Genomic DNA, 60,948 nt, shown 5'->3' with positions numbered 1-60,948 from the left:
CTCTCCCTCTCTCTCTATATATAATTTATATAAATTCAAATATGTAACTGTATAAACCTTAAAAGAAGTAAAATATTATAGTCTTGATTCTTGTAAAGTTTACTTTTAATAGAATCAATCACTTTAAAATAACCACAGATTTATTTATTAACCTATAAAATGCATAAAAAAACTACACTTTGTCACTTTAACTTAATAAATTATAAAAAGATAATTCATATAACATTTCCGTTCAAATTTAGGATTAACATATATTTTTGTCCATCATAAAAAAATTAATTGGTCGATTCAACTAAAATAGTTGAGTATCTTATTCATTAGAAGCAAGAGGACCTGAGCTTCTGTTTGTTTCTAAGAATTTTATGGTATAATGTTGTGTGTTTGCTTCTGCTGATTCCCGTAGATGTGTGAAGACAAATTTGAGGGAGTGTCTTACAAGTCCATTTTCGTTTAAACTTGAAGATTTTCAAAGATAGAGTGTAATATTATCGAAATGACCCTCTCTCTTTTTTTTTATTTTTTCCCCTACAATTTACATGCTTTTGTTCTTCTTGGACACTACATTTGGTTGTGGATATCAATATGATTCTCATCTTGATATTTTATAATTGATTCTCATATGTATGTTAATTTTTAGAACTGATTCTGGGAGTTTTAATATTTTCATAATCGATTTCCATAATTACTTTTGATATATTTAGAATTGATTCTCTCATGTTGTTTGTCAAAATAGATTCTTTAGTTTTAATTCTTATATCTTGATTGGTGTATTATTATAATAAAAAATAATAATAACAATTATAATAATATAATTAAATTTTATTTTATAAAAATTTTAACCATAAAGGTAAAATTCTTATACAATGATTTTATTTATTAAAACATTTTATGCAGGGATAAAAATAGTAATTATACTATATAAATGAAAGTCTTAATTTATTTTGTAACTAACATCAAATGGTAATTTGATGATTGAGACTAACATTTTGAATATATTCTATAAATTTGACGAGAATTTAGTTGTTGGATAAGTTAATCCGAAAGTCCCTGTCTAAGACTTTGAACTGTCTTGAAGTTGAAGATAAAGAAAGGTGATGTTTAATGATTATTTATTATCGTATGAAAAGATTCAAACAGTGAAGGACAACTAGAGAAACTTCAGCTCTATTTCTTGAATTCCAAGCTTTTACTGTAATATTCTTTTTTTCTCCTTTTCTTCTCTCCAATACAATATATCCAGTGCACATATGGGGAAGTAGCTCACTGATTTCTTTTAAATAAAAAAATACACACCAAAAGACTACATGATTACTTGTGATTTTTATGTTATTTCGAATCTTGATCATGTCATTTTTTTATTAAATTTAAAATATATTAATATAATAATAAATAAATAATGAATTAATACAAAAATACGTATTAAAATGTTTTAAAAGAATCTATATTAAAATATCTTGTGTTAAAAATACGCACCCATAACGAAAAAGGTGCCTTGGTGCATATCTTCCCATTTTGCCAGTTATTTCCCTAACACAGTAAACTCTTGTGACAGCATCCCTGATGAGAAAGGAAAAAAAAAGAAAAAGGTAAAGAATCCTTTATCGGGAATGACCTTTTTCGTGTTTTGTATACTTTTAGGCCAAGGGGTAATTCGAATATTTTTACTAGGTGTCTGTTACCAGGCTTTATTACATCAAAATAGAAAACATTTCGGTTATTAAAATAAATAATAAAGGTACATCTCCGTCACCATATATTTGTTATACAATTTCACATGTTGAATAATCTTAGGTTAAATTAATATAATTGTTTATTAACTTCATATGTGAATTAATATCATAATTGTAATACATATAAACATCATGCAAACTTTTTTAAAACTCTTATAATATGATCACTCAACCTTGTGGTAAGGTGAAAAATTAATTATCATTTTATTATGATAAAAGTATGACATCCTAAATCTTTTTTTTGAAGACCACTATTGGTTAGACCAATGCAATACTCTTATTAAGGTACTACAACTGTGAGTGAAATCTAAATAAATACCTTCAAGGTATATGTAATTTTATTAACACTAATTATTAGAAACACAAAAAATATCTAATTTGTATTCTTGTAAGTAATTGAAAGTATTTATCAGTATACTTATATAATACAGATTATGTAGTTTGATCAAACTATAACACAGAAATGTTGGAGTGATGGTACTAATAAAAGATATATAATATTGGAAATGACAAGTAAGAGAACTATCTACAAGAGTTAATGATTTATTGAGTTTATATACTGTACCGTATTATTTTAAAAACTTTGTATATATGTATGTTTATATATATATATATATATATATATATATTAGGTCACAGTTATTAATATGTTCATACTAAAATCAATATAAAGAATATAAGAAATCACGACTTCTAGTGTAAGATAGCTTACACAGTAATATTTTTTTTTTACTAGTTATAAGGATGAAATTTCTAGTCGTAAAAGTCACAGTTTAATATGAGAAAAACGTGTTCTTTAACATGAAGTATAGGATGGAATTTCTAGTAGTAAAATTTGTCTACTGATTGCATTTTACTGTTACTTAATCTTTTAATTTTACGGTATTTTAAGTTCATCCTTGAACAAAAATAAGATGAGTTTACATTTTGCATACTTTTTTAAAGATTTGTTTGAGAAACATGACAAAAGCTTTCAACTTTAACTAGAAAATCCATTAAAATTAAAAATATTATTATTATTGGATTGAGCCTAACTAATTTAATTGTTCTCACTTTTTAACACAGTTGTTTTATAGAAACAACCATGTATAAAAGATTTTTGTTCTCTTGATGGGCAGTGTGTATACAGCAGTAGCGGTTACCAATTTTGGGGGGTTGAATGGTGTTTCCCCTTTCACATTACTATGCCTGGTGCTTTTTATTTTCCTTCACAGTAAAAATTAAAATAGATTCCTTCTATTTCCATTCTTTCCTTTTTGCTGTATTGCTGTCTTCAACTTTTTAATTCTTCAACCTTGTTCAGACACTGTTCCCAACATTTAACTCCAATTTGTTTATCTTTTCAACATTTTCAAACTCCCAACTCTTCAGTTTTTATGAATTCTCACAACCAACCTTCAATGTTTCTACCATTGCAGCACTCCTTCTTTAATAACCTCAAATAAATTTTAAAAAGTCTGTTCATATGAAACAAAGGACCACTTCCACTTTAATTAAGGTTTTCTTTTTTCACCAAAACCAAAGAAACTTTTCATTTTTTAACTTTAATATGTAATTTTAAATGAGTTATTCACTGCATCTTGTAATTTTAAAATCACAGATAAAAAGTAATTTTATTAAAACAATGATAATTAAAAAGAATAAAGAAGTATATTTAAAATTTTAATAAAATCTTAATTAAAAGTTAATATAATTAGGTAATCATATAGTGTTTTCTTATTGGACAGGTGTGGAGTTGCAAACCTACTTACATAATCTCCTATAACACACTTAAATACACTTAATGATTAAAATTAATGAACAAGAGAGACAAAGATATAATAGAAAAATAGTGTATATTTTTATTACAATCAAATCAAATTTACTATACTTGTTCAGTATTGTTCACTAGAAAATTGTAACTAAACAAAGGATAGAGTGGACTGTGTATTTTCTTTTTTCAAATTTATCTTTGACCTTTTACGTAATAAATTTGTTCTTTTTATTTTTAGTTGTGATTTTAGTAATTCCTTGTACACTAAGTTTAATATTTAAATAAATAAATAATTCTCAAATGATTAAGACCATGACACGAGTCTTGTTTTTCTTATACTTGGCAGTCATATCATATGCCACTGTCGCAGCCTGACGACAACAGGGAAAAATATATACAGAACGAAAAACAAAAACATTGTCGGAAAGTAAAATTGGATGTATGTGAAAATCAGAGAAGAAAAAAAGACATACTAATACGATTGTAATACGATTGTGTGTAACTCGTGATCATCCAGTGTATACTGCTAGAGAGAGAAAGCATAGTATCTAAAAGTAAGTGAAGGAGGAGAGAGGGTGTTGAGTTCATTCTGTGCTGGCGTTTATTAGTTTCCCTTTCTCAGACTTTGGACTCTATTTCACTCAACACTCTAGACTGCCCTATAACACCACCACTGTCTGCGATTTCATTAATCTTCTCAAACCATTTTTTTAGTCTATTTAGTTTTTGGTTGGTGTGGGTCATCTGAGTTTTTTGACTTTAAAGTCCCCTTGTTTTGCACCCTCAAACACCGTCAAAAGGTGCTTTTATTTTTCTCTTCTTTTCTTGGACTGCACAATTATTGTTGTAACTATTGCTTACTCAAAGAGACTCTCTCCTACTCTAACTCTATTGTTTTCTGCTATTATTAGCCTCACTCCATTTTTTCCCTTTACCTTCACTGTTAGGTACCTCATATGACTGTTTTTTTAACTTTTTTTTTTCAGATTTGGTTTTGATTTGTTGATATTTGCAGTTTGTTGTAGAAAGTGTGTGAAAGAGAGTTATGGCAGGAGGTGGGGGAGCTCCGGCGCCTAAGATTGATGAGCCACAACCACATCCACCGAAGGATCAGCTTCCAAATGTTTCCTACTGCATTACCAGTCCTCCTCCATGGCGTGAGTTTTTCTTTTTGTTTTCCTGTAATAGTAGATTCGGTTTCTGTGTGCTCTTGCTTTGAACCTGATTCCTCTGTCATCTTTATCCAAATGGTATATATTTAAAAGCATGCTTTGTGATTCTGACATTACTTGTTTCGCATGCTGGCTTTTTATCTGTTTATTAAAGTGGCTTTCAATAAATTATTTCCTTTTAGGTGCTTTGATGAGAAGTGAAAAAATAAAACTTTTTCTTAAACTGATTGTAAGTTTATGTTTGATAAGGATTGTGAATGAAATTAAGGGGAGCAGGAAAAAAGAGTTGTTGGCGTTTAATTCACTGTTTTTGTTCAGGGACTTGGGTTCTGGTTTATGACAGTGCAGCCAAAGTTTTTTTTACCTCTGACTCACTTGATTGAAAAGAATTCAATGCCCTATTTGGGTGGTTCCAAACTTAGATTTGATTGAAATTCTTATACATTGAGCCTCTTGTTTTTGCCCATTTGAGACAGTATTCTTATTCTATATTCGTATTGAGACTATTCCCAGTTATTTCCAGATCCGAATTTGTTACTTTATATTTCAAAATCTAATTCTGGCTTCTGCTGTAATAATTTTAGAGTATTTTACTCATAAATAATGTTTTTTTTTACAAAATAATCTGTTATTAGTTTGTTGAATTTCAGAACGTTCATCACTCAACATTCAACAGTTTTATTAAACAATGTGGATTTTATGGACAAATAAATGATGTGTTCTGAAATGACACCCATTAGTTGATTTTTTTAAAATATATATGACTACTTCCTCGGCTTATGTTATTGAAAATATGCCTAAATGTTGGTGCCAATCTGATGCAGCTGAGGCCATACTTCTTGGGTTTCAACATTATATTGTGATGCTCGGTACAACTGTGCTAATTCCCACTGCTCTTGTTCCCCAGATGGGAGGTGGCAATGTAAGCTTTAGCAAATTAAATATACTTAAAATAAACAATTCTAAATGAAATAATTTAAAAGTTTCCTCCTAGCCAAAAATCATATGTATAAAAAAGTAGAAAATTGAAAGTCCATTTCTTGCAGGAGGAGAAGGCAAAAGTTATTCAAACTCTACTCTTTGTAGCTGGAATTAACACATTGCTGCAGACTCTGTTTGGAACTCGATTGCCTGCAGTAATTGGAGGGTCTTATGCTTATGTTGCAACAACCATCTCTATTATTCGTGATAGCCGTTACAGTGATGAGCCAGATCCCACAGAGGTCTTGTATTGGAATTTTTTTTTTATAAGTTGTGTGGTTGATATACTTTGCCAAACAAAGGCTTCCAAATGCTTTCTAATCTGTATAGTTTTTAGCAAATTTATTCCAATGAAGGGTGGGTTAATCAATGCATTAGAAACTGTGTAAAGAGTAAAGTTGGGTTCAATCCCTGGTGTGCTTGAAGAGTACCTTGAAATTATAAGGAAACTATTTACAGAAAAAAGAAAGTGTAATTCTAATTCACGGAGTTGCTTATTTGATGGAGTTGCTGGATCACTATTTTGTTTTCCGGGTGTACATGAGCAGTTTAATCACTTTCTTCCTCTGCCTTTTGGATTTATTTTCTCTTCTTTCAGCAATTCAAGAGGATAATGCGGGCAACCCAAGGTGCTCTTATTGTTGCATCAACTCTTCAAATAGTACTAGGTTTTAGTGGGCTTTGGCGTAATGTTGCAAGGTTGGTCTCAAGTCCTTAGTAAGTGTCTGTTATATTAGTCTTCTTATATGGTAAAAAGTGTCTAAACAGAAATGTAATATAGATTTATCATCTTTGCCATGAATGCTCATTTGAGAGTTGTTACTTTGAATTGAAATTTGGTTTGAAGTACAAATTATACTGACATGATTGACTTATTTGTGTGATGGAATTTGTATCAACAATGTAGTCCCATTGAACTAAAGAGATTGAAAGAACTGAATATTCCTGCAATTGAGTGTAATATTGCAACTGATATAAGTTTTCAATTTCTTTTTCAGGTTCTTGAGTCCACTTTCAGCAGTTCCTTTGGTATCTCTTGTTGGTTTTGGGCTTTACGAGCTCGGCTTTCCTGGGGTAAGTACACATTTTAGTTGCTTGGGTTCAAAGCTAAGATAAATGTTGATGTCTTGCTGGTGTGTAGGTTGCTAAATGTATAGAGATTGGACTGCCGCAGCTCATATTGCTAGTATTTGTTTCACAGGTACAGTTCTTTATAGTGTCAAAAACTCTTAGCGTCATGATCTCAGTTCATTTTGTTCTCTTGATCTTGGTTCTATGAATCTTTGTTAACAACACTTACTGCTTTTCATGCAGTTTGTACCACATGTTCTACATGCAGGAAAACATGTCTTCGAACGGTTCACTGTTTTATTTACAATTGCAATTGTGTGGCTATATGCCTATCTGCTCACTGTTGGAGGGGCTTACAATCATGCTGCCCCTAAAACACAAGGAACTTGCCGTACTGATCGTGCTGGTTTAATAGAATCTGCCCCATGGTTAGTAGTGAAGTTTCATTGGTTATTTCTCTAAATGGTATTTTTTTGGCTGGCAACTGGTTATTTAATTACCAAAATGTCCGTAAATTGGGGTTGTGGTTTTTCACTATAACATTTTATCTCTACGTGATTGCTTCCCAAAATTAAAAAATGTACCTTCTGCTGATGGGGTTTATTATGGGGATTTATTCTTGTGATTTCCATTTAAATATAGTATATTTTGAGTGGACCCTTTTGGACTTGTGGCTAACTGGGGACATTCCTCTTAGTTGCGTAATCTGTGAATTGTCACATCTGAGTTTCAAATAAGAACCTCAGGATGCTTTGGCTTTGATTTATTTCTTCTTAATTTGCTAAATTTGTATTGACTTTTCTTCCCAAACCCATCTGTTGATATCAATTCCAGGAGAAGCTACTTCTATGCTGAGCTGTTGAGTGTGTTGAGTTAGGAACTGTGAACTGATGTTTTTGAATAATTGTCACCTTTGTCCTTTTTGGGGAAGTATTCAACATTTTTTTTTTGGGTTTGCAGGATACATGTTCCATATCCATTTCAATGGGGAGCCCCTACATTTGATGCAGGTCAAGCATTTGCCATGATGATGGCATCCTTTGTTTCCCTCGTAGAGGTAATTTCATTTTGTAGATCAATCTTATCTATATTTAAGTTGGAATGAGAATACCTTTTATTTATTAACTGGTATCGTTCTTCTTGTGTAATAAAAACTTATCCTATTAGCTTATCTTTTATCAATAATCATTGAATGTATATAATGGCTTTATAAGAAAACCTTAGCAACCATATGAAAATTGCTATATAATAGGCTATATTGGGTTGGAGAGTGTGGTTGGTACGTTAATGAATGTCTGGAAGAATTATACAGGGTAATGGAAGTAAACGGAGGGAGATATCTAAATTCTTTTTTCTTAGTTTATCAGTTATGTTCGACCAGTGCAATAATTTTGACCTTTTTATGCAAATCACTTAGGGGAAATAGTAATGATATGCATAATTCACTAAAATTTGGCTCTGCACATGGCAGTGTTACTGCATGCATGATGACATACTGAACAAGAGTATCTGGCTTCTATTCTATATACCAATGCTCTAACTCTAAGTTAGTGTTATACAATTGCCAGTTTATATTGAATGGTACTGATTCGCTAGAATTAATTTATATATTCACAATTCATTTGCTGCAAGCAGTCCAGTGGTGCTTTTATTGCTGTCTATCGGTATGCAAGTGCAACACCTTTACCACCATCTATTCTTAGTCGCGGAATCGGTTGGCAGGTACAAAGATAATTAGTATGCCTGCATTTTAGTTTTTCTCATTTATAAAACAAAACTTAAATAAAGTTCCTCAGATCCTTGGGATATAATTTTCAAATCAAACAACACGTGGGTGTATTTTCAACATTGTTTAGCCTCTATTAAGAATATGTTTCTTAAGTAAAAAATTATCACCTCATCATTTGATTTAAGAATTTGATGACTAAGATAGGGATTTGATCTAATCCTTATAATCAATTGTAGTTTAAGGTGTTTTGATTAGGCTGATGATAATGCATCATATTTCTTATCTTCAGGGAGTTGCCATTTTGTTATCGGGATTGTTTGGAACGGGAAATGGATCCTCTGTATCAGTGTAAGACTAAAGTCATTCTGCTTGTATACGCTACTTCAATTTGGGTAAACAACTTTATTGTCGATGAGGTGTTTGTTTGATTTCCGTATAGAGAAAACGCTGGTCTTTTGGCTTTAACACGAGTAGGCAGCCGAAGGGTGGTGCAGATATCGGCTGGTTTTATGATTTTCTTTTCAATTCTTGGTGAGTTGAAGATGAAGCCCGTGCAGTGCTTGTAATTTGAATATGTAGTTTGCCTTAACAGACTAAATCTTGTGCCTTGATTCCCATCAACTGTAGCTAATTTTTCTTTACCGGGTAGGTAAATTTGGAGCTGTTTTTGCGTCCATTCCACCTTCTATTGTTGCTGCACTGTACTGCTTGTTCTTCGCTTATGTTGGTACGCCTCATTCAAGATGTTCTAATATGACATTCAAAAGCTTTGGTTTAGTTATACTTACATCAAACAGCACGTAATGTTCCACTTTCTTTCATTATTTGTAGGAGCGGGAGGTCTAAGTTTTCTTCAATTCTGCAACCTCAACAGTTTTAGAACAATTTTTATACTAGGCTTCTCCATCTTCATTGGTCTGTCTGTGTCACAGTACTTCAATGAATACACAGCAATTAATGGTTATGGTCCAGTTCACACCAAAGCAAGATGGGTACTGAACTGATCTATGAATGTGATATTTATTCTTAGCTTTTGCCATGATTTCACTAACTGACAATTTTGTGTACCTTGGCAGTTCAATGATATAATCAATGTCCCATTTCAATCAAAAGCATTTGTTGCGGGTTGCATGGCGTATTTCCTTGATAACACAATACATAAGAAGGAGGGTGCTATTCGGAAAGACAGAGGAAAACATTGGTGGGACAAGTACCGCTCCTTCAAGACTGACACAAGAAGTGAGGAGTTTTATTCACTGCCTTTCAACCTAAACAAATACTTCCCATCTGTGTAACTGTGTAGCTGAACCAGAGTCTCTGAAAGGTCGTAATTTAACTTGTTCTGATATGAGTTGGATCTTATTACAGTTTATAGTTATATGAAGTTCTCTTTTGCTATAGAATATTCTAAAACATTTCTTCTATTGCTTTTCATTCTGTAAATGCTGAATTGGCAAAGTGGATTCACTGTAGTAAAATGCACATCTAATTTATCTTTCATCATGTATCTTCACTTTTAATCTTTATTTTTTTGACAGAAACAGGCTTGTATCATTCTCCTACCAGTAGCAGAATCAATCAAAATTGGAACAGAATAACAATAATAATAATAATAATAATAATAATAATAGAGGTGGGGATTGACAGTGAGAGTGAGCAACCGTAATAAGCTTGATTCTAGAGTCTTAATCACGTTTAGATCCATTAGTGTTGCACTTAACTACGTGATAATTTGATTCTAAACTTGATAACTTGAATCATGCTATGAGTACTAGTATTTTTTAGATGGCGGTGAACCTTTAGATCTGTCTTTAAAGACAAAAACTTGAAGACTATTCATTATTATTCATGTGTTAATACAAATAGAGAATTTGGTGCGGAAAATAATAATGTGAAGGAATAAAAACAAAAACGAAAGTTTTCTTTATCTATTCATATCCAACCATAAATTATAATTTTTTTTAAATTGTTTTTTATACGTTTCCTTCTCTTTCATATAAAAAAACGTTTTTTTTAGAAATAAATAAACATACTTTATTTTGTGTTGGATTGATCTTCATATTTATCTGGATGAAGAAAAAAAATATTTAAGAAAATAAAACAAATACGCAGGATTTATATTTTTTTGTCCTGGTATGATTTGAAGGTGAGTCTTTTGTAAATTTTGCATTAACAGTTATTACAAGGCATCTTAAAAAACTTATGGAAAAAAGAAAACTAAAATATCTTATGAATTTGATGGTGACATGAGTTGATTCGAACCCAAACAAACAAAGATCAACTCAAGCATATGTCAACAACTTCCTCAAAACTGATTATAAGATATTTTCATAACTTTACTTAAACATTAAAATTTGTTTTGATAAATTTTCTTTTAACACCTAGAAAAGAAGAAAAACAATACAATTATTTTTATAAACTAAAACTATCTTGTACATAATAAGAATTTTACATTATATTCTAAATTTTGCATATTAAACTATTTTAACTATAGTGTATATTACTTTCAATGAAAAATAACACCAGAACCTCATGTTTTATATATTTAAATTTGTCTTAAAATATTTATTATTTTTTTAAAGCATGGAGTATTTTTATTATCATCTTCATTTGCTAATATTTCTTTTCAATATTTAAATAAATTTATAATTATATATAAAAAATAAACAACATAAATGTTATTAAGATCATTATAAATTTTATAAGTTAATTAATTTTCTTAAAAGAAAAAGAATGACAACTCCAAAACAAAAAGATGTGAAGTCTAAACTTAAAATACAATTATAAATATTCTGAAAAATCGACCCAATGGAAAAGTCCACGAGATCTTGATCGCACATTTATGATTATTTTTAATTAAAATGTTAATTTTCATACTAAATATATTACTCATAATAGTAATAATAATTTTATTAAAAGTAAAGTCTTAATCTTAAGGTGCTCGAAATAGACCAAAGTTTTGTGTGCATTCAATATTTTCTTCCTCCGTCGTACTGATTCTTCATAGACTAGTCAGAAAGACGTGAATAGTTGATTCGTTCCACATCATTCACTCTAACTAAATGAACTTTTAATGAGTGAATATTTTTAAGAAGAAAAAAAAACATCTTTGGAATGAAAAGTAAATAAAATGATAGGAGACTTTTTTAGTTAAAAATACCATTTTGTGGATAGTTGAAGATATGAGAAGAAAAGCAAAGCAGTTGAAGGGTTGTATCTCTTAGGGTTGTGTGGTCCATGGCATAAAAATAATGGAAGTTTGATCCTTGGGCTGAAAAGGAAACCCACTAGAATTGTTTATGAGTGTTGTAGTCTTTTTGAAATTAGTGTCCTTTTATCTACTTTAGTCTAGTGATTATGCACATTCTCATTCTGGTAGGATAGAGAAATAACATGCAGAATAGTCCCAAAACAACTGATTGAATTTGATGCATCTCAACACAACATTTCCCACTGTCTCTCTCACCCTTACCCTCTCTTTACTTATTCTCTCCTCTTTTCTTCCTTCACTCTTTCACCATTTTTCTCATTATCAACTTCCACACACAAATAACATTCCTTCTCATAAACAAAATACCATTCCCGTCTCACCTAGCTTCTAATCCCTTCCAATATACAAAATATTGTATTATTTATAAAATTCAATATACCATTTTTTTATACTTAGTAGATTACAACGGGTATAATATATTGTTATAAAAAGCTTTTTTTTTCAGTAATATTTGTTTGATGTGTGATTATTTAAAATATTTTCAATTAGATACTCTAATTCATATGTTCATCTACTGATTAAATTATGCAAGTTAACGATAAATTTTTCTTCAGTTCTTATGATAAAGCATAAATAAGTATATTTTGAATTAAGGGATCAAGTTTAATTAATGAGTAAAATATCATGTTTTAGTAAATCATGGTTTAGATTCATCATTTGAATTGTTTAGAAGTACATTGAGATGGTTTTGAAAATATATTTGAAAACTTGTTTGACTATGTTTTTGCAGCTTATTTCTCTAATATTTTTACTCAGAGTTGAAAATAATCTTTATTTTTTACTTATGTGAAAGAATTTTCACTTAAGCAAAAATAACATTACAACTTAATCGACTTTATATCCAATTTTTGCTCAAAATAAAAGAAAACTCTATTCTTATTTTCTTCTTATCTCTTCAACTAATTGAATATTATATTTTTATATATGCAAAAATGAATATTATTTTTTATGTTTAAGTCATTTGTGATTTTATTTGAAATAGTTATATTTGATTACAATGCTTATTAAAATTGATGGAATGAATTAAAAGTAATATATATGGGATGATGTCTGAACCATTATTTGAGTAGTCTCTAAGTACTGACACTTGTGTTGTAAAAGAGATATTTTAACTTCATTGATGATGTAAGTTACATAGACGTGATGAGAAATTGAGGGAGGAGTTCTTACACAACATGACATGTGTATATGTGTAGATCGGATTGTAATGAACTTATCCTAAATTCGTGATTTGTATAAATCCATGTTTTAGATTAAATAAGATATTAAAACATATTTAATAAGTCTTTTGAAAGACATAAATTGATATTCTACATGTTGAATATCTTGATGAATAAAATTCATATATGGTCTTTATATTTTTTACATATTGATGTTTTAATAAAATTTAATTGTTTTTTTGTCATATAGTGTCTTCTTTATACATGTTTTCATAAGGTAAAAATTATTTCAATGATATATCCTTACATTGTTTTAATTTTGTAAACTACCATAATTGTACTATACATATATATATATATATATATATATATATATATATATATATATATATATATATATATATATATATATATATATATATATATATATATATATATATATATATATATGTGTGTGTGTGTGTGTGTGTGACAAAAGTTTCTAAAAGCAAACAAAGATTATTTTGGTTTCATTTGTCTTTGTACACATATTTGTGTTTATATATAATTATGTTATGTTGTATTGATATAAGCTTGGTATAAGGCTTTGATAAATTTATAGTATAGTTGATAATTTAGTTTTGATAGTATTTCAAAATAAGTTGAAAGAGATTGAAAAAGAAATGTGTATATCCACAAATTATACGTTCTCCATTTGAATTTGCTAAATTATAATGATTAAATGTTTATCTGGTTTGATGACTTTCAAAATGCATGTTAAATGTATTGCATAATGTAAATGTTTAAGCCAACCGTATCTACACATGGTATATGCATAGCATTCAATGAATAAAATACATAAATTAAAAAGTCGTATTCAATGATGAAACTAAGAATATAGTTTATTTATATGATATAAATTAAAAATACATAAAATTGAAAAAAGGCAGCTGATAAAGAAGGTAATGTAGTTGATGTATAGTTATTGAGAAGTGAATGTGGCAGTGACAATAGAATAAAAGTTGGGTTGGAATTAGGCACCGAAACAACTAACGATCCGTGGCAACTTTCCATCCTCATTTATAAATACAACTCACCAATTTATATCAATATACATCTTTCTTATATATCACAAAGTGGGTCCGCAAAATTAGCTTACTTTACTAATCTTTCTAATTAATAACTATTATTTTTTTTTTGTTAGTTATTACTACCATTGTCAAATGACAATGTGTGGTGTTGGAAAGAATTAAAAGAATACACACAAAGAGGTTAAATAATAAATTCAAATTCACATACTAATCTCCTCTTTGCATCTACATGTTTATGTTTATTTACATTTACTTCATTATCTGAACCAATAAATTTCACTTAATAGTAATAAGCAAGTTCAAAAAAATATGTCTAATTTATTTATTTTCTTAAAAATAAAATATATAGCCATAACTGTGTTACTCATTATCTAAGTATAGATTTATTAGCATTTGTTGATGACGTAGATTTTTTAATACTCTTATTGAATAATAAATCATTTACTTTTGGAGTAAATTATTGGTTTTTGTTATAATTATTTTAAAACTTACATCTAAAGTTATTTTTAATTGATGAACTTTATTCAAATTTTGAGAGTAACATTATATCAACTTAAATTACATTTTTTTTAAATAGTACTCAGTATTTTCTTTTACTTGCCTTATATTTTATAAACTCATAAGCTATAATACCGCCTTTATTTGGTGAAAAAGATTAAAATCATTTATTAAAACTAATGTAAATTAGGGATGATAACGAGTTATTACGAGTTTGATTATTTCATTCTTACAATTCTCATAATAAAAATTTATTCTAATTATAAAATTCAATGATCGTAAAATTTGTGTTTCATCTCTATTCTTATTAGAGAATATAAGTGTGTTAATGTTAATGTCTATATTGTTCCAACTATTAATCAAATATCTTTTTTATAAAAAACATCACAATAAAAAAACATTACATTATCAAGTATTTAATATAAAAAATTTTCTTTTTTATAAAAAAATATCATAATAAAAAAACATTATATTATCAAGTATTTAATATAAAAAAATTACACATTCTTTATTTCAATGTCAAATATAAAGAAGAAATTATTATTTGGAAATCATGTAGAAAAATAATATTTTCAAGCAAAATCACATCCACAATTTTTTTTGACAAAAACTACTATACAATTTTTTTTAGTAAAAATTGTAAATCGTCTCACGCATATAATAAACCTTATCATGCAATTTTTCTAACAAAATAGCAAACCTTCTCAAAACAACTACTAAATTTTTTTTATACACTTAAGATTTATTGTGATTCTAAACCTAGTATTCTTTTGTTAGTTACTCCTTCATATTACTCATACAATTGGATAAGTATCAAATAATTATAGAAAAAAGTAAAATTGATTAAACGTAGATACAAAAATTAGGAAAATAAGAAGAAAAAAAATTAATATGTTTATTAAATTATCTAATAAATTAAACATGTTTTACTAATTCAAAGACTTAATTATTCGATTGGTTTTTGGTAAAAAAGTTTCAATTTGATTTTTGCTTTGTTTTTTTTGTGTCAATTGCTTCTCAAAATTTGTTAATTTGCTTCAATAAAGTCTTTTTAGATAATACCATTAAAATGATTAATGACTTTATGATTAAGTATGATTTAGTGATAAGTGATGCAAAAATGAAATTTTCTATCATGGAATTTTGCTTTAATCAATACCCTTTCTTCTTCCATCCACCGTCACAACACCTTCATTCTCACATTTTTCATCACCTTCAACCATCATCTTCTTTCCATCCTTCGTTCCAACCTAGGAAACTCCTTCCATGCATAAACAAAATTCCATCCTCCTTTCATTTTTGCCCTCACGTTGCTCACTCACCATACCTTCTAAGGTTTGCTTTCTCTTTGTCATTAGGACAATACAATAATCACAATTCTTACCCTCTCACACCATCATCTGAATCCTCTTTGATTTCCATACCCACTTAAAAAAGTACACATCTTTAATGTCAGCTCATATGCTCAATCCTTCAATCGTGTGTTACGATGACCCTGACACCACGGTGACAATGACTAGTTTGTTAGCAAAATGATAAAGATGAAGTTTTGATGATATCCAAATCAAGTCAAGAACAACCAAGACTCATGAAGAATGATCTTTTGAAGACTTGTAATCTTTTGTAATAATTGTATGAACATAAGAAAATTAGTAGTTTTATGTATACATTCAAAAGTGATGTAAAAATAAACCAAAAAGCCAAAACTGTGCAGTGCTAATCGATTAACAGAGGGTGTTAATCGATTGTTCCAGTGCGCCATGAAGAAGCCCAGCATTGCAGTGTTAATCGATTAACAGAGGGTGTTAATCGATTAACGTTAATCGATTAACAAGGGCTGTTAATCGATTAACACAGTGACCGTTTGAAAAACTAGCCGTTTTAAGAGCCGTTGGACTATCCGTTGAGGTGCTAATCGATTAACCACTGTAGCTAATCGATTAACACAGTGTGAAAGGCTGAAAACGAAAAATGGAAGAGCCTTTGGATGAGTCTATAAATAGACTCTCATTTCCTCTCAAAAATATCCAGAGACACAGAAACTCTTCCCTTGTGCTCAAAATACTCAGAAATTCTTGAGACTTGTGTGTTCTTGTTCGGCTTGTGAAACTCGTGTCTGTGGAGCTGGTGAAGTGCTGCTACAGTGACAGAGGAAATAGCCGGTTCATCCTTGGTGTGTCTAAGGAGGTGTTCGGAAGAGAATCATCCTTCGTGAAGTATTCGGAGGAGGTGTTCATCCTTCGTGAAGTATTCGGAGGAGGTGTTCATCCTTTGTGAAGACTCAAAGGAGGTGTAGTTTCATCTCTTGTGGTATCAAGAGAGGTGGTTTCTAAACTCTTACAAATTGTATCTTTGTGATTGTAGTTTGTAATTGTTTTGTGTTAGTGAAACTGTTTATCTTGTTTTGAGATAAGCGACTGGACGTAGGATTGGTAAGATCCGAACCAGGATAAAATCATCTGTGCAAATTTCTCTCAACCTTACTCTTGCTTTATTTGTCTTTATTAATTGCTAAGTAAGTTTATTTGAGTAGAAATTAAAAGACACAAGTTAGTATTAAAAACCCTCTTGGTTTGTTATTCCACGCTAACCATTCCGCTGCAGCCGCTCCTGACATAGTTGGTATATATGCGATCATAGGTCTTGACGGAAATTGAGAATGAAGAAGGGGTAGGTGAGAAGGAAGGACAAGTGATTTGGGGAAAAGAAGAAGAAGAAGGAAGATTAAAGGCTATAGGAGAATTTTTGGAGAGAGAAAACATGAGAGTAAGAAGTACTATCTACATGTGGGGAGGGGTTTAAACCAATTCCACCTAAAAAATAATAGTGTTAACAATTTTAACGATGTTAACAAAAAAAAACCTAATTAAATCATTTTTACAAATTTTGGGACAAAATTGAAACACAAAGCTAAGCAGGAACTAATTTGAACTTTTCAACCAAACTTTTGAGACCAAACAATTAAGCCTAATTCAAGATAAAAATAAGTATAAGGACGAGGACAAATATATTGGTGAATATGAACATACAAATAGAAAAAAAAATGACATATTCACCTTAATTTCATGACCAATTTTAAAAATTAAGTATTATCAATATTTAAATATGTACCCAATCAATACCAAAATTTCCATCGAAATCACATGTTAAGATAATATTTATGGTGACAAATTAATTTGTCATTTCTAATAAAAATATAAAGACAAATATCTTTATATTTAATTTTTATTATAATAAAGTACAATGAGTTCAATAAATTTTTATATAATTATTATAAACAAAAAATAATTACTAAAATGTAAAAAGTAAATAATATTATAACAATATCTTAACCACAACATCAACAATAATATACTTAAATCCGTATCCAATCAATATATGTACTTTCATAAAAATCAACATAAATTTATGAATATCCACATAATAGATTGTTTGTCATTCCTAACAAAAATATAAACACGAGTAAAATATAATGAGTTGGATTATATATTAAATTACTGAAAATTATTTATTAAACAGCTAAGTTATTGCTTATTATTTATTTTAATAAGTAAAAATAATGATCACAATTTTAAGGATAAAATAGCAGGAAAATGTGCTTATCAAAAGATAGTTAAAAAATTGATAATCTTTATCGATCATTGATATATTGTGATGAAAATGCATTAGGCTGTTTAGATTTTTAAAAGAAAGGCCCAGGTATTCAATGAGAAATTAATAGATTAAAAATGTGTACTTGTAGAGTTTAGAAAGGTGAAAAGGAAAAGAACATTAAAGAAAGAGAGAACAAAATACAAATATTACAAGTGACAAAATGTAAAGAAAAACCGTAGATGAATGTCATAATTTTATATACAAACTCTTTTGTTTTTGCACGCACCCTTGCTATTACTTTAATGACCACTGTTCTTCGTGTTTTGTTTTTTTTGAGTGTAATGGCTAATGTTCTTGCGTCAATGTCGGAGTCCTGAAGTCCAAAAGGTCAAATGAAAAAAAAAGGTTATAACCCTATAAACGAGGGTATAACCTATGGATAGAGGGTAGGGATGGATGTGTGAAGAGAGAGATATGATTTTACATTACCCTAAGAAGGTAGACCACGAGAATGTAACGTGATAGAGGAGCACATCACATCACCTAAGCTGCCAAGGTCCCCTTCTACTTTAGTCTCTTTCCTCATCCTTCTCTTCTATCTTTTTCTCAAAATCTATCTTTCTACTGCCGATTATCGTTATCATTGCTGTAAAACTTTCCAACTCTACAAGTTAAAAGGCCTTCCCATTCATTTACCAACCACTATTTATAGCCCTCCTTGTGTATCACTTTGTTTGCCCCTTTTCAAACTTGTGGCTGCTATAATTGTTGCAGTAAGCCACCTTCCATTCCTGTTATCCTCTTTGTTGTTGCGTTTTAGAGATGGGAAACTGTCAAGCCGTTGACACTGCAACTTTAGTCATACAACAACCCAATGGGAAAGTGGAAAGGTTGTATTGGCCTGTGAGTGCTAGTGAAGTCATGAAGACCAACCCTGATCACTATGTTGCTCTTCTTATCTCCACCACATTGTGCACATCCAAGGACAATCAAAATTGCCAAATTAAGATTGAAAACAACAACCCCAACACCACCAACCCTGTTCGTCTCACCCGCATCAAGCTTCTCAAGCCAACAGATACCCTTATGCTTGGCCAAGTTTATAGACTAATCTCAGCTCAAGGTTTGTTTCAACTTTCTGCTTTAGTTTTCAGTTTCACCCTTTCCTTTTTTTAACTCTTTTCTGTTGTTATTTCCCCTTAAATTGTTCCAATTTTGAATCTTTATGTGGCGTTTTTCTCAGAGGTTATGAAGGGTCTTTGGGCAAAGAAACAAGCAAAGCTGAAGAGAAACTTGCCAGAATCAGCACAAAAGCCAAATCTGACCAAGGAAAGGACAGACAAATCAGCAAGAAGGTCTGAGCCGGAGGACAACCTGGTAAATCTCAATCAAAGTTTGGATTTTACTGTTTTTACTTTCTTACTTGTTTATGATTGTCAAAATTAATCTTTAAAACAGGTTCCTGGTGTAGTATTTTTGCTTATAGACAACCAGTTTTTCGTTAAGCAACATTAAATAATGTGTTTGTAAGAAGGTCTGGCTATGCAAACTGATTCAGATGTATTTCTACTAAGGCTTTTCTAGTTCGTTTGGGAGCTTGATACTTCATGGTATCATTTTGCTTACCCGTTTATTCTCCAGTGACTTGTATAGAATTAAGAAAACTTACAATAAGAAAGGAAATATTAGATTTGTTAAATTGAATTGCAAGGAGTTATAATAGTGGATTTTATTGAAGAAAGGAAAGAGAAGAGAGAGAGAGAGAGATTTGTTTAAAGCTAATATGTAGTTGGTGGTTTGAGCTATGTGATTCTTAATTTTTAATTATGATTTTCAGGAAACGAAAGGTGAAAGACAGGGGTCAAGGACAGCATCAAGTAATAATGCTTCTGGTGCCACAGCTAAGTCAAGAACATGGCAACCCTCTTTACAAAGCATCTCAGAGGCAACCAGCTGATCTGTGTTTTCAATCTTTCCCACATGTGATGTGAGGGACAGAGGAGCATTGAGCGACACTCAAACCACCAAAAACAAATTAATCAATCCTTCTCCATCATTGCTTAGATCTGTGGAAATTAAATTAAATTAAATATAGTACATTCGGGGAACCCAGAGAAAACTCAGAGGTCATAAACTTCCCTTCGGTTCACCAACTGCCTTCATGCATAATAATTCTGTATAGTAAAGGTTGACATATTGAACATCAATTAATGTATTCAGATCTTACTTTCTGGTGAAAACACCCTTCAACATCATAACTTCACCGTTTTTCTTACGTATTTTTTTTTTCCATATATGGCTCATAATACATCAGCATCAGACAGATAATTACCGAAAAAAAAGTAATATGTTTGTGAGCACCGTCACACAAGGCTTAAAGCAAATCATGGTTGCAAAAGAAATACTTCAAGGCTTAAGGGTAACTGCGAGAACATGAACAGGTTCTGTGATCAGCTATTGGCCGATCTCTTATCTTATTTTCTTAATTTCAAGAAAAGAACAAGTTGGCCACCAGAATGTTACAAAATACTTAAGAGCAATGTTTAAAGTACTACATATCATTCACACACACAAAAAAGAACATTTTAAGAATTTTGATGTACGTTTACTGTTACTACTATGTGGAAGAAAGAAAAATAGAGGGTAGTTTTTATTAAATAAATAGATAAGATTTGAACAGTATTGATGTATGAAGGAATAATTATGAGATGGGGCAAGAGCATGGTTGTCTTGAAGCATCCAGTTGTGTAATTTAAAAATGAAGAAGAGGCCTCAATGAGTATGAAGAAAGTAGTAGTAGTAAGATAAAGAATGTGTGGAGTAGAAATGAAAAGTAAAAGGAGTGAGGAGAAGGAAGATGTGACACAACACAAGGTTTACTTTAAAACAGTTGCAATAGATGTGCCTGTGCAGTTCATGACTTTAGACATGCATGACATCCCAGGGATATTTTTTGTTGCATTAGAAGCAGAACATTTTATTTTTCTTGTGGCCCATTGCATTATTCGTCTCTATACTTTCTCTCTGTCTATTGCTGGTAAAGCAAAAGACCCTTTATTTTGCTTTGTCTTTTTTAATTGTTTGCTTTCCCTTACTTAAAGATTTTGCATCAACAAGGATTAAAAAACGAAGAAAGAAAAACTATAGAATAGGACAATTGCAACCAGCTCACCACTCGTGCACTTCCTACGCACGAAATTTAGTTGCACTGCACGAGGGGTCTAAAGATTCCATCATCGACTACATAGAATTCCTTCCACACGGCCCACCAATATTTGGCTTCTTTAACTTTTCTTCCCAAAGTGCTTTCCTTGTGTTTAAAAAATCCATAACATCAGCCACTGCATTCTTTCTTTCCTGCTTTTTCTTTGTCTGTTTTTTTTTTCCACTTTATTTACCTTCTGTATGATGAACAATCATGGAGGATACGCATTGATATTCGACCAAAACTTTCCTTTTCTCTTTCCGATTGCAGCTATGTATGTTTCGGTCATTAATTTGTATTATCTTTTTCACACCACAGTTTCACAACAATACTAGCTAGAGATGCATGTATGTGATATACATACCTGAAAAAGAGGAAGTGGATGTCTATTTTGTCTCTTTTTTTTTTATTGATTTTTAAATTATAGTTTCAAAGTGATTGGTTTTTTCATATAGAGAATCGATGGATATTAAATAGATCATTCTTTTTCGATTTGATACTATTTTTAATTCAAAATTTTAAAATAATAAATTTATGAATTTTTCATTTTATATAGTATTTAATTTTGTCTTTTTTTATCTATTTTAACTCACTCTTGAATTATTCTTACCAATTTTTTTAAAGTGAGTCCAATTTCATATAATTTATTTCTTCTTTAAGTGAACGTTACAACAATATAACTCAGTCATTTTAATTATCAATTCTAATATTATTGACGAGATTGATAGAAATTCTTATTAAGAAAATATTACATATATGACTTGAGTATTATATATGTATGATGAATAGGGATGACAAAAAAATTCACGCTCGCAGATATTTGCGGATAAAATCTATGAAGGATCATTGGTATTCACATATATTTAGTATCCGTGGTTGCATGTATTTTAATATCCGTTTATAAACGGATTAGGTGTGGATATTATACTATATGTATCCACGGATATCCATTATCAACAAAAAATAAAAATAAAAATTTAATTTATATTTATTAATTTAAATTTAATTAAAATTAATTAATATTTCACAAGGTTAAATTTAATTAAAATTAAATTTTAATTTATATTATATTTTATTATATATTTTTTGTAATTTTATTTAAATTTTAAAATATATGTGAGTATATGAGTAGCGAATCAATTTTTTTTTCAAGTCAAGTTGCAAATAGACACTATCGGTGTCCACACGACCCATTGTATCCCTAGTGAGTTTTAACAAATATTTTTTTTAAGTTAAAATCTTAAAATGATATATTTATAAGTATTTTATATTATAAAATATTTAACTTTGTCTTTTTCTAATGTAGGACTTTGAGTGGTATTTGAATTATTTGATCACATAGAGACGTTGATATTTAATGGAAGCAAAATCAACCATTCCTTAGACTGAAAGTGATTATATGTAGATAAAGTAACCAATTGTGGTTGAACTGAAGAAACAAACAGCTATTAAAACACAAGTTAAGAAACCGCCTTCAAAGTTTGACTGATAATGTGTTAAGTTAGCTTGCATGGCATTCATTGTCAAATCATTTTCCAGGCTGCACAGAAAGATTGAATAAATGAGAAAAGTGTTTATAATCTTTGTCTTGGAAACAAATCCCTCATACACAGGGCAACTAGAGTGGTTGCGGATTTCTCGGTCATAGACATGTTTACAGCTCGTGCACGCTCAACCTATACGTGAGTTGTACAAGTATTCAAACTCTTAAAAGCAAAACCTGGACATCTCAGAAGGACTAAATTTGACTGTAGAACACACACAAATATGTTTAAGACAAACAGATATGTTAATTTTGGACACCCTTTTCACAAAGGATTCAATGTTACTTTGTTATGCGTTGGTTTTCAATTATATGTCTAAAAATATAAATTATTCAAATTCATTTTGTCTTACTTAAATGGAGTGGAATCTTTTAAATTAGGAGAGAATTATTTATTTATTTTTATTTCATAAAAGAGAAAAAAATCGATATACACTAAATTGTCTAAGTAAAATTGTAATTTTTGCTTTGTTTACGTTAAATCGGACTGAAAATTCGAAAATAAATTTAAGGGATATGATTTTTCATGTTGATGGTTAGATAATCAATTAGACCTATGTGATTAGATAAATCAGTATCATATTATTACTCAATTTTAAGTTTCTTTTTTGTATTTGAAAATATCATTGTCTTAATATATTGACTAGTTGCGGGTTTTGATTTAATTCATTAGCTTGTATTAGTGAATTTTTAATTTTCTCATTAAATATTGATGTTCTTTTCTTATAATTATTGCTATTATTTTACATTGCTGATACTTCTTGCAGATTCTTACAACTTTCACAGATTTATTACCGTGACATATTTTGATATTTTATGTTGTGTTGTTATTTTTCATAAACTTTTTAAAAAAAGTTCTATATATGTTTAAAAAATAAAATAAAATAAACATTTTCAGAACTTAAAAAAATTAATTTGTGCATGAGTTAATACAAAAATATTTAGATTATTCTTAATTTACAAATTCTTTTCTAAAAATATTATGAATAAATTTATTGAAGTATATATTCACCTTATATGCACGAAACGGGCAACAATAGGAGGTTAATTGAAATGATTGAGCAAAGTATACATGAATTCCTTCTGAAGTGAAAATAACAAAAATAATCCAAAAGAAATTTAAAGTTGTGGTTACAAGCTTGGCACTCAAGTATTATAACATAAACAATGAAAGAAATAGAAGTTGGTGAAAGCTAAGAAGAGTCATGAGGTGAAGTTGCAGTGCCATTAGTTGGATGTTGTGTGGTGTTTTGAGTGGTGAGTTGAAGATTTTCATGCTTCACTAATTGACTGAAGTTACCCTTTTGCTTGAAGAGCTGAGTATGGTGATGTCTGCAATAGAGAAGATGTTCATGGGCAACATAATTTGAAGGGCTAATTACACAACCACCATGGGTGCATCTGAAACAAGACTTGTGGTAAGATTTCCCATCAACAGCCACCTGAAGAAACAACTCTGCTATCAGTAAAAAAAGGCATCATCTAATTTGGTTAAGGTAGTTAAGTTTTTCATTATGCTTTTATGGTCACTCTTTTTCTGGGGTATATCTTGGGATACCAAGTGCCCAGACCTATGAATGTGTGCATTTGACTTTCATCCAATTATAAACAAATATCTTCAATTTTTTTATTTTATCTTCTCTAGTATTATATCTTTTATTTGAATCTAGTGTCTCCTATTTTTTGTATTTCAATTGCAAAATATGCATTTTATTATTTAGATGTTTTAAAATTATAGCATTTATGTTTTTATATGATGATGATGGTTGATTATTTTTATATGCCAGAGTGTGAGATGCGTTATTCGCTGTTATTTCTGGCTCTTTCAATTCATTTCTTTTCCCCTTTTTAAACAAATACTGCTATGATATTAAATATTGGAAAATTAATTTATGTTTCTAGTGGTACTTCCACGTTTTATAAGATTAAGCTAACGATTTTTGCAAAGTGAATTTGGTTTTAAAATAAGCACTGAGAACGTATCTACTGCTAATTTAATTTAAAGCCTGTTATGATATTAATCTTATAAAATTTAAGTGCATAGATTCTTAACTGTTCATTTCTACTACATACAATTGTTTTAGAGAAATATTTATCAATGGGAAGATCTCAAGATCACTAACAACATTATATATACCTTTTCAATTGGGTACACTGTTTTCTTGCAAACAACACACTTTTCCTGAGTTCCAGAAAACAATCTTGAAACCTTGTTGTTTTGGACCTGTGGATTTCCCAGAGACAATACAGAGGGAATTAATTTTTTTTACTAGTAGCAATTGCATTTTTCTGTAATCCTAAAGATAGAAAGATTTTTTGTGTGTATTAAGAATGTGTAAAAACCTGATCAGCAGATCTTTCAACTCTGGCAATTCTTGGAATACCTTCAAGCATGAATTATAAAGTCAGATGAAAAGAGAACAGAATAACTTGAAAATAGTGTATATTGTTAGAACTAAAAGAAGTACTTGATTTGAAGAAATAATAACTGCATATATGACATTAATTCACCTTCAAAACTTTTGTCCAAGCTTCCAGTCATCTTAAACAGTTGATCAAAATGGGGCTTACAGTATAGGACACCCTCAAAGGAACAATAGTTACCCAGCTGCAGGGATGCACAATAAAAAGAAGATTTTATTTTATATTCTGTGGGTAAAAAGTATTTTATAGTTGTGAGCTAATTAATATTTGAGAGCAACAATGATAAATAAGAAAAATATTGTTGAAAAAAATATTAATAAATTTTTATTTCAAGTGTTATATATGTGAAGTAAAAACAAAGCTTTCAAACAGATAATATGGAATAGAAAGTTGTCACATGATTCTAAAACTTTATCCACTGATCAAGTCAGTGTCTGATGAAACAGGCTTACAGATTCAAAGTTGAAAAAGAAAAACTAAAATTTGATGAGTGAGTTGGACACTCAGACGTGAATTAAGTAACGTGCATCCAAATCTCAAACATCGAGAAGAAGATAGCTGTTAGATAAATGGTATGCTTTCAGAATCGAAATATGAATTCTTAAATTACTGTTAGTAGAATAAAATAAAGATACATAAAGGATCTAAGATTAGGTTCTTTGCAATTAAATGCATACCAGATACGATCAGAACTATTCATGAAAGGTACAAAAAGTTTATCAGATAAAGGAAAAATGCAACCTCACACAGTAATTGTATTCTACCAGTCAGCCACGTCAATTTTGTTTAAATTTCTTGAAATTCTTGTTGTGAAAATTGGGATTTTCTTCCTCATGCCTAAAAATGGAAATGACATCTGAAGAAGAGTGTTGAGCACTCTTTGGAAGATATGAAGTAGAAATAGGTACTAATTCATTCGCCACATGGATTCACCTTGGCCTCTTCCCTACTCAGGGCCACATTCTCCTTATTCAGATTGAAAAACAGATAATATATCTCAATCTGTTATTCACACTGGACCATTCTCTCTAAGTTACAATAGATATCATCAATTCTGGTCTATTTCCAACCCTCAATTCTATGATTACAATGCTCCTTTTTCCTATATCTCATTCAAGTCACATTGTATGATTATTACTGGAAACAGAACAGATTTTTCGAGCATATACTCTTTAGCTATGTGTCCTCATAAAAGAAGAAAATATACACTTTGCAAGCATTAAATCATAAAAATCATCATCAATCCACAAGAAGAAAAAAAAAAGAATCATTCGACCAATCTAAGAGTGAAAGCTCAAATGAAGCTTTGATCAAATTCAGAGAAAAGAAAAGCTAAAAGCATGATCCTGTGTTTGGTCTCACCTTGAGGGTGCCCTTGCAGTGGTGGCATCTGAAACACGATTTATGGTACACCTTGTTGTCAGCAGTAAGCTGTTCCACCCAATACACTTTCTTTTCACAAGCTGTGCACTTCTGGGTGGTGCCTGCAAATGATGCCATCTCAAATGGTGATTTAGAATTTCAGTTGGGGAATTGAATAGAGGGTGAGTACTTTCTTTCTTCCTTGTATTATTTTTTTCGAAATTCTGGGATGGGAAAATTTACAAATAGGTGGTGATCATGTTCAATTGTCCATTGGTCTAATATTTAAGAGTTGAAGAAAAGACAAATAAAAACAAAGTTAGCTGTATTCATAATGGCCAGTTTGATGATTTGATTTGGGGCTACCTGATGACGGCTTTGGGCCACCAATGGCACTGGCAGAGCCTCTGCTGAAATGACCATTCTACCATCAACCAAGACAGATAACCATGTTCATGTCTTAATCATTCAGTGTTATGTCATCTAATGTTATTCAGGTGTATTCACATTTTCATCTGCTGCAAGAGACCTTACGTGCTTTTCCCTCTCTTTTCTGCATTAGAAATTACCTTCCAAACTTACCAACAATCCATAAAACTTTTATTTTCAAAATTACAATATGACATTTTTAAATATTACTTTAGATGTTATGTTATTCAATTATTATAGTAATTTTATTAATATTTGTTCTACCCGATTGAATCTTGAAGTAGTACTTTGATGAATTTGGTCTAGTTTCAAAAACATCACGTAAAAGTCATATGAAATCGCAAATGATTTTCTTAAATCTAACCTATGATAAACTCTAAGAATAGGAGTGAACTATTTCAGTAAGAAGGGTGTTTATAAAAAAATCCCGTTGACCAATGACCATGTCTTGTTAATTTCTAAAAATTAATCTGTAAAAAAAAAATGCTTGGCCGAAATATCTGACTTTAATTTTATTATTAAGTAAAAAGGTGTGGTTGATGAATAATTCAAGAATTGAAAGCAAAACATTAGTGGCCCATCATTTTTGAATAACTTTTTTCCTAGTTTTTAAGAGAGGTTCTTTTCAAAAACAAAATATTTAACTTTAAAACTTTATTTGAGAGCCAGGTACCATCATGATCTAGATATGCTTTATTTTGAATCACTTATGAATTTATTTGAGAGGCTCGTACTATCATTATCAAGATAAAAGAATAGAATGCAATACTCAGCAGCTTAAACTTCAACGAATACTTCAAAACTTAATAAAAGTTGAATTGCGATAAACGTCCTGAAATTGAAGGTTCCAAAATGTTTAAATATATGATACATGATTTCATATACAGAACAGACACTAAGAATATTCTTTTTTTGTTAATGGAAGACTAAATTATTGCAACCATATATTCTCGTACTTCTTCAAACTCATTGTTGTGACTTTAATGATGTTGACAAATCGTGAAAACTGTACTAACTACGAAGCTAAGGCATTTGGCGTTAATGTATAGAGAAATAGTACCGCTTTAAAAAAATACAAGTCATTACATCAACTTATGTAAAAATCTTACATTTATATAGTAAATGGAATATAATTATAAAGAAACGGCATATTATTAATTTTGGAACCACAAAAAAGAAATCAACTTTCATACACGTATTGGTGTTAGCTGAGAACTTCATTCAATACTTCTATTTCGTTTTTAAAGTTCCAACATTAATAGCAAGTAAAGGTCTAAATTCTTTTTTATCGTTGATGTCCATAATTACACAAGGAGAGAAGAAAGTATAATAAGCCTACTTAAAGATATTAAGAAAAGTTACGATGTAATACATGTTTTTCTATATATATATATATATATATATATATATATATATATATAACAAAGTATAAATTCGAATATTAAAAAAATAAATTCAATTGGAAAAACAGAGAGCACATTGGACTAGCTGATCAAATTTTTTTTAAAACATATATATTTACGTATTTCTGTTTTTTATGCTTTGTAAATTGGATTTAATTAGTTTAAATTCATATGGTGTGAACTAATTATTGAGTAATTTATATTTCTTGGCTAATATTAAAAAAAATACTTAATACCTTGAGAGTATAAAAGTTTTACCTTGAGAGTATAAAAGTTTTTAGTTTATAATTTATATTTTTTTATAATTTAAAACAACTTTACCAACCTTTTTTATTATAATTGGTTAAATAAGCAATAACTGTTTCTCTACATTAAATATTTGTTTATATTAACTTTAAAATGCACCTAGAGAAAGATTTTTGTGAATTAGTTTTTGTTAAAACATGGTCTATGGTTCAATAAGATATATATAAGTTGTAAATTTCCTGTATTGAAATACTACTTTTAAAAAAATTCGTACTCCTATATATTTTTACTGAAGAAAAAAAAACTTTTTGCCTACATATATTGCCATGAATCAACTCGGTATATATTTTAATTCAAGATTGCTTTATATTTAGAGATTTTTGTCTTAAATAAGAAGATCAGTTTCTGCGTGTTTGGATCTGCATCTAAAAGCAAGTGAAGCTTCTGTGTGACCATTTTTACTGTCCTGTATATTGAACATCGAGCAGATAACTGAAAAAGTTATAATGGTGAACCAACATTCTCGGGAAAAAAACTGATTTTATTAGACAACATGGTTACAAAAATATGATCCAGAATAAAGGGAACTGGATCTTGAAATTACTAAGCATCTGCCAACAACCAGAAATCCTCTCTTGACCGTAAAATACAAGTATTTACAAAATTAATAACAAAAGGGTAGAGCAATTCTATGACATCTGGCAAGCTTTAAGAACAAATGCACAGATGTATTTACATCTAAGAGAAACCATAACTTTTTCTCTTTAAAAGGGGCGGAATAATTTTTTGGCGCATTTATGAGCGCAATGTACATTAGTGACTGAACTTTCATATTCTTCACAACCTTACCTGTATTTGGTTTCCTCGTTTCCTAACCATGAACCACTTTAGGACGTTGCATACTTTTCTCCATCTCCTCTGCGCACCACCATTGGCCGTAGAACGTGCGAGCATGAAGCTATCAACAGCACTCTGTAAATCTGCCTCAACGTGAGATTGAATATCAGTATCAAAAAATTGCAGATGATCTTCCTCACTAAAGGCATGAGCCATTGAATCAGTGTCACAGATCAAAGAGTTCGAGACTTGGACTGGAAAACTGAGGCCCATGTTGTCGAAACTAGGCAAGCAATAGTCATCCAAGCTACTAGTTCCACCAACAGAATAAATGGATGACATGATATCCGGAGAAGAGGCATTTGTTTGGGGGTAATTGAATCCTCCAGTCTTTTGGGGACCCAAAAGCTTGTTGGCACTTGATCCCTCAGTCTTGGGAGAGCTTGGGGAGTGAAGTACATTAGTTAAGTGTGAAGAACCATCCATGAGAGAATCTTCATCTTCAAAAGTTGTATATTTCTCCCCTTGTCTCAATGCATTAGAAACTGTGCTTTGAGCCTCAACCTGATGGTGGAAAATCATATTGCCAATTATTAAAGAGAAATAAGAGAAGGAAAGAGTAAAGCAAGTAATAGGTGATGAGGGATAAATGCCTTTTCAATTTCAGACAGCTTATCTACTGTGACATACTCGCATTCAGAAAGCAGTCCAGTGACTTGTCCCACAGCATTGAAGACCACACCATGTTGTTGAGAATTAGAAGGGAAGTACACGTGCCTAGTTGTATCAAGTACACAAGTTCGAGCATGCTCCACAGTTACTTCCCACATCTTTGCAGACATCCCAGTGCCCAGTATCTGCACATTTCCAATCAATGAATTTATTCATTTGCCCAAGTGAAACCAAAGACTTGACTATTTTTATAAATTATTAGAATGTTTACCATCCAGAACTTTGGTTAATCAAAGGAGTGGTTTACTTTTATAAGAGGATGAGAATAAGATCTTATATGTTTTATAAAATGATTCTCCCATAGAGCCTAATCAAGCTAGTGACAGGAACAGAATGGGATGTCCTCATCAATGTACCTTGGAGGTTTCTGATTTGATGATTACAAAGCTAATCTAAATGCCTTGACAGTTAACATAACTGGTGAAAACTAAACAGTGCCAATGAATGTTATTTCCAAAACCCTTCAAATGACAATCTATAAAAACAATTTGAAAGTTAAAAAAAAACACTTTAAATTATTACACTGCGCAGCTTTGCTGGATCCAGATTGAGAAGCGTGAGAAACTCTCTAACAGTAAGGATCTTTTCCCGACTCAAACGTTTGTGGAAAGCTCCATCCTTGCCTATCTTTTCCAATCTCCAAACTTCATCAGACATACTAGGAGGATGGTGCTTCTTATACACTGCAGCCAAAAATCAGATATTCAAACTAAGTTTAAATTCCTCTCTTGCTTTGACAAGTGGCTTGAAATGCTCAAATATGTTCTATTATATATATCTACTGTAATCAAGGGATTCGGTTTTTTAGACTTTCAATTCATTTCCAAAAAAGAAATATAGAATGCAGATCAATAATTGATTTTACACCAAAAGGAAAATCATGGAAATATCAGATTAAAAAATCAGGACAAGTAAACAGCATGTGTCCTGGTATTTTGTTACTATATTCTCCACATAAAAAGATGTTAAGCAAACCTATCACGACATTATGTCAATTGCATACATTTTCGAGTTGTTCAATGTTTCTTTTTGTTCCATATCATAAACATCTCAGCCTTCTAGAGTTCAAAATTAGTCTAAAAGGTAAATTTTGATAGCATGTGCAAACATTTAGATCTTGATACGTCTAAACAGATATAAATACTCACATTCTCCCCTGTGATCTCTGACAATAAATGATTCTGTCTTTGCTTCTCTTATTCTAACACCATCAAAGTTGTCCACAACTCTTGCCCCAAGCCTGAACCTGCGGCTCCTTGTCCAGCTTGAATTATCTGTATACGAAATTTCACCCACCATACCAACACCATCTTTAAGATATAAAATTACATCTCCTGTAAGAAGGGGCTTTTTTCCTTCCCTCTCTCTCACAATATTGCTCTTGAACTCTTCGGGCATCCAAATATCACTTTCTTCTTCAAAATCACCCTCAAGAACTACAATTTCCACCTTAGCCATCGATTCCGGTCCTGTACAGACAACCTCTCCAGTTAGGCCATCAACTAAACTTATTCTTAGGTTAGAACCATCTTCTCCTTCAATCCGACCTCCAGTAAAGACAGGCAGAGAAATGCTGTTTTCAAACTGCAGCTGCAAATTTCTTAATTCAGTAGTATGCAATTCCTTTCCACAGGTCCTGAAAACAAGTAAAAAGGATGCCTAAGAATAAATTTCAGCCAAGCTAAACAATTTCAAATCATTCAGTTATAGCATATTGTTCCAGTCCATTCCTTTAACTCAATACCACGTCCTGGGAATTTATATAATCAGCAGGAGATTATTTCTTACTGTTTCATGCAGGTTAAATGTCTCTTTAGGGCTGCTTCAACTTCTTCCTTAACCTGTAAAGAGACCACATATTTGATTGGTGTCTGACATCAACTATCAGTAAAAGTGGAACTAACATTTATAGGATCAAAGTTTAAGCATGCTACCTCAGATGAGAGAGAGAGAGAATTAGCATAGGATTTCCCTTTAAAAAACACATCCAATTGTTCAATATTAATGTCCTAGAAAGGGAATTCTGTTTTGCTGCATTACTGGACTTAGCACTCATTGCCCAATATGAACAGTACTTCATCTTGTTGGTTCATTTATCTCACAAATATAATAAGCAGGGTGCAGGGTCAAATTATGAAATAAACAACCTAAAAGAACGAGTATTTTGTTTGTGTAAATCAGTATATATGCTTTCAAGATACAGGAAAAATAATGGAAGCATAAAATTCAGCTTTTGTAAGTCCTCCACATGATCGTCCCAGTCAAAGACCAAAAAGCAAGGTTGCCATCTTAGGAGATAAGTGCACGAGCACAAATTCAACCAGGTAAAGTTCTTCAAGTGTTTACTTTCCCTTCACGTTTCCTGGTTTTTCATTTTATTTATAGATTAAGTCTAGAAAACTAGGTGAGTAGCTTAATTTTATCAAATTAAATATTTCCAAACTTGTCTCAGTACATCAAAGTTATTTAAGTCCAATGACAGGTTTTGAAACAAGTCAAATCAAAGTAGGTCTAAAGTATATCTTTGGTTTGTGAGTCTTCTGTGACAATCCTCAAAATTCAATAGTCACTGCATATCTTTGGTTTGTGAGTCTTCTGTGTCAATCCTCAAAATTCAATAGTCACTCCATTCTATATCAGTCGATTTTATATGGAAAAAGGTTTGGTTGGAAAGCAGTCTGAAGTTTTCCATAATGGGGAATTGTGGCACTTGGTGTTGGGCCAACAAGGTGAATGCAACACAAGTTATCTGCGGCGGCAAGCATGGTGGTACTCACAAGCAATACTTTAATTGTCTGATTAAATGAATTCAATTATTCCAAGAAGCACAAACATGTCCACAAACCATCAAGAACCGCCCAAGAATAATAAACAGATCATATCTCCATGAAACAGCATTGAAAATCAGAAACATAAATAAATGAAGTAATCCATAATGTTATAACAGGTAAAATTCGTACCACTTTACGAACCAATGGCTCAAGAATTGGCTCCAGCAAGTGCCCGAGTGATTGTAATCTCATCACGTCACGCACCACACTACACATTATTCATTACAACCAAAGTCAGAAAGAAAAACTTCACAGTTTCATTAATAAATTATACCACTTGGCAAACTTAATGTGTTTGATTTGCCATTTCCATTCGCTATTGAGATAACTCCCATTTTTATTCAACAATCCATAGCAGCACATAAATTGAAGTGTACATTTGAGGTTAAACAATCAACAAGAGGGTCGAGTTTGCGCTACATTTAAACAAACAGCTGCAAGTCCCTGATCCCATGCGAGCATTTAGACAGGGACATCCAGAACAAAATTGAACCTAAAGAAGGCACATTCAGCGAGAATTAAAAAACCCAATTGGGGAGTTTCCAAGTGGGACACGAACCTGGAGAAAGGAGGCGGCTTTCGCCGCTTGTCTTCTGGAGTCTTGCCATCATCGGGGCGGCGCTTGAGCGACATGAGGGAATAAAGAAAAAATGGGTATGCGGCGGTGTTGTTGGGTATTAAAATCGAGCAACATGCGGCGACAGAGAACGGAAAAATATAAAGAGAAAGAAGAAAGGGAGCAGAAAGTTACATATATAGTGTGTGGATACGACAGGGTAGAGAAGGAGGAAACATAAAGGACAAGAAAAAGAACGGTAAGGTCCAAAAAAAAATGATAAAAGGGGATAGAGAGTGCAGCGTGCGTTCTTCTTCTCTCCTTCTGGTAATTCGACTTTTTAGTACTTTGGTGTCATGTTTCTAACCATTGTCCGAGTTTGTTTGCGTCTGGGATGCTTCTCTGCCTTCAACTTTTCTCGTCATCTACTGCCACTTTTGGATTTTGATTGTGCAAACAGCGACAACGCCACCATCACTGTGTGATGATTGAGTTGAGTAAGGGGAAGGGAAGAGAGAAACGGTTAAGTTAAAGTGGGTGAAAGAAGAAGATCTTAGGCCAAGGTAGAATGAGTGGGTCCATTATAAGCGCGTTCTACGACTTGGTAAAACTGGGTCCACAGTAGCTCCACATACCTATCTCCTTCAACGCGCTTCCCGTGAGTAAGTGATTGAGTGAAGTATATCTGATATACATATCCCCTTATAAGTTTAAGACCAACCTCTCTTATCCCTGCTCCAAACCTTGCCATAAATTAAACCATCCTTTCATCAACAGGGCATAAAAAAATCCAAACTTTTTCACTCTCCTATTCTTCTCTACAATTATAGATGATGATAGTGTAATTGTGGTATTAACTCCTTCATATACCTAAAGTTCTCAGAAAAAATTGTTTAACAACCAACACTGTGTTTGAACATGCTTTAAAGTAACTACTTTTAACGACACTTCCTTAGAGAGTAGGATTAGTATTTGACATGCTTTGCCTTTTTTTTTTCAACCACATACCTAAATAAAGACTCGCAGCGTTTGCGGTCCCAGGTTCCATGTTTCTTATTCAAATTTATTTACCTAAATAAAATATTTTTAAAAACGGGAAATTTAAATCAAAATCATTCAAATTTCAGAATAATATTTTAAAATTGTTCCTTCAAAATCAAGTTAGAAATATATATGTTGTTAAGATTTACAGTTAAAAGTAGATTTATTTGATTTTTCTTACATATCTAAAGTATGATTTGTGATTAGAGAACACTAAACATTAGTTTATTAATTTTTATTATGATTAACTAGGATGAACACAATCATTATCTATCATCTAAATATGTATAAATTATTTAAATTTTAAAAGTAGTAATTAAAGTAGTAAAATTGAAAAAACAAAAATATATATAATTATTGATATGTAATTATAGGTATAATTATAGATAAAATAAATTTTAGTTACTAAAATAAAAAATGTTTTATATAAATATTTTTTTATTATGAGTAATTGTTTAAATTTAAAAAAGTAGTTACTAAAATTATAAAAAAGTTAATAAATTTTTTATTTGTGATGAATATTATTTAAATTAAATTACTAAAATAATAAGACTAAAAAATAGTTTTTGTTATCATGAATAATTATTTAAATTTTAAAAATAATTATTAACTGGATAAAATTAGAAAAGTAAAAGAAGACACATCTTTTATGTATAATATAGTTATAGATCATTCAAATTATTAATTACATTTTTTTTATTTGGAATGATTAAATGCATGTGATATGTTTACTCCTTAAAAATTTAAACAGGTTTAGTTTGAAAAAAATATTTTTATATAAATTTTTGAGAGAAAAGGAAAATATATTTTTAAAATTAAAATTAACTTTTACCTAAATTAAGAAATATATTTTATTGTTATTTTCTTTCTAAAAATGTGCAGGGAGACAGTTTTACAAGGTTTGTCTTTAAAATGTTTTTTTTTTCATCTAACAAACACAGTGACACAACCATGTTGGTTGTTGAAATCGAAGAGCATAATACAATAAGAGTGCTACACAAAACAAAGTATAAACTAGTATTTTTGGTTGTTGAAAAATTTGTATACAGCATCTTTGTGTAGTGCAAATTTGTTCTTATGAAAAAAATTAAAAATTATTTGTTTATTATTATAACTCTAATCTTAATAAATTTGAGTGTAAAATTTGGATTGGAAATATCTAAATAAATTAAATTTATATAAAAAAAAAGGAAATTCCACGTGAATAATATTGCAGGAACAGGATTGAGTTTATATTTTGATTCTTCTGTTCCCATGCCTACACAAAGTCATGTCATTGTAGGTTAAGGGCAGAAGAAAAACAATACAATTTAAAAACAAATATTGTGCGAATATACGTGAGCATGACTTATATTGTGCAAATACGTGAGCATGACGTGAATCAAAATCATAAATTTTATCCTTACAATTTTATTAATTTTTATACATTTATTTATTTTATTATTATGTCCACGATTTAAAGATCTTTATATTACATCTTAATCGTAATTTGGTCCTTTTTGTAAAGGTCGTTTAAATCGTTAATGGCCAGATGTCAAGATGTGCAATTATCATCATCATCTCCACAGAAACCCTAATTCCCTAGCCTAGTCAATGCCGTCGTCAGCCACGTTGTGTCGCCACCATGAAACTGTGTCGTCACTAGACGACCACCAAACCCCAGCATCGGACCACCACTATCATCCTCACCAGCATCGCCACCGATAGTCACCACCATCACCAATACAGAACGCGAACGCTAAAGTCGTGACTCCTCCATCATCATCTTCAGCGTCTTTCTCGACTTCCATCTCCACCATGAAACCCTTATCAGACTGCCATTCTCCACCACCATCAAACTCATTGTCAGCCGCGAGATCCTCCACCAGATAGCGATTTCATCTTCTCCATCCACAATCACCGAACCTATAATAAAAAAAACAACAAACCCAACAACCACCGCGAATCCTCCATTGACGCACAAACCCAGAACGCAAAAACGTGAAACAGAATCGCGTGTTCTCCATCAGTCTCCTCCACTTACGCGCACGGTCTCCATTCACCCCCTGCAAATCATTCCCAAAAATCATATTGAAGCAGCAATTCTTGCAAGCACCATCGCGCCGCCACGAATAAAAGGGGCAAGATCCTATCTTCGTGTTGTAAAACTTGTTATTTTGCAAAAGATTTGTGCGAAAGAAACTGAAGCACGATGCATTAATAAGGGTCAAATACCATCCCACAAGTCTCGGGATATTTGTTTATCAGTGTTACCATCCCGAAAGGCTTGGGAGTTAGGTTTTGAATAACATCTTCGGTCAAATCTCCTCACGCAAGTCACGAAATCGGTTTTGTGCAGCTACTTCCGCAAGATTATTTTTCCTTGGATCTCTCATTTTCATGCTCTATAAATAGAGCACCTCCTTCACTTTAAAATCATCATCAGAATCATTCTTCTCTCATTCTCTCTTCTCTTAGTTTCATTTTTTCTCTTTTCTTCTTCTCCTAAAAATATTCTGGGTTTATTTTTATTCTCTACTTAAGAGATCCTTGCTAGTTCTGAGATCCTCAGAAATTCTGAGAAGTTCCTGTTGTATGCTGGGGGCTTGCGCAATACACCGCAGATAAGTCCTTAAGGACAGTGATCTACACGCCTCAGGAAGTCTTTTGTTCGTGATTTTTATTCTATTATTGTCAACTTCTACAACACTTCGTTTCTTCTCGCTGCGCATAAGCAAGCTTTCCCTTACACCTCATTTGCATCAGAAACCCTGCAATCACAAGCACAGATCTGCAACATAAAAACTCTTTCTTCGTCTCTGATCGCGCAACACCAAGGAAGAAGAGCAACAAAGGACTCCATGTAAAAAAAATAGAATTTCAAAAATAATAAATCCAACTCACAATGCCACAAAGGACTCCACGTAAGTCAATACATGACATTTCACTCTATAATTGCACATCTGGACATATGTCCGTTACTAATTTAAACGACGTTTACAAAAAAAACCAAATTGAACACAAATTACATTCTTTATGACTACATTAAACAACAACAACAAAATTGGGAACACAAATTATATTTTTTAGGACTACATTAAACAGCAAAAAAAAATTGGAACTATTTCGAACATTCCCAACCAAAATTGGGACAAAAATAAGTATTATACATTTTTTTTCTAGCTCACGTTTTAAGTGTGGTTCTCTATTAAAGTAATAAAGTTATTTTTTAAACATAACTAGAAGTTACGATTAATGATTACGGTATAAGACCTTTTTATGTTAAATAGCCTATGATAAATAAACGTGAAAAAAAAATAGTGATTTAAATTATACATCAAATCAATAATAAAATTCTAACTTTTTTTTAGAAAAAATTAAAGTTCAAAAATTCCCTCCTTTTCTTCATATTTTATTAATATAAATGTTTAAATATAACAAAGTCTGTAACTTTAGGTTTGGATGTAGAATTTTATAATTTTAAAATATTTAAGTATATTAAATTTGATTTGATTTTATTTAAATTATTTTAGTTTTTATGTGTTTTGTTTAGATAAAGTAATTTAAATTTAGAAAATTGTAATATTTTTGGATAAAGTATTTTAATTACTATTAAATTAAAAAAATATTTAACTATTAAAAAATTGTTAAAAAATAAAAAATATCAATTTTGGTAATTTTTATTAATTGGTCTTGATTGATGTTATTTTCTAGTAAAAAAATTTAATATTTTTTTATTTTATATTTGTAAAAAGTATTTTCAATTTTTATTAACCAAGTTTATTTTTAATTTATGAATGTTATATTCGCCATACCAGAATAAAATAGTACTAACTCAAACTCATGTAAGGTAAAACTGAATCATATTAAGTTAAAGTTAAGTTAAATTGACTCAAATCGAGTTGAGTTTGACTAAGTTTAGGTCAAGTTGAGTTACCTAGACTTACGTCAAGTTAAGTTGATTTGGACCAAAATCAAGTAGAGTCAACTCGAGCTTTAATCAAGTTGAGTCAGCTTGAACCTAAGTCAAGGCAAGTTAATTTAGTCTAGGTTATTCTAAGCCAAGTTGAGCTTAGTTGAGGTCTCCCACATTAAATTAAGTCAAGACTAATACACATTCATCTGAGTTGGAGTCACCCCACGTTTAACCAAGTTTGGTTAATCGATCAAGACATGGTTTGACCTAACCCAATCAATACCAAGTCAAGTCAGATCAAACTAAGTGTGCCCAACCCTAACCAAGTTAAGTCTGCTTGAGAGAGTTAAGTTGTTTATGTTAACTTGAACCTAGGTAAAGTTGAGTCTGTTTACCCTAAGTCAAGTCGAGCAGAGATCAACCCACATTTAGTCAAGTTGGGTTATGTGCATATGAGTCTTAGCTTTTCAATGCCAGAACGGACCTTACTCGATCAAGATCAAGTCAAGTTGAGCTTAGGTCAAGTTGAGTCGAGTTGAACTTAAATCAAGTCGAGTCAACTCAATTCCAAGTCAAGCTGAGTTAGGGTAAAATCATGTTCAACCAAGTTGAACTATGCCCATGTCGATTCAAGCTCATTCCGGTCAAGCTCAAGCAAAGTCCAAATCAAGTTAGACCTATACGATACTTAGATCATGTTTGGCTAAATCGAGTTAACCTAAAACATAAATTGTGATAATATTAAACTAAGTTAGATTGATCCACATTATATTGAACTAAATCTATCATAACCTTAATCAAAGGAAATCTACTATGAAAACCAAAATATTACTTTAAAATATATAAATATTTTCAAATTTTTACTTATTAAGTGAAATTTTAATTCCTTCAGTTTTAAGTAATAGAAGTACTCCAATGAAATTTTATAATTTTAATTTTTTATAGTTGTCTTATCCATTCATTTTACTTTAAAATAATAATATATCTTTAAAACTCTTTCTCTAATAACCATCTACCCTCTCTCAAAGTCTTCCAACCCATATAGTTCATATGTTTGAAGATTAGAGAACACCTAAGTGATCACTGAGGTGGGGTCTTCAAGTCTGTTCAATCAATTCTTGTAAAATAGTAACTGGTATCTAATTCTAAGAAGTATCATTCTTTTAGGGAATCTTCTAATTGATTGACCAATCTATTTCTATTCGATTAGTATTTTCTATTAGTATTAAATTCGTTTGAGTTAGTGATCTCGGCTCAGCTAGTCCTTTCTTTCGTGATCAACTGTTGGCGCCAGTCTTACATTTTGTCTCTGTGGATCGAGGAGAAAGGGAGCTCGGCGGCAAGAGGATTGTAACATGAGATAAGCAAGGAGGTCAATCTTTTTCAAATATACAACATGGGTTCCGACAATGCAATGTGGTTATACTCTCATGTCGATCTGAATGAATCATCCTTTCCACGGAAGTCAATCTTTGCCTACTAGGCAAGAGTTAGTTTCTGCTTTTTTTTCTAGCTTGTGCATTTTCTTATGCATGAGTTGTGGTTCTTTGCATGTGTCATCTGAGTCCTCCATATGCTCCAATCATGTTCTTGTGGCTTGTAGGAGTATATAAAGTTCTTTGAGTTGTTGGAGTTAGTACTCTTAAAATGGTTTGATCCTTTAAAAAGATAAGGGAATCTAAAGTACTTTGATTTTCATTGATAGACAACTTATAATTGACAATTGTAGGCTTGTATGATAGTTGGTTTGTGAAATTGAGTTGTATAATGAATTATTGTTGTATGCTAAACCAACGACAAGTGCACCGATCATAGCATAGCAAGTGAAAAATATCTTCTCTCCCAAGGGACTTGTGCATCACTCAACAACTCTTGCACTCTAACTCAATTAGACCACAAAGTTCATAAAAACACAATAATTTTTTTTTTATATTTTCATCAAACAATTGGTGTACAAGGAAATGTAACATCAATTATTTACAATTTGTTAAGACTAGAGTTCAACCACTTTATTCTCATGCATTAATAATCATCTCAATTCATATTCATGTCAAAATCAACTCATAAGCATACTCAAATCCTATCCATAGTGACTCTGAGCCTATGATAACTTCTTAAGTTTTAATCTCTTGAATCCTCAACAAGCAACCATACATTAAGTTTAAGAGTCTAAAATTAGAAATGAATCAAGTTTTATTCCTAGATACAAGCACCTAATAGACATTTAATTTCAAGTCTAGATTCTAAGTATATTTTCCAACATCCCAAGAATCACAAATCATGCATGGGAACAATCCACATCAAGTATTAAATATAGAAATTGAATACTAACATGAATTGGAAAAACATATATCATTAATAACACAAAATTACAAAAGAGTTTCATGTTTGACAATTAATCTTAACAAATAAGAATAATTCTTCATGGTGGAGAATTTAGGATTCTACAAATTAAGGATATAAGGAAAAAATAAAGAGAAGATGCACATCCTCCCAAAGTTTTTGGCAGTTGCTTCATGCTCCAATTGTGTCTCCTCTTCTATTTAATTTATTTAGTGAAGGGTTCATAACTTTATTTTTATTTTTATTTATTATTTTGTTTGTTTAATTTATTTAGTGAGATATTGATAACCTCATTTTTTTTTACAGGAGTAGACATTTCATAGGTAGTAATGAGGATTGAGAGTGAGTTTGTGATGTTGTAAATAGGAATGAACATAAGTATACATTTATGTGTTCATGTATTCAACTGTACCTTGTCGTTAATAAGAAATGTTTTTATTCAAAAAATATATTTGAAATATTGGAGGACTATAAATACATATATAGTATATAGATTTACACTTTTGTAATAAATATTTTTATTTAATAATGACTTGATTTTGGTCGTTAACTCATCATCATTATTTTCATTATTTATCTCTTTTATAGTGTTTAGAAGGAGTAACTAACTCCCTTATTCATCGAAGTTTGATGTAATGTATCTTCACTTAGTGATTTCTTATATTTCATATATTTCTATTCCATTACTCGTTATTATTTTTATTTTAATTATGTATGTCAAGATATAGAATTGATGGTTAATATGCAGTGGTGATTAGTGTAAGAAATGTAGTGATGTGAGACATGTGTGTGTACACATAGATAATGATTTCTTCAAGCTATGTACAGCGTGTGTGGCTTTGTCAATATGATGTGAGATGTGTGTGTACACATATATGATGATATTTTCAGGCTATGAGAAATGTGTGTGTGGCCTTTGTTGGTGTGTTTCCCTTTATAAATTAACATATATAATAGCAGAGCAAGTGCAAACTTGATCATACTCATCCTCTTAGTCATTTTTGAAGTAAAAACTCATTTATTTTCACTTAATAAGACAATACTTTCACATTGTGAGGTAGATTAAAATATTAAGCAGTGACAAATTAAATAAGATTTATATAACAAACTTGAAATAGGTATACATAAACGATCCTAAAAACGTATTTAATATGTATGTGACTTCTCTTGAAAACGTGATGTGACAATTACACTCTGAATTAAAAAAATAAGAAAAAATTATAATATTTTGTGACAACATTTTAATTAAAATCATTCTCAAGAAATATTGTGAAAAATACCTTCGATTTAGTTGAGAATATAAACTAGATTCGTCATTTATCATACACGTCATCGTTGTATGTTATTATATATATATAATATCAAGGACCAAATAGTAATAAAAGTCTTTCTATAAACATTTCATCCTTTAAACAACTCTTTTGTAGGTGAAGCAAATGTAAGCAGCATCATCAGGAACCAAACAAATGTTGGAAATGAGTACCTACTCTACACAACACCTTTTAACACAAGAATCAGCTATGAAACTAATTCTCTTCTACCCACAAACAATATTCACACAATAAAGATATAATAATAAAATAATCATTTATCTTCCCACATCTTCTCAAGTTTGACGAGAAGAGATTTTGAAAGAATCCTGTGTAAGAAGGTTGTTGTATCGGCCAATGGTATGATGAATTACTATTTTCTGACGTTGTGCTCACACGTTACATTATGTGAAGTGGTGGTTAGAAGAAAAGCGTAACGTTTGTCAGACCCACAGATTAAGCGCAAAACTACAAACTCTGCCGTTGGACTTTGATTCCGAGGCATCCTATTCTCACAGAATCGCGTTTTCAGGAGACTGGATTCTGCATCCTGCTGCCAAAATTCCTCTCACGTGTATTGTTTTATTTTTATCCTTCTCAACGACACATCAGAGTTTTTTAAAATAAATAAATTGTTTTCTCGGTTGAAAATTATGCGTTAAAAAATTAAACAATTGTCTCTTAAAACTGTAAAGAACACATATTATAAAATAAATAAATGTCACATATAATTATATATATTTAACTAAAAATACTAACAAAAAATGAGATGATTTTTTCAAACTCAAATTACATATATATCTCAATTATTATGACATACTAATATTCATTTATATAAAAGGTGAATGAATGAATTTTTAAAATAAATCTTTCAAACATATTTTTACTTTCGGTAATGGTTTGTCTCACATCTACACGTGTTTCCTTATTGAAACACCGATTATACACCGAACATAAATAAATAGAATAATCTAATCCGTATAAAAAAAATTAGATTTCAAAATCACGTCATAAAAGAGGAAAACACATTTGATATAACATAAAATTTACTATATTCATATTTGTCTTAATAATCATGAATTTTAAAACTTTCTAAACATATATTTTATTATAAATTATTGAAAATAAAATTATAAGATTAATCTGGTGCTAAAAAATTAGAAAAGAGAGTAAAAAAAATTATTGATTCAATTTTCTTATTAGCAAAAACTAACAAATAAACTTATGTGTAAATTTTTTTTATAATAACAAAAAATAATAAAATTATTATTACTATAATATATATATATATATATATATATATATATATATATATATATATATATATACCAAAAAAAATCTTATAAATATACATAACTAACACATTTCATGATATATTATCTGATTATTAACAGTCTAAATATATGTCATCCATATATTCTATAGCCTAATGTATATATTATATTCCTGCATTATTGCTCTCTAAGAAATATCATTTTACACAAAAACGTGTGAATGAAAATTTCACTTTAAGTGCCATAATTATGTTTATGAACACCTTTTAGTATAATTTTAATTAAAGCAAACTTTGGTAAGGAATCCTAGGGATTCTTAGATCACTTCAAAGCCCAAAACATATCCATCAAATCATAAATTTAATTCAAAATAATGTGTCATCTAAAAGGAAAAGACGAGAGGAGAAAACCTACCCTAAAGTGAAAATCCAAACTAAAGTTCAATAACTCCTTCACTAAAAGTCCAAACTAAAATTTCGAGATTGTAGATCCAAACTATACTCTTTTTTTTCATAATCCACATTCATGTATAATTAGTTTACCAATGTCTTTCCTAATATAGGAATTGATAGTTAAACTTTTGAGTATTTTTATTCATGTTCAATCTACCAAATGTAACTGGCAAAAACATTCTTTCCGTCTTCAAAGTCTCTTGTTTCTGTAACTGAAAAGGAAGAATATTTATAAAAGATTCTACAATACTTAAGTTATTACTTGGCTGGTCAAATATCAATTAATGCAAAAGGTAAATAGTAATCATCATTAATGTGCTATTTATATTATTTATCTCGTAAACCATGGATTCTTTCGAATGGACCACAACTTAAGGAAGCATTGATCCTGAAGTCCAATGGCCAAAATACTTGTTAAGCGAGACTCACTTTGGCTAAATCCTCCCACTTTGCACTCTTAATAGATCATAGGAGATATCGACACGCGATGCTCGATCTCTGGCATCCGACATTCAATCGCAAGTGTCAGTCTCAGCTACACCTAAGCTATAGACCTTGATTGACAAGACTAATAGGTCTCTAGCCATATATAGTATACATTTCATGAAATGTTCAACTCTGAGCAGCGGGTAGCTGATGGAAAACTACATGAAAGACTTAATCCAGACTAGTGAGGAAATTTCTTTTGAAAATTCAAAACATTCAGACTACTACTGGAACAGATGCCTTGCTTCAATTACAGGAAAAGTATTGACATTCTTTGCATACCTTCCAGCCATAAAATAACTAGGGGACTGGTGTACTATATATTACCAATCAAGGTCTATAGTTGAGATCGAGTACCAGGGATCGGATGCTGGAGACCGGACACCAGACACCGCGTGTCGATATCTCCTATGGTCTATTGAGGGTGCAATGTGGAAGGACTTAGCTAAAAGTGAGTCTCGCTTAACACGTAATTTAAATATTAGGCTTCAGGGTTAATAAGTCCATAAGTTGTGATCCATTTGAATGAACTCATAGTCAAGGGTTAGACACTATAAATAGTGCATTAATATTGATTTGCTAATAACTTTTTTACATTAATTGAGATTTAACAAGAAATTTTTGACCAAGTACTGACTTGAGTGTTGGTATGTATTTCCCTTTTTCAATAACAAAAATAGGAGGCTCGAAGAAAGGATAAATGATAATGTAAAAAGGTTGTGAAGAGATGACATTTGTGTATGATATCGATTATATAAGAACACAATCCTGCTTTTTTTTTTTATTTAATAGTTCAAAGAAAGCTTATAAGAAGATAATCTCAAAATTTCGTCTTTAAAGTTTGAATGAGTGAAGTTTTTTTGTTGTCGAATGCATTATAGTTCATTTTTACATTGAACTTGTCTTTTTTTCTTTCCTAAATCCAAACCCACTTAACGAAACACTAGACTGTCATTCTAAACTTTGGAAAAAAACAATTTGTTTTAATTTGATTCTGAATTTATCCTATAAAATGCTTAGCATATTGAATATTCATTGGAATGTTGTCTTATTTAAGAAGTTTAATTTAATTGGAATAATCTATTATAAGAAACACCTTATGTGGAGTTTGTAATTTCTTACTCCAGTACTGTTACCTACCTGCATATCATCTCGTTTGCTCACATACTAAATACAATTGCAAAAAACAAAAAAAAATAACAAGCATAAGATTAAGCTAGCAAAATAAATTATACTCATCAAGATATCAAATACATTATTGTATCATTCATATTCTTAACATAAAGAGCTTAACATTCACATATTAAAAATGACCAATAATATAAATATAAATATAAATAATATATATATATATATATGGGGTTTGCTAACGCGCGTACGCCTGTTTTTCAATTGGTACATTTTAGCAATGTGTACCGGATTTTAGTAGATAAAAATACCCTTATATAACATGGATTCTAAGTTTTAAGGTTAAGGATATTTTAATAATTTTCATTCTCAAAACTAAAAAACCAAACTCCCAAACCCTTGTTGACCTCCCTTATTCCTCTCAATCCTTTTTTTTTCACTGGTTGTTAAACAATCTTACAAAAAATGATTTTATAATGAGTTTTTATTTTATAATTTTTGTCTTATCTAATTTTATCCAATTTTCACAAGCATAAAGGAATTGGTAATTGACCTGGAAAAAAAATCAGAAATACTCGTTCTTAAACAATTTCTTACAAAAAAATGATTTTATAATGAGTTTTCATTTTATAATTTTTGTCTTATCTAATTTTATCTAATTTTCATAGGCATAATGACATCAAAGGAATTGGTAATTAGCTTGGAAAAAAATCAGAAACACTAATTGTTAAACAATTTCTTACAAAAAATGATTTTATAATGGATTTTCATTTTATAATTTTTATCGTATATAATTTTATCTAATTTTCATAAGCATAATGACATTCGAAGGAATTGCTAATTGGTCTGGAGAGTTTTTTTTAGAGATGATGATTCAACATATGCAGATGATGAAATTAGAGAGGTCAGTGAAGATGGTGAAATTGAAGAGATCTTGAATGAACCTTTGCCTGAAGGTGAATACGTCAATGACTCAACCCTTTACAAAGACAAATTGTTTAACGGTAAGTGTTTCTGATTTTTTCAATTGGGACTACACTAAAGATGACAGAGAAAGGTTGGAGTGTGAGAGATGAAAGAGAAATGGTTCAGAGAAAGGTTGGAGTGTGAGAGATAAAAGAAAAATGGTTCAGAGAAAGGTTGGAGTGTGAGAGATGAAAGAGAAATGGTTGAAAGAAATGAGAGAGGTGAGCAAGAGTTTGGGGGTTTCTTTTTTTTTTTTTTAAGTTTTGAGAATGAAAATTATTAAAATACCCTTAACCTTAAAACTTAGAATTTATGATATATAAGGGTATTTTTGTCTACTAAAACTCGGTACACATTGCTAAAATATACCAACTGAAAAACAGGCGTATGCGTACTAGGAAACCCATATATATATATATATATATATATATATATATATATATATATATATATATATATATATATATATATATATATATATATATATAATATTTCAGACAACAAACTATAAATTTTAGATTCCAGCCGAAATCTATCGCTTAAACCACTGACTAAGAGTTAATAGTTATGGATAAGAGAGATATTTTCGACATTCATCTCTCACTCAAATGTCAAACTGTGACTAAACAAGGAATTCTATCCCATGAATGACTATAAAAATTTACTCAAAACAAGATCATAAAAACATTTGCAACTAAAATGAAAATGAATATTCATTATAAAAATGAAGACAACCCTTGCCAAAAGAAACTATCAACCCAAGTTCTTTATAAATGAAATAATTTTGCAATTGTATTCTTTTTCTACAATTCACTCAAACACCAACACCTATATATTCTAAAAAACTTATTGTACTTAATTCCAATTTTTTAGATATTAAATATATTTTTAAATAATCCCAAAAATTCTAAATCTGCTGCAATTTGAAATAATGAAATAGCAAAGAAATCATAAACAATGATTAATGAATTTTATCTTTGGATAATATTTTTAGACTCCAAGTTATTATTCAATAATATTTGTTTACAGTGTGATTTGAATAGACAATTTTAAGACTGTAATTTATTTTTGTAAAAAATTTAAAATATTTATGAAAAAATATGTTAATTAGTAAGAAATTTTAAAGATTTAAATTTTAAAATTTTCGGTAGTGTAATGGAATTACTTAAAGTTACATAATTTTAAATTTTACTTGAAAGTTAAGAATTTAAAATTCTTTACTATATTCTAAAATTAATATTTTTGTATTAATTTTTATTGGAATATCATTGGTTTGACTAAGATCAACACAATGTCAAAATAAGTATTTTTTTCATCTTAACTAAGTTTTTTTTATTGATGCTATTATGAGTTATTTTGTGGTTTAAATTGTTAGAATATTATTTTCTAAGTCACTCTTATAAATTAGGATTTTATTAATTGATGTCAGGAAACTTTCTTGTGAATAAGAATTAAATCTTTCAAATTTATTTTTGTTTTGATTTTTTTTTGTTAATGTTAACAATAATTACAAGCACCTCCTTATACGAGCACCTCCTAAAATGACTAAGTATTTTATTTAAAAAGAACATGTATATTTGTATAAGTTATTTTTATTAAAAATGAATAAAATTTACAAAGCGATGACATCATGATGATATAATAATTAAGTAGAATGTGGTATTTAAGTTGATTAAGAAGAGAGTTAGTGTCGTTTTGTGAAGATGGTGCAAATAATTAGTATTTGTCTGATTATTATTTGTTGTAGCGTAAGGTACAGATAAACCTTTTTTATTCCTTTTCATCTTCTAGGAATCTTCCTTCGTACATCATTAATTCATATTTTAGTCATGCCACACCCAAAACTATTACTTTTCTCCACATTTCACTCAACACAAATCGACAACAACACCACCTTCAAGTTATAAATCCTAATTATCTTTCAAAACTAAACTCTTTTCAAAATATACGTGGAAGTGTTTTTACTGTCAATTTAGTAATTATCATATTTGATTGTCTTGCTTTTTACAATCAAAAGAATCTATTAGATGAAATATTTTAAACTTTTAACTAACATTGATTTAAACTTTTTTTTCTTTAGGTTTAATTAAATTTTTGTAATTTGAGATCAAATTCACTCGATCAAAACACTAAAAGTTTTCATATTTTATTGTTATAAAATTTTGTAAGAAAAAACTTTATTTTACTATTTTTCTAAGAATTTTAAGTGACAGATAATTTCTTCGCGATAATTATTTCTTATAAACTTATAAAAGATTTGCAAGTATTTTTTACAAAATTGGTTGTGAAAAGTGTTTTATGCAAAATATTTTATAAAAAATTGATAACAATTTCTTGCAAATTATTATTTATAGCAAAATTGTAAGTATTATCTAAGAAAAAGTTTTAAGAAAATTGGCAGGAAACTTTTTTTTTAAGTAGTGATAAAAAAAAATACAATTAAGACTTTGCTTGAAGATAATGGCTTTCCGGGAGATCTGCCAAATAGGATAATGTTTTTTTACTATGTATTATATAGGTCACTTTAACTCCATATAAAAATTTATTATTTGAGATTGTGTTTTGGTCTTTGAATTGTGTATATATGAACTATATATCCAAAATATCAAAATAGTCTTACACTAGTGAAATTCTTGTTTTTTTTCATCCCTTAATTAGACGTCAATTGGTATGAGGAAATTATTAATAATTGAAATCAAATTTACATAGCAATTTAAATTGTTATTGTAAATCAAATATAATATATATTTTTAAAGACATTTATAGAAATTTATTTATTATTATTATATATTATTTTAAAAACTTAATTTTATATTAAGAGTATGTTGATAATTATGAGTTTATTTATAATATTTATTGAAAGAAAAACACAATTATAATACAAATAAATTGTGGAGGATCAAATTAAGAAATATCCACTTAAAATGTTTATATTTAAGTAATCTAAATCTACTTTTGAAAAAATGATGTGTAATACAAAAAAGTAAGCCATGAAATTAATGAAAAGCCATATTTCATACAAATTATTCACACATTTATTTCCTTCTCCATGCAACGTAGACTGAACCGTTCATAGGAATCTTAATTTTATTTCTTTGTGCGGATATATTGAGAGTAACATAGGATAATACATATATGTCAATGTAAGGATGTGTTAATATCAATTTTAAATTTAAAAAACTGAATTATCTAGGCAATTATTATTGTATTTTTCAAACATTTGCTCATGTGAATTTTACATTTCAAATTACAAATATTTTACTCAAATTAAGAATGCATAATGATTATATAGTTTTTATTATTTACCTTCATGTAAAAGAATAATTGAATAAGAGAATAATTGTTGTTAGATACAAACAAAGTCTCACATCAGATCAAATAAGAGATAAATATGAGTTTATATACATATAAGATACTTCCATTGTTAACAAATATTTTGGAGTGGTAAAAAAACAAATCTGTGAAGGAAACAAAATCCCTGCTCAGAGAGACATAAATTTATATTCACATAACTTTTGGAGTAGTCTAAAAGAGAATATATACAAAATATAAATAAATGCATATAATTTGTAGTGACTATTTTATATTCATTTTCAAATTAAAACTTATACTTATTTTTATATATAAATTTTTTTTGTCTCATCACAGTCAAGAAGGAAATATATTATGCACATATTTATTATTTTAAATGTTGATTTGATAACATTTATATAAAAAAATAATATTAACAAAATTTAATATCATGATGATACAAATTTTTAATATCAAATATTTAATAAAATTATAATTATATATATATATTAAATAAAGCTAAATAAAAAACCAAATAATTATAAATTAGAGATAAATAATAATAAAATGTATATATTAAAAATAAATTACAAATTAAATAAAATAATTAATATAGATTTTCTAAATTACCTAATAAAAGTGTTAATAATAATTTAATAGTGAAACTGAAAAGTGTTATGGAAACTGAATATTGAAACCAAATATCTGCCGTGAATGTGAAGATTCGTCTATTATCGCTACTCTCACTTTTGTTGTGTAAAGAAGAAACAAAAACCTAAACGTGTATATATATATACAAAGATCTTCCATAGAAAATCACTATTATTTTCCCTCCAAAAAAAACTATAAGTAGGCTTAATGAATCCTTTTACAATAATTAGAAAGTAGGATTAGTTTAGTTAATATAATAATAGCATGAAGATGCAAGATAACACACCAAAAGGAAGAGGCCACGTGTCTAATCCGCTTGTTGATGTGATTAATTAAGAGACAAGTACTGATGTGATACGAAGGATGGATAAATAATTGGATTTTGTAAACTCATCCACCATCATGCAAATTCAAACATGTTCACTATGTGAGCATACATTTTTACACAAATAATTCATTGAAAAATTATTGAAGAAGGCAGAAAGAAATATAGGTATGAGAAAAATGTTATTAGGTTGATGTATATGTAGGATAGTGTAGAAAAATCTAATTAGAAAGTGGTTATCCATTAACTTCCAAAGTAAAGAAAATGTTGCATCTTCCATTGTCAATGAAATTGGACCACAGGAGTTCCTTAGAGTATTCGCAATTCTAAAGAAGGTGACCATGCACACATGCTTCTATTATTTCACCACATGCACGCACGTACCTTCTTTCTTCTCCACAAAAGTTCTAGCTACTACCTTCAACTGCTCCAACTCAAATCTACACTTAATATTCTTATATTTCTCTCATAGCTGGTCCGACCATTATTATTGCAGAAAGAAACATACATTATTTCTCAAAACTCACTTTCTCAGAGAGGAGAAACACAACTTTCCAATCATTTCCTCCATCACCTTAATAACCAAACTTCAACCACCAAAATAATTAATACATTTCTTTTCACTTTTTTTAATATTTTTTCAATATTTTTATTTCTCTAAACTATTTATTTTAAAAATAAACTACACTTTCTATTTGTTTGTAGAATTTTAAAAAAGTTGTTTCAGAATTTTAAGTTTAAAATCAATTCACTCAATATAATTGTCAAATAATACGTGGGGAATTCTTAAACCGTCTCTGCTTATAGAAATGTAATTTGAAAAGGAATTATTTTATCTTTGTGAAAAATTGATTCGCGTTATCATACATTAACCATTTTCTATAAATAAATATATTATTCAACATATTATATATATATATATATCAATTATTTTAATAATAAAATGTTTTAATGTAAATAGTTTTATAAAACATGAGTTTTAATATTTTAAAACTCACAATCTCTTTAAAAATTATTTTTCTAAAGTTCTCTGACTTTTCTGTACGAGTTTTACTCTTATGTTAATCTGTTTGAAGATCAAAGACAATCTAAGTGATCACAACGACGGGATCTTCAACTTTAACTAATTAGTTTTTTTTAATAAAGTAAGTTGGTTTTCTACTCTTTTCTTTGGTCAGTTTCATTTTCTTCTTTCATGATCAATGGTCCTAAAATTGTATTCTAATCGTGTTTATGTGATTTGTAGGAGCAAATAGGAACTTCTGTACATCAGAGCTATTTTAGGCTTCCTAGAGTTGTTTGGTCTTCTGTCAAGTAAGGGAAGCTAATGATTTTTTTATTTTCAAATTAAGAAGTATGAATTATGGTTGCTAGATTGTAAGGTTGATGTTCTTCTATTGATTTTGTTATAATTTAAAAGGGTTGTTTAGTGATAATTGTGTTTTGATGCATGTGTTTGACTAATTGATGCATGATGCTATGAATGATTATGAATTAATACTTGTATGATCTTTTGAATATTGTTATTTTGGAGTGTAAATTGTATAAAACTGATGTGGTATATAGAAGTAGAGAATCGACTACGTTATAGGTTGATTTTTTTTATCTAAAAATGGGGTTTTGATAGGCGAGAAATTGAGGTAATTGTCAATTGGGAGAATATGAGTGTTTGGGTTTATTGTAGGGTCATTTAAAGCTTGTCTAGACTTCTAGTTAATAAAAAAATATATATTATTAAGTTGGTAAGTAGTTAATAAGTTGAGGTTTTTGGTTCACTTTAAGAGTTTTAACAAGTGAAAATTTAAAGCAGTAAATTTGTATTAAAACTAAAGGTTTGAGTTTTGTTTTTTAGTCGATTACGACTTGTTTAGACCCTTAATTTGCTAATTCTGATTTATAAAGTGTAGAATTGGTTATAGTGGTTTGTGAGTGGTTGGGTTGGTTTAATGCATCTTGTTTCCATCTAAATGAATAATGTGGTACTCCATTTGCATCTATAAACATGCTTTCGTATGAATCCTAGGTGCACCAAAATAAGTAAAATAGGTTATTGTCATCTGGTATAACGCTGAGCATCCCTAAGTGGCCCTGAATGATGCTCTGTGTTGCCAAACCGGAGAGCCCACTATTATTTGGGTGTTGAGCGCTTCCTTTAGGAATTGAGCGATGCAAACCCGAGAGCAAATGCTCTTGGGGGCGCTGCGGGATATCTTTAGCATTGAGCGCCACTCTTCCAGTAGTGTTGGTGTGGGTGCCAGGTTCCTGACGGTGGACGTCTTGTTGCTGGTTTTTGTTGTGCTTTTTGTTCTCTTGTTTCATGTTGAGCTTGAATTATTTTAGTACTTTGATGAAGGTTTAGTAATATTTATGGAATTGTATGCTAGGGTTTACTTGAGGTTATATATGTGGATAAATGTTATTGGAAAATAATTCCAAGAAGAAAGTTATTGTTTTAAATAGTGTATGTATTATTGTAGGAGCTCGGTTTTGAGAGTTATTCTAACACTCTGATGGTCATCCATTTCTAAGTAGAGAGAGGTGAGTCATGTGATGAGAGTAGGAGATCCTAGTCGAGGGCTTTGGTAAAGAAAGTTTAAACGGACCAATATTGTATGGTAGCTTGGATAAGGCCAATTGTTCCACTATTACAAGTGTACAACCTACCATAGCTCAACAATAACACATGTATATGGATATTTGAGTCTAGATGTTATAATACGTTTAGGTGTTGTGTTTAAGTTTGAAAGTGAAATATGATATAGGATAGTTTTATGAATTCCATGTTTTATTCTTTTGATATTAGTTTATCCTTTTCTATTTATTAGTGTATTTGTTTTCAAGGACATCTTCCAGTTGATTCGAGGGTGAAGCTGAGACATAATTAGATAATTAGATTTTGGTTAGTCAAATCTAAATTGAAAGAAATTATTAGATTTTATTTTGTAATTTTATATTATTAGAAAATAGAATGTTATATATATATATATATATATATATATATATATATATATATATATATATTATTTCTGAATGAACAAATGGTTTTATTACTTATAATTTTAAAAAATCACTAAGACAGTTATAATATTTATAATAGTAATATTCTTATAAAAATGTGTTACTAGTTATTTTTTATTAACTTAAATCATAATTAAAATTTATCTAACATCCTAAAAAAATATTCTTAAAATTACCAACTTTTTATTATGTTAATTTTGTTAATTTAATAACTTTTTATATACCTCTTTTTGTCGACTTCCGAGTGATAATATAATTAATACAACGTAAAGAACACGCGATATGCGTCATGAGTCGGTGGGTGGGCTGTGATCAAATAGGCCGACGGACGTCATATTGGGTTATGGGCCGGTGTTAGATGGACCCACAAACCCAAAAGGTTAAAGAACAAACAAAATAAGAGTCCACGCACATCTTTAAAAGTTAGAACACTGTCCCAAAACACTTTATGGATATTTTTATTTAACAGTAAACATATACAATGAGTATTAATGTTTGAGTAAAATTATCTAAAAAAGAAAAAAGTATATAGAAAAACAGTTTTCTAATTAAAGTTTTAGTTAACAGTAAAAAAACCTATATTTTATGTATGAATCCTTTAAAATAAATGAGTTTGTTTCGAAGAGCAAGTTTGTTTTTAAATTTTAATTGAAAATTGATTCTTCACTTTATGTAATTTTATGAAATAATATTTTTTAATGTATATCTAGAAAAATATTCGTTAATGTTTTTTATAAGATTAAAAAGTTATAAATCGTTTATGCGATAATATGCTTAAATTTTGTATTCTTATTATCAAATACTTTATTGTATATTTATGTTTCTTTAACATTTTTTATTTTAATGAAACTTAATTTATAGTAGTTTAAAATAATGTTAACATAATTTTCTAAGATTATAAAATTTAAAAATTAATTTTAAATTTTAAAGCTAAAATAAAAGTTATTCAGATACACCAATAATTTACATATTCCATCGTGACAACACGTTTCTCTAAAAGATATTTGTCACAATTTTCTGCAGCCATAACCGCAGCAGAGTATGCTCCATGCACAGATCCCTGGTTGTCCAAGCTTACAGCTTCTCCCCCAAAGAATAGATTGCCCAAGGGTGCAGGAAAAGCTTGTCATAAACATCAATTGGTTTTCCAACTAAATCATATGAGTAACATCCAAGAGAGTCTGGATCTGTTCCCCTTCGAGAAACCAGATACCGAACCGGCTCAGAAGCTTTTGGAAACATCTTCTTGAGCTGTTGCATTACAAATTTTGCTGCTCATGCAGATATGGATAGTATCTAGCATCATATTAAAATATTTTATTTATTTTTACATAAATAAAAAATCATTAGGATGAATGGAATTATTTAAAGCAAAAGGCTATCTTAATCTGATGACGGAACTGTGTCCTTCTTTTCTTTCATGACATTCGCCATCTTTTTTCTAGTTGATTTATCTTGATACGAAGATTTAGTCTCTATTACATAGTTTAGTCAAAATCATATAAAGGTTCTTTCTTGAAACCTATTTCCATAACTTTCTAATATACAATTAAACATATCACTTCGTATATTATCATAGAATTCATAATAAACCATTACACATACATCAAAGATCCAAAACAATGTATCAAAAATCATAAAATATCCTAAAATTGAAAACCCAAAAACCTGCCCAAAGATGCTCAATGGTTGGAGGGGTGCCTAGACGCAAAAGCTCACTGGAATAAAGTGCTCAGAGGATGCTAAGGGACGCTCAAGCGAATTCTTCTCTAAAAAGGATGCCAAGGAGGCGCTTAGTGTCACCTCATAACCTAATACATTTCTATTTTGACTTTTGTTACCCTCTACACATACTTGAAGGTTCCTACAACCTCTTAGGCATTGAGATACATACGAAAACAAACCTCTAACTCAAATTGATTACTCCAAACCAACTTAACCAATCTATACTTCCCAAATTTATTTCTATCACTTCTTACACCAATTTCAGCCAACCAAAAGTCTACACAAGTCCTAAATGACTCAACTACAGGGCCCAAACTCTCCCCTCTAAGACAAACCTTCTACTTCAAAATCTCACTGCTCCAAACCTCCAATTTTGCACTTAAAACTATAAAGAAAAACACCACCAATAGATTACCCCTTAGTTCTAGATCAGATTTCAACCTATTCACACTTCTAACAAGTTTCAAATGATCTCACAACAAACCTGAAATAACAGTTTACTCATCAACACCCATCTCACAAAATCACCTATTAAAACCTTCTTTTTTAGCATTAAAACTTAAAGATTTTGATCACGCACTACTGCATAAACCTCATAACCCATTTCAGACATCAAAATACCACTTCCCAACATACAATTTCATGACATCAATAACATCACAATTACATCACATCAGAAAACATTCCTCAAATAATCACATATACTCGTTTAATTGCACTAACAATTGCGTAAACAATGAAATTATAAATCTAACAATTTTACACACATACAAGCACTAAAATTATACGACAAATATATTTTAAGGTTAAAAATATAGTTTCCTTTACGTCAATAAAAGTTGCCACAACTCTGAAAATGTCTCACCAATTACTTGAAATACAAGAAACTCTAAAACACCTACAAAATATCGAATTGTATACAGAATGAACCCTTAGGACCTTAAATTACTATAGAATTATAATAAGAAGCCACAAAATGCATGCGACAAAAATCTCTTCGTGTGATCTCAAATTAAGAATAAAAGAGAAAAAGAATTTCAAACTTACTCTATACTAAAAATTGATCGGATAAAAATGGAGATTACTTCATCATTATCTTCTAGGAACTTCCTGATCATCAAAGAGATGATCGAAGAGTTAGAATTTTTAGAGAGAAGCAAGAAGAAGTTAAGAAAAAGAGTTTTAGAAAAATAACTTATATTTTAAAAATGAGACGAGTTTAAGAAATTTTATTTATTAAATTATTTTAACTTTAAAACATTTAATCTCATTATTTTAAAATATCTATCAACTTTAGTACTCTATTTTCTAAGTTATTATATTACTTATATAATTTCATATCAACCAATTTATTAAATTAATTTCATTGAAATTAATATAAAAAAAAACCTAAGCTAGACTGAAAGAGCCAAATCAATCCAATTGTGAACAAATCCATTTCTCACCTTTAAAGGTAGAATTTTATAGCTAATTTGCTTTTTGTAGGTCCAATATTTAACACTCAACACAAAAGATGGATGATCCAACAAGTGGGCTGACTTAAATCAAAGAAGATAGCCCAAGGTTGTTTCTATCCTCCTTAAAAATAAGGTTTCATATAGCCCGAAGCATATTCCAAAGGCTGCTTCTTACTGTATCTCTCTTTTTTCTTCCTACGCCCTCAGAACACCCATAAATCCTAAATTACTCCTTATTAAATTTATAATAAAAAGATAAAAACACCCCTAAACCTCTTTAGTTTTTTCATAATATTTCAGAGAAAATTCTGAATTAGGCACATTTTAATCGACCTCACAATCAAAGAGACCACTGATTTGGCGCAAGATACACACTTGGCTAAGCAGCGTGCTCACTAATAATATAACTTGCTTAGACGGATTGGAGGAACCAACTTGAATGCTGCTAATTGAGGCAAATCCATAAAGATATTTTTAAAATCTATGCTGTAATTTCAAATTTGAAAACACATTACAAATTACACAATTTTAAATATTTTTAAATTCTTTTTAAATTACACAATCTAAATTATATTGCTTCATTAATAATAATTATACTTCGTACAATTTAAAATATATTTCTTTATTAGGATTAATTATATTTCGAATAAGAAAAATATTGTCATTTGAACTTTAATATAACAAAAGCAGTCGATTCCAAAAGAAAAAATATATAACAGCGTGTTTTTAAAAGTCTTATACTAATTATTATTCATCAACAAATTAATATCCGATTAATTCATAAGATCATAACTTAAAACAATCCAATTTATAAGATAACCTGGTGATAAAATTGTAAAAACTGATGAGAAAGTAATTGGATTCAACTCTCATATTAAGATTTAAGAGTTACAAAATTAATTTAATAAATTTGAATGAATTTTAAGAGATATAAAATTAATCTGATAAATTTGAAAGAGATGAAGAGAAAGAGGATGAATTTAACTTTCACGACTATTAAAATATAACGATAAAAAAAAAAGAACAATCCAATTCATTTATGTTTATTTAAAATAAGCTAATAAATATAAACCTAAGATTTTATATTTAGGAGCTGAACCACGAAATGGAGGGGTTATATGATATTTATCGATTATGATAAGGATCGATGAAGAATTAAGAAGACTTGTGCTGTGGACTAGGTTAAAGAAAAGTAGCATAACATTATTAGAAAAGGTAAAAACAAGAAGACATCGTAAGACTGGGATGTCTTGAAATACAAAGGTCTACAGATGATATTTGTACTAAAGCAGAACACATATTTGCAGTGAACTAGATTGGAGTGAAGCTAAGGTCTAAGGACACTTGGTCTTGTTGCCATGGGTGGTCATGTCAGTGTAGCAAGTCCCACAGAGCTCCCTGTTACCAGAAGTACCAGGTGGAACACACTTGCATCTCACACAGCACGTGCCACATGCTCTGTGGCACAAATTTGGCCTTGAATGGGCACCGCACCTTGTTTTGCACTTCCCTCCACAATCTGTGTATACAAACCCAAACAAATTAGGTTTATTCACTCGTGCCATTTAAGACTACACAAGTACACTAACAACTTTTGCTTTTGTTTTGTCTACTTAGTAACTATTTATTATACAATTATGAGAACGAAACTTGGAAATGAGTGCTCCATGCTTAGAACTGGAAGCTCAACAACCTAATTAACAACCTAATAAAGTTTACAGACATTGCTTTCTGTCATGCTTACCTATGTCTTGCATTAGCCTTCTGTTCCCGTCTCTCACTGTAAGCTGAGTGGAGTTCCAGTAAGGATTTTATAAGTATATGGTTACATCGAGCACAAAAAATATAAAATAATAAAGAAATATATTTTGACTGATATTTTTCAAGAAAATAAAACATACAGGGTCATCAGGAAAGCGAAGTTCTTCTTTTTCTGTGTTAACATCAGATGAAACCTGTGTATTGCAAAACAACAATAAAAGAAAGAAGGAAAGTGGTCAGTATCATCTTTTTTACCTAATCTTTTTTACCTAATCGTGAACAAAAAGAAGTTGATTTGAAGATCTGAATATCTGAAAGACATTGGTAATGTTAATTTGTGCACCTTGGCAACACAAACCAGTAGCAATATCCCCAGCAGTACAAGCTCCCGTAATGCCATTGCAGCAGAAATTGTGTCTCCAAACGCTAGAGTGTTAGTGATTTGCTCACTCTACATGCTAGCATTTATATAGGCAAAAGGGTAGTAAAAAAATCACATCTTGCAACTTGAAAATACCAAAATGCCTAATCTTTGGCTCTTTGTAAGCCTATTTTTAAACAGATTTTAATCCATCAAATGCCAGAAAGAAAAAGCTCATGGTTTACGTGTCATTGTCTGCCACAGTGGTAGCCGGTAAGTACACTGTTTCGGTGTGTACGATTTTTTCATATATATCTTACTAACTACTATTATATAAATAAAGAAAACATTTTTTTTATATTCTAGCATTTATTTTAATCTATATAAAATAATAAGAGACTTATTAAGATTATAGTATAAGAAAACATGGAACGGAGTTCCAGTATTTTAGTCAGTGGTAATGGTGCACAGGTTTTTTTTTTTTCATTTGTTTGTATTAAGTTGCATGTCTCATTTATATGCAATTTTGGTGAAGAAAATGTGTTTGTTTGATTCGAAGTTGGTTGAATGCATAGAGATAAGATTGAAGTTATTGAGGTGAAATGATGAATTGCATACAGCTGGATGAAGGCTGGAAGCAGTGGTATCTCAATAGTTGGTAGAACAACAAGGAGACCCTCTGACACTGTTACTTTCAGTATCACCAGTCACCGAAGGATTTCATAAACAATATAAATTATTTCGTGGGGGAAAGTACACCCTGTACGAATCCTGAGTCCAAAAAAAATTATATCATTTTATAGCTTTCTTGTAACGAAATTGTAAATTTTTTATTTACTTCAATTTAATTTTTAATTTGGAAAATTTGATAGAATCAAATATGTTTATTAGTATTGTATTAACGAGTTATTATTTTCTTAGTCTCAATTTAATACTTTAAAATTATTTAATTTTTTAAAAAATAAAATAAAATAAAAATATAAAAATTAAATTAAGATTAAGACAATGATAATTATCGTGAAAGTGACCCATAACATTAACACAATCATATGATAATTAAAAAATAAAAATAATTTAATTATTTTAAAAAAACTACAAAAAACACATCTTTAACCGTGAGTACAAAACTAATTTAATTATATTAATTTTTAAAAAAAAATCAAAACAAATAAAAATAATGGATTTGCGATTTCACCTAAAGATAAAATAATTATTTAAAAATTGAATTAAATATATTCTAATTCCAATTATCTTGAATTCAATTAAAATCATATAAAAAAATCCCATTAAATATAAAAGTGAATACATTTACTAGCTAACAACTCCAAAACATTACAAAGAGGTCTAAATTGAGCCACTAAACACCCGATAATTTTAACCCTACAACATCATCACCCCTTTAATAAAAACTCCAAAGGAAAGAAAAAAAAAAGACTTGAAGCAACATCTAGAAACTTAAACAATTACTTTGATCAAGAATATGTTTGAACCATCTTCATCTGCTAATTGTTACTTTATAATCTGTTATGAAAACAAAATACTCCTTAACTCATAATTTTAGAGAGATGAATTTCTAATTAAAAAAAAGATTATATTAACCTATTTCTACAAAATTATTTTCTTATTCATTTAAAGTTATATCCTTAAAACAAATAAACATCATAAATCCTTCATCAATAAGATTAAAAATGCACTAGTTATATTGAATTCATAGTATTAAAACTAGAAGAAATTCAAATATAAAAGCGTTAATAATAGAAAAAAAATGATAAACTTTGATGAAAAAAGTTTCATTATTTTTAAATATTTATTATTACAAAAAACTTATATTTTTTATGGTTTAATCATTTTTTAAGTTCCTAATGAT

General features: G+C 29.8%; 5 protein-coding genes across 10 annotated transcripts; 2 read left to right on the top strand and 3 right to left on the bottom strand.

The window, feature by feature from the left end:
• Positions 1-3,900: 3,900 nt before the first annotated feature.
• LOC108320483 (nucleobase-ascorbate transporter 6) lies at positions 3,901-9,936 on the top strand. Of its 4 annotated transcripts, none has more exons than XM_017551935.2 (15): positions 3,901-4,037; positions 4,499-4,640; positions 5,480-5,577; positions 5,702-5,878; positions 6,235-6,335; positions 6,635-6,710; positions 6,778-6,837; positions 6,951-7,135; positions 7,668-7,764; positions 8,343-8,429; positions 8,726-8,784; positions 8,876-8,967; positions 9,086-9,163; positions 9,268-9,428; positions 9,513-9,936. In XM_017551935.2, exons 2-15 carry the CDS (start codon positions 4,529-4,531, stop codon positions 9,729-9,731), a joined length of 1,602 nt encoding a protein of 533 aa, XP_017407424.1. In that variant the 5' UTR covers positions 3,901-4,037; positions 4,499-4,528; the 3' UTR covers positions 9,732-9,936. The 4 variants fall into 4 exon arrangements, with proteins under 4 accessions (XP_017407424.1, XP_017407406.1, XP_017407398.1 ...); XM_017551917.1 differs by lacking the exon at positions 3,901-4,037 and adding an exon at positions 4,044-4,283 and having other exon boundaries at positions 4,470-4,640; XM_017551909.2 differs by lacking the exon at positions 3,901-4,037 and adding an exon at positions 4,045-4,283.
• Positions 9,937-18,479: 8,543 nt separating this feature from the next.
• LOC108332769 (uncharacterized) lies at positions 18,480-20,289 on the top strand. Its single transcript, XM_017568077.2, has 3 exons — positions 18,480-19,152; positions 19,273-19,406; positions 19,867-20,289. Exons 1-3 carry the CDS (start codon positions 18,852-18,854, stop codon positions 19,984-19,986), a joined length of 555 nt encoding a protein of 184 aa, XP_017423566.1. The 5' UTR covers positions 18,480-18,851; the 3' UTR covers positions 19,987-20,289.
• A 3,504-nt stretch (positions 20,290-23,793) lies between these two features.
• Positions 23,794-26,903, bottom strand: LOC108338026 (LIM domain-containing protein WLIM1). The gene is made up of 5 exons (XM_017574672.2): positions 26,564-26,903; positions 25,289-25,385; positions 25,121-25,161; positions 24,915-25,001; positions 23,794-24,219 (listed from the first exon to the last, which is right to left on the bottom strand). The coding sequence occupies exons 1-5, from the start codon at positions 26,699-26,701 to the stop codon at positions 23,971-23,973; spliced, it is 612 nt and encodes a 203-aa protein (XP_017430161.1). The 5' UTR covers positions 26,702-26,903; the 3' UTR covers positions 23,794-23,970.
• Positions 26,904-29,164: 2,261 nt separating this feature from the next.
• LOC108319026 (calmodulin-binding protein 60 A) lies at positions 29,165-34,268 on the bottom strand. 3 transcript variants are annotated; one of them, XM_052876334.1, is made up of 8 exons: positions 33,601-34,260; positions 33,171-33,249; positions 31,999-32,051; positions 31,758-31,846; positions 31,359-31,679; positions 30,733-30,893; positions 30,132-30,335; positions 29,165-30,042 (listed from the first exon to the last, which is right to left on the bottom strand). In XM_052876334.1, the coding sequence occupies exons 1-8, from the start codon at positions 33,672-33,674 to the stop codon at positions 29,479-29,481; spliced, it is 1,545 nt and encodes a 514-aa protein (XP_052732294.1). In that variant the 5' UTR covers positions 33,675-34,260; the 3' UTR covers positions 29,165-29,478. The 3 variants fall into 3 exon arrangements, with proteins under 3 accessions (XP_052732294.1, XP_017405521.1, XP_052732295.1); XM_017550032.2 differs by having other exon boundaries at positions 31,359-31,846; positions 33,601-34,268; XM_052876335.1 differs by having other exon boundaries at positions 30,169-30,335; positions 31,359-31,846; positions 33,601-34,259.
• A 23,873-nt stretch (positions 34,269-58,141) lies between these two features.
• Positions 58,142-59,243, bottom strand: LOC108337359 (snakin-2). The gene is made up of 4 exons (XM_017573875.2): positions 59,064-59,243; positions 58,861-58,914; positions 58,704-58,746; positions 58,142-58,478 (listed from the first exon to the last, which is right to left on the bottom strand). The coding sequence occupies exons 1-4, from the start codon at positions 59,118-59,120 to the stop codon at positions 58,294-58,296; spliced, it is 339 nt and encodes a 112-aa protein (XP_017429364.1). The 5' UTR covers positions 59,121-59,243; the 3' UTR covers positions 58,142-58,293.
• Between the last annotated feature and the right edge of the window lie 1,705 nt (positions 59,244-60,948).

This window comes from Vigna angularis, chromosome 1, assembly GCF_016808095.1.
Source record: "Vigna angularis cultivar LongXiaoDou No.4 chromosome 1, ASM1680809v1, whole genome shotgun sequence".
In the NCBI taxonomy this organism is placed as follows: domain Eukaryota; kingdom Viridiplantae; phylum Streptophyta; class Magnoliopsida; order Fabales; family Fabaceae; genus Vigna; species Vigna angularis.
This window is presented reverse-complemented; position numbering and strand designations above follow the sequence as displayed.

Bases quoted from the DNA above. Each gene is read 5' to 3' on its own strand.
- LOC108320483 (XM_017551935.2), top strand. From the start codon at position 4,529: ATGGCAGGAGGTGGGGGAGCTCCGGCGCCTAAGATTGATGAGCCACAA. The intron at 6,711-6,777 runs GTAAGTACACAT...GCTGGTGTGTAG, and splicing joins ACGAGCTCGGCTTTCCTGGG to GTTGCTAAATGTATAGAGAT. The intron at 8,785-8,875 runs GTAAGACTAAAG...ATTTCCGTATAG, and splicing joins AATGGATCCTCTGTATCAGT to AGAAAACGCTGGTCTTTTGG.
- LOC108332769 (XM_017568077.2), top strand. From the start codon at position 18,852: ATGGGAAACTGTCAAGCCGTTGACACTGCAACTTTAGTCATACAACAA. The intron at 19,153-19,272 runs GTTTGTTTCAAC...CGTTTTTCTCAG, and splicing joins TAGACTAATCTCAGCTCAAG to AGGTTATGAAGGGTCTTTGG. The intron at 19,407-19,866 runs GTAAATCTCAAT...TATGATTTTCAG, and splicing joins CTGAGCCGGAGGACAACCTG to GAAACGAAAGGTGAAAGACA.
- LOC108338026 (XM_017574672.2), bottom strand. From the start codon at position 26,701: ATGGCATCATTTGCAGGCACCACCCAGAAGTGCACAGCTTGTGAAAAG. The intron at 25,386-26,563 runs GTGAGACCAAAC...GCATCCCTGCAG, and splicing joins ACTGCAAGGGCACCCTCAAG to CTGGGTAACTATTGTTCCTT. The intron at 24,220-24,914 runs GTATATATAATG...TTGTTTCTTCAG, and splicing joins CAGTGTACCCAATTGAAAAG to GTGGCTGTTGATGGGAAATC.
- LOC108319026 (XM_017550032.2), bottom strand. From the start codon at position 33,674: ATGTCGCTCAAGCGCCGCCCCGATGATGGCAAGACTCCAGAAGACAAG. The intron at 31,847-31,998 runs GTAAGAAATAAT...ACTTGTTTTCAG, and splicing joins CATTTAACCTGCATGAAACA to GACCTGTGGAAAGGAATTGC. The intron at 30,336-30,732 runs GTAATAATTTAA...GGAAATGTGCAG, and splicing joins ATCCAGCAAAGCTGCGCAGT to ATACTGGGCACTGGGATGTC.
- LOC108337359 (XM_017573875.2), bottom strand. From the start codon at position 59,120: ATGGCATTACGGGAGCTTGTACTGCTGGGGATATTGCTACTGGTTTGT. The intron at 58,747-58,860 runs GTATGTTTTATT...AACTCCACTCAG, and splicing joins TTCGCTTTCCTGATGACCCT to CTTACAGTGAGAGACGGGAA. The intron at 58,479-58,703 runs GTAAGCATGACA...TTGTATACACAG, and splicing joins AAGGCTAATGCAAGACATAG to ATTGTGGAGGGAAGTGCAAA.